Below are 65,020 nucleotides of genomic sequence, written 5' to 3' on the forward strand. Positions count from 1 at the left end.
TAAAGTTGTATCTGTTCAGGGAGTCAAGCATGGTGGTACACCATAAAGGAAGAAATTCAACTGATTGCTTAACTTCTTTTTTATTCATTTTCAGCCCATAAAGGAGACTAGGCATCTACTTTGGAAAATGATGGTTATTGTATTGAAATGCATATACATGTGTATTGTGTATAACATATATGTTAATTTTTCTAGCAGTCTCTTTGGTCTTTTTATAGCTTCTTATGAGTTATAGAAGTGCACAGTTGGAATATATTGAATCAAATATTAAGGATTTTATATTTCTCTTTTAAAATCGTAGATGATGGAAGCGCTCTTCAAGAAGAAGGTCAGTCTTCATTTAAGGCGTTGCTCCATTTTCTTTCAGAACTTATCACAGTTTAGTTTTTGCTTACTTTTTTTGTCATTTAGAAGTTCTAAAAATTGGGTTTAGGAAGTTTCAAAAAGCAAAAGAGCAAAAACTCTCAGTGTTTTCATAGTCTTCAGTCATGGTATTAAATACAAGCCTGTCTTTCATATTATGTCTCTTGTTTCAGTGAGATAGTGTCTGGATATTAGCAGAATACATGTACACCATTCATTTGTAAACATTTTTTCTCTAAATAGTACCACAGACCAAAGTTAACAATGGAGTAATAGAAGTCTCTTGTGGAGGGGAAAGGGTTTATTTCACTTATGCTTTCAGGTAACAGTCCATTACAGAGGGAAGTCAAGGCAGAACTCAAGCAGGGCAAGAACCTAAGCACAGGCAGTGTTCCTGAGACTGAGAAGGAGCATGGCTTACTGGCTTGCTCTTTAAGGCCTTCTCAGTCTGCTTTCCTATATAACACAATACCAGATGTTCAAGGATACACTGTCCACCATTGGCTGAACCATTCCCAATCAATCACTAATTAAGAAAATGACCTGTGGGCTTGCCTGCCTATAGCAGGATCTTATGGAGACATGTTTTTCAATTGAGGTTTATTTCTCTCAGATGACATTAGCTGTGTTAAGTTGACAAAATACCAGCTAGAACAACATATACTTCATTGGAATAGTGAATATGTATGTAATTTGCTTAAATATTATAGTTATCCAATCATTAAATATTCCACTATAGACATGGAAGAATCAAATAAGAGAAATTAATGAACAATTTTTTTGTTCATTAGAAGATAGAGGCAGATGGTACATGCCCTATCTAATGCATGACTGGGGTATAGAGATAGGTCAAGTTTAGTCCAAACAGTTTAGCAACTGAAAGGTAAGGGAGATTTGGGTCACTGGTAGAGCACTTGTCTATCGTGCATTAGACTGTATGTTCAATCCATGACAGCAAACAAAACCATTAAAAGCCATGTAGAATTTGTCTTCAGCATGTTTCTTGAATTTTAATGATTGTTCCACTTAGTTTGTAATGCCATTTTAAACTTCTTTGTGCATGTGTATTGTTATTTCTTCACAGATGCCCTTGAAATAGGAGACTCCAGCCAACAACGTGAGATATTTTAGCTTCAATTAATTTATTTGGAGTTATTCTAAATGATGTCTATCAATTACTGGACTACTGATCTAGTATAAAGTACCTCTAATTTATTAGATTGACAAAACCTCATGCTTAAGCTTTAATAATTTCCTCTCCCCACTATTCTACTACTTAGTTATTAGCTCCACATTGTAAAAAGCTTAAAAAATCAAAAGAGACAAAACAAAAATAATAACAACAGCAAAATGAGAAAGATGAGCTGGGAGGTGGTGGCAAATGACTTTAATCCCAGCACTTGGCAGGCAGAGGCAGGTGGATTTCTGAATTTGAGGCCAGCCTGGTCTACAGAGTGAGTTCGAGGACAGCCAGGGCTATACAGAGAAACCCTGTCTCATACAAAAAAGAAAGAAAGAAAGAAAGAAAGAAAGAAAGAAAGAAAGAAAGAAAGAAAGAAAGAAAGAAAGAAAGAAAGAAAGGAAGGAAGAAAGAAAGATGAGGAAACAGCTCTTTCCCCCTCTCCTTTCTTCAGTTGTCCTTGTGGTGACACACCTATTTCGGGTTTCCTGAAAGAAATGCTCTGATTATTTACCTTTGCAACAGCTAAATGGTGCATGGTTAGAATACTTGAGGTACCCATTTAACAGATGGTGAAGTTTGTGCATAACCATTCAATGCTAAATAACTAAGCATAGAGAATTATAGATATCAGAGTACAAGAGGAAAGGAAAGACCTCATACAAAAGATGGTATAACCCACAGCTTAATCTATGCTTGCATTAATCTATATATACTTTCATTAGTCTTAGAAGGTTAAAAATGCCATATAGTTGATGTAAGTATGAGGAGCTGAAAATGTGAGTTAGTATCATGATGTGAAAGATATTACTCATGGCAAATTGATTTTATACCCATCCTCTAAGCAACAGACATGTTGTGTAACACCATGTTTAAAAAAAACATTTTTATTTTATGATTTCTCTTAGGCAATGAGAAATATGAAAGAACATAGGCATTTTCTTATGTATCATGCCAAGTTCATGTTCTGGATAGATGATACTGTATAAAAATAGCAGCACCAAAAATATAAAAAGATAGGGGAGAATAAATTTGGGACAGGCAAACAAAATGGTCCTCACTAAGTAATTATTCACACTCAAGCCAGATCCCTTTGTCACTATTCTTGCCAATATTGGACCTAGTCACTATTTATTACCATCTACCACAGTAAAATAATTTCTTACTAAATTAACTCAGTGATAGATCCTATGTTTAACTTGTTGTGCCCATGAAGATTCTTTCTGTTTTTGATTTTCTGGATGTGTGTTCTGTCTCCCCAAAGATGGTGATATACATGAAGGGCTAAATGAAATAAACAACCATTTTCAAGATCAAATAAGTCAGCATGGTAAGGAAGCCATCAAGTTCAAGAAAGGGAAGAATGGCCCACGTGGTAGACGAAGCTCTGATCCAGGATCACCAGAGTGGACATGAAAGAGAAGGAGGTGGCCAAGGAGGCCGTGGTCGCAGTGAACTAAAAGGCCAGAATGGAAAAGGTAGCCAGAAAGGCAAGAAAGGAAAAGGTGGCCAGCATCAACAGAAAGGAAAAGCTGGCCAGCAAAAACAGAAAGGAAAAGGTGGCCAGAAAACAAAGCGTGGAAAAGGTGGCCAGAGAAGCCAGCAGGGTCAGTACAACAGGAGTCCTGATGACCAAAAAAAAAAAAAAAAAAAAAAAAAAAAAAAAAAAAAAAAAAGGAGAACCTACTAAAGATGGTCTCCAGTGATTCCCTCAGAGCAAATTAAATTCTATCATTTAGTAAACTTCTTTTCCAATTTCCCAGTTTTTCTCATTATTCTGAGTCTTGCATCTTCTCTTTCACTCCAACACTTTTCCCCAGCTCTGTTCTTGCCATTCTCACCACCTAGCATTTAAATACAGAAAAAAAACCCTCCTCCCTTCTCACAGCAGCAAGTGTTTCCTCTGCCCCATCTGAATCTCTCATCAAATTAGTTTAATATGTTTCTAGATTTTTCCCTCTTTTATCATCTCACCTTCTTTTTCTTCTTTCTTCTTCACTTTCTCCTAACCTCTCCCCCTCCTTTTCTCTCTTCTACTTTCTTTTTCTCTTGTTTAATATTTTTCTTCCTTCATTCTTCCATTTTCCTGTTTTCCTTTCTTTCTTCTTTCTTTTTATTGAGACAGGGCTTCATTTTGTAGCCCAGCCTGACCTGAAATTCACCATGCAGTCCATGTTTGCCTCACATTCAGTGATCTTCCTGTCTCACTATTCTGAGTGGAATTAGGCATGGGTCACCATGTTTAGCAACATAATGTATTTGAATGAGACTACTGGGTGTTGAAGGTATCAGACACATGTTTAGGACTATTTGACTTCTAAAGTCCTTCTCTTTGTTTCAGATAATGATCAAGAAGTTTACCAGGAGTAAACCACTGGGCCTGGCCTTTCCTCAAGTTCAAAGCATCAATAAAACTAGCAGCATAAATACCTTGGCTTCTGTCTTTCTTCTAGGATTATGGCTCTCCAAAGTGATCTGTGCCCTTGAGATGTTCGAATTTGATAGTGGCTTAACATATTTTTGAGAGCAAAGGATAATATTCTTCTAACCAGTGACCAAATTATTAATATACAAAATTTCTTAGTTCACAAAGAAACTTACATTGCAATCTTCAATGACAATTTCTTTTTTTTTTTCAAATTCTTTTCTTAGATATTTTCTTCATTGCATTACAAATGCTATCCCGAAAGTCACCTATATCCTCCTCCAGCCCTGCTACTGAACCCACCCACTCCTTCTTCCTGGACCTGTCATTCCCTTTGTACTGGAGCATAAATCTTCCCAAGACCAAGGGCCTTGCCTCCCACTGATAGCCGACTAGGCCATCCTATGCTACATATGTAACTAGAGACACTAGCTCTGAGGTGTACTGGTTAGTTCATATTGTTTTTACTCCTATTGGGTTGCAGACCCCTTCACCTTTTTGGGTACTTTCTTTAGCTCCTTCCTCAGGGGCCCTGTGTTCCATCCAATAGATGACTGTGTGTATCAACTTCTTTATTTGCCAGGCAGTGGCATAGACTCAAAAGAGACAGCTATATCAGAGTTCTTTCAGCAAAATCTTGCTGGATTATGTAATAGTGTCTGGATTTGGTGGTTATTTATTTGATGGATCTCCAGATGGGGCTGTCTGGCTTTTCTTTCCTCATGCTCTGCTCCGAACTTTGTCTCTGTAACTCCTTCCATGGATATATTGTACCCCATTCTAAGAAGTAACGAAGTATCCACAGTTTGATTTTCTGTCTTCTTGAGTTTCATGTGTTTTGCAAATTGTATCTTGGATATTCTAAGTTTCTGTGCTAATATCCACTTATCAGTGAGTGCATATCATGTGAATTCTTTTGTGATTGGATTACCTCACTCAGGATCATTTCCTCCAGTTCCATCCATTTGCTTAAAAATTTCATAAATTCATTGTTTTTAATAGCTGAGTAGAACTCCCTTGTGCAAATGTACTATATTTTCTGTATCCATTCCTATGTTGAGGGACTTCTGCGTTCTTTCCAGATTCTGGCTGTTATAAATAAGGCTGCTATGAATATAGTGGAGCATGTGTCCTTATTATAAGTTGTGTCATCTTCTGGGTATATGCCCAGGAGAGCTATTGCTGGATCTTCCGGTAGTACTATGTCCAATTTTCTGAAGAACTGCCAGACTGATTTCCAGAGTATTTGTACCAGGTTGCAATCCCACCAGCAATGGAGGAGTGTCCCTTTCTCCACATCCTTGCCAGCATCTGCTGTCACCTGAGTTTTTGATCTTAGGCATTCTGACTTGTGTGAGGTGGAATCTCAGTGTTGTTTTGACTTGCGTTTCCCTGATGATTAAGGATGTTCAACATTTTTTCAGGTGCTTCGCAGCCATTCAGTATTCCTCAGTTGAGAATTCTTTTTTTTTTTCAAAATTTTTTATTAGATATTTTCTTCATTTACATTTCAAATGCTATCCCGAAAGACTCTTATATGATTCCTCGCTCACATACTCTACCCACCCACTTCTACTTTTGGCCCTGGCGTCCCCCTGTACTGGGGCATATAAAGTTTGCAAGACCAAGGGGCCTCTCTTCCCAATGATGGCAGACTAGGTCATATTCTGCTACACATGCAGCTAGAGACTCCCACTCTGTGGGTACTGGTTAGTTCATATTGTTGTTCCACCTATAGTGTTGCAGACCCCTTCAGCTCCTTGGGTACTTTCTCTATCTCCTCTATAGCAGCCCCATGTTCCATCTAATGGCTGATTGTGAGCATCCACTTCTGTATTTGCTAGGCACTGGCATAGCCTCACCAGAGACAGCTATATCAGGTTCCTTTCAGCAAAATCCTGCTGGCATGTGCAATAGTGTCTGCATTTGGTGGCTGATTATGGGATGGACCGTTGCCACACACACACTCCAGTGAAGTCAGCTTGACAGGCTGAGAAGCCTAAAAGCCACTCAGGAGGCAGAGTTTCACAGAAACTCACCTCCTGGAATTTTGGCATTCTCATTTACCCATATACTCATACCCTATTCCCGCGTTAGTCTGGTGTATGGAAAAATTCTGTTATAGTTAAGTTTCCCTAATGTTCCAAGGTCCCAGAAGCTGAGCTTAGAATCCTGTAAGAATGCAGTAAGGAAGTTAACCTATTCAGTTACTAATTAAGCATTACAAAAGACAGAGTAGTGGCTCAGAGCTGGTCTGCAGAAAGAGCCAGGGAATCTCACTGAGATAGAAATCTTCAGTACAGGCTACATTACATATCAGAAGCAAGTTGATGAATTCTCCTGACAAGTGGAGGTTCTTCAGATACTTAAAAATTACACTCATATAAGAATTTAACAAGGCCTAGGAATTAGGGGGGTTGTGATATTGCATTATTCATGAGGCCTGCCAAGAGCAGAACCCCCTGGTGCTAGCCTTCACAAGGTTCAAATGTATAACACTAGAGTGTGAAATCCTTACCTGTCACTAAGCTGACCATGGGTAGGACTGCCCTATCTTTGCTGTAAACATTTACCTGGTTCCTGTAAATCCTTCTGAAGTCGTTCCTTTGTTTTGTACCTGGTAACTTCAATGTACCTTGCCTGCTGTGACTTCTGACCCCTTTTATTTTCTGTACTATATAAGACTGGGGTTCACTTTGTGACAATACATTCAGATTCTACACAATCTTGCGTGTTGGTGTGTCTGCCACCCACTGATGCTTTGCCTACCTGCCCCAGAGACCGGTTCCACACAGACAAAGGGATCCAGAAGGTCTGCAGCAGACCACCAAGTAGGACATTCTCTGGATGGTCCCCCCTTTCCTCTCAGCTCCAAACTTTGTCCCTGTAATTCCTTCCATGGGTATTTTGTTCCCTATTCTAAGGAGGAATGAAGTATCCACACTTTGGTCTTCCTTCTTGATTTTCTTGTTTTACAAATTGTATCTTGGATATTCTAAGTTTCTGGGCTAATATCCACTTATCACTGAGTTTATATCAAGTGAGTTCTTTTGTGATTGGGTTACCTCACTCAGGATGATATCCTCCAGATACATCCTTTTGCCTAAGAATTTCATGAATTCATTGCTTTTAATTGTTGAGTAGAACTCCATTGTGTAAATGTACCACAATTTCTGTATCCGTTCCTCTGTTGAAGGACATCTGGGTTCTTTGTAGCTTCTGGCTATTATAAATAGGGCTGCTATGAACATGGTGGAGTATGTGTTCTTATTACAAGTTGGAACATCTTCTTGGTACATGCCCAGGAGATGCATTGCTGGATCTTCCGGTAGTATTATGTCCAGTTTTCTGAGGAACCACCAGACTGATTTGCAGAGTGGCTGTACCCGTTTGCAATTCCACCAACAATGGAGGAGTATCGCTCTTTCTCCACATCCTTGCCAACATCTTCTGTCACCTGAGTTTTTGATCTTCGCCATTCTGAGTGGTGTGACGTAGAATATCATGGTTGTTTGATTTGCATTTCCCTGATGATTAAGGATCTTGACCATTTTTTCAGATGCTTCTCAGACATTTGGTATTCCTCAGTTTAATATTCTTTGTTTAGCTCTGTACCCCATTTAAAAAATAGAGTTATTTGATTTTTGGGAATCCATATTCTTGAGTTCTTTACATATGTTGGATATTAGTCTCCTATAAGATTTAGGATTGCTAAAGATGCTTTCCCAATCTGTTGGTGGCCTTTTTGTCTTATTTTTTATTAGGTATTTATTTCATTTTAATTTTCAATGCTATCCCAAAAGTCCTCCACACCCCTCCCCACCTACTCCCCTACCCACCCACTCCTACTTCTTGACCCTGGCATTCCCCTGTACTGAGGCATATAAAGTTTGCACGACCAATGGTCCTCTCTTTCCACTGATGGCCGACTAGGCCATCTTCTGATACATATGCAGCTAGAGACATGAGCTCCGGGGGGTACTGGTTAGTTCATATTGTTGTTCCACCTATAGGGTTGCAGATCCCCCCAGCTCCTTGGTTACTTTCTCTAGCTCCTCCATTGAGGGCCCTGTGATCCATCCAATAGCTGACTGTGAGCATCCCCTTCTGTGTTTGCTTTTTTGTCTTATGGACAGTGTACTATGCCTTACAGAAGCTTTGCAATTTTAGGAGGTTCCATTTGTCAATTCTCGATCTTACAGCACAAGCCAAATTTCTATTCAGGAATTTTTCCACTGTGCCCATATCTTTGAGGCATTTTCCCACTTTCTTTATACGTTTCAGTGTCTCTGGTTTTATGTGGAGTTCCTTGATCCATGTAGACTTGACCTTATTATAAGGAGATCAGAATGGGTCAATTTGCATTCTTCTACATGATAACCACAAGCTGTTCCAGCACCATTTGATGAAAATGCTTTCAAGACAAACGGCCAGCTTCCTGGTGAGGGCACAGGGGTTTGCCTGGCCCTAGAGGTTTGTGCCTCAGGCCCCGGCGGGAGCCTCCTTGGCTCCTGGAGTCCGCGGAGGGCAGGCTGCACGGGTGAAGGTGTGGAATACAGAGGCCAGCCGTTTCTGGGACGGGCGAGAGCCGCAGAGCTTCTGGGGCAGCGCCATCTTCGACTCCAGACAGCCAGCCACCTTCCTGGTGAGAGCACAGGGGTTTGCCCAGCCCTAGAGGTTTGTGCCTCAGGCCCCGGAAGGAGCAGTTTCTAGGACAGGCGAGAGCCACAGACCTTCTGAAGCGGCACCATTTTCGGCTCCAGACAACCGACCACCTTCCAGGTCAGAGCACAGCTGTCCGCCCGGCCCGAGAGGCTTCTGCCTCAGCTTCCACGGGAGCCACCTTGGTTCCGGGACTCCGAGAAGGGCAGGCTGCACGGATGAGGGTGTGGACTACTGAAACAACAGATTCTGTGACAGGTCAAAGCAACACAGCTTCTGGGAAAGATCCTGTTTTGGGCCTTCATCTTGAGCCAGGAGGAGGTCCAAACACCAGATAACTGTACACCTTCCCTGAAAGGGGAGAGCTTGCCTGCAGAGACTGCTCTGACCACTGAAACTCAGAGGAGAGAACTAGTCTCCCATGCCTGCTGATAGAGGGTAACAAAATCAACAGAGGAACAATCTCTTAACAAAGACAACTATAACAACAAACTCCAGAGATTGCCAGATGGCGAAAGGTAAACGTAAGAATCCTACTAATAGAAACCAGGACCACTCACCATCATCAGAACTCAGAACGCCCACTTCGCCCAGTCCAGAGCACCCCAACACACCTGAAAAGGTAGACCTGGATTTAAAAGCATATCTCATGATGATGGTAGAGGACATAAAGAAGGAATTTAATAACTCACTTAAAGAAATACAGGAGAACACTGCTAAAGAGTTACAAGTCCTTAAAGAAAAACAGGAAAACACAACCAAACAGGTAGAAGTCCTTATAGAAAAACAGGAAAACACATCCAAACAGGTGATGGAAATGAACAAAACCATACTAGACCTAAAAAGGGAAGTAGACACAATAACGAAAACCCAAAGTGAGGCAACACTGGAGATGGAAACCCTAGGAAAGAAATCTGGAACCGTAGATGCCAGCATCAGCAACAGAATACAAGAGATGGAAGAGAGAATCTCAGGTGCAGAAGACTCCATAGAGAACATCGGCACAACAATCAAAGAAAATGGAAAATGCAAAAAGATCCTAACTCAAAACATCCAGGAAATCCAGGACACAATGAGAAGACCAAACCTACGGATAATAGGAGTAGATGAGAATGAAGATTTTCAACTCAAAGGACCAGCAAACATCTTCAACAAAATTAAAGAAGAAAACTTCCCAAATCTAAAGAAAGAGATGCCCATGAACATACAAGAAGCCTACAGAACTCCAAATAGACTGGACCAGAAAAGAAATTCCTCCCCACACATAATAATCAGAACATCAAATGCACTAAATAAAGATAGAATACTAAAAGCAGTAAGGGAAAAATGTCAAATGACATATAAAGGCAAGCCTATCAGAATTACACCAGATTTTTCACCAGAGACTATGAAAGCCAGAAGAGCCTGGACAGATGTTATACAGACACTAAGAGAACACAAATGCCAGCCCAGGCTACTATACCCGGCCAAACTCTCAATTACCATAGATGGAGAAACCAAAGTATTCCACGACAAAACTAAATTCACCCATTATCTCTCCACGAATCCAGCCCTTCAAAGGATAATAACAGAAAAAAACCAATACAAGGACGGGAATCATGCCCTAGAAAAAACAAGAAGATAATCCCTCAACAAACCTAAAAGAAGACAGCCACAAGAACAGAATGCCAACTTTAACAACAAAAATAACAGGAAGCAACAATTACTTTTCGTTAATATCTCTTAATATCAATGGACTCAATTCCCCAATAAAAAGACATAGACTAACAGACTGGCTACACAAACAGGACCCAACATTCTGCTGCTTACAGGAAACCCATCTCAGGGAAAAAGACAGACACTACCTCAGAGTGAAAGACTGGTAAAAAATTTTCCAAGCAAATGGTCTGAAGAAACAGGCTGGAGTAGCCATTCTAATATCAGATAAAATCGACTTCCAACCCAAAGTTATCAAAAAAGACAAGGAGGGACACTTCATACTCATCAAAGGTAAAAATCCTCCAAGAGAAACTATCAATTCTGAATATCTACGCTCCAAATGCAAGGGCAGCCACATTCATTAAAGACAATTTAGTAAAGTTCAAAGCACACATTGCACCTCACACAATAATAGTGGGAGACTTCAACACACCACTTTCATCAATGGACAGATCGTGGAAACAGAAACTAAACAGGGACACAGTGAAACTAACAGAAGTTATGAAACAAATGGACCTGACAGATATCTACAGAACATTTTATCCTAAAACAAAAGGATATACCTTCTTCTCAGCACCTCACGGGACCTTCCCCAAAATTGACCATATAATTGGTCCCAAAACAGGCCTCAACAGATACAAAAATATTGAAATTGTCCCATGTATCCTATCAGACCACCATGGCCTAAGACTGATCTTCAATAACAACATAAATAATAGAAAGCCAACATTCACGTGGAAACTGAACAACACTCTTCTCAATGATACCTTGGTCAAGGAAGGAATAAAGAAAGAAATTAAAGACTTTTTAGAGTTTAATGACAATGAAGCCACAACGTACCCAAACCTATGGGACACAATGAAAGCATTTCTAAGAGGAAAACTCATAGCTCTGAGTGCCTCCAAGAAGAAACGGGAGAGAGCACATACTAGCAGCTTGACAACACATCTAAAAGCTCTAGAAAAACAGGAAGCAAATTCACCCAAGAGGAGTAGACGGCAGGAAATAATCAAACTCAGGGGTGAAATCAACCAAGTGGAAACAAGAAGAACTATTCAAAGAATTAACCAAAGGAGGAGTTGGTTCTTTGAGAAAATCAACAAGATAGATAAACTCTTAGTAGACTCACTAGAGGGCAAAGGGACAAAATCCTAATTAACAAAATCAGAAATGAAAAGGGAGACATAACAACAGATCCTGAAGAAATCCAAAACACCATCAGATCCTTCTACAAAAGGCTATAATCAACAAAACTGGAAAACCTGGATGAAATGGACAAATTTCTTGACAGATACCAGGTACCAAAGTTGAATCAGGATCAAGTTGACCTTCTAAACAGTCCCATATCCCCTAAAGAAATAGAAGCAATTATTAATAGTCTCCCAGCCCAAAAAAGCCCAGGACCAGACAGGTTTAGTGCAGAGTTCTATCAGACCTTCAAAGAAGATCTAATTCCAGTTCTGCACAAAATATTTCACAAGATAGAAGTAGAAGGTACTCTACCCAACTCATTTTATGAAGCCACTATTACTCTGATACCTAACCACAGAAAGATCCAACAAAGATAGAGAACTTCAGACCAATTTCTCTTATGAATATCTATGCAAAAATCCTTAATAAAATTCTCGCCAACCGAATCCAAGAACACATTAAAGCAATCATCCATCCTGACCAAGTAGGTTTTATTCCAGGGATGCAGGGATGGTTTAATATACGAAAATCCATCAATGTAATCCATTATATAAACAAACTCAAAGACAAAAACCACATGATCATCTCGTTAGATGCAGAAAAAGCATTTGACAAGATCCAACACCCATTCATGATAAAAGTCTTGGAAAGATCAGGAATTCAAGGCCCATACCTAAACATGATAAAAGCAATCTAGAGCAAACCAGTAGCCAACATCAAAGTAAATGGAGAGAAGCTGGAAGCAATCCCACTAAAATCAGGGACTAGACAAGGCTGCCCACTTTCTCCCTACCTTTTCAACATAGTACTTGAAGTATTAGCCAGAGCATTTCGACAACAAAAAGAGATCAATGGGGGTACAAATTGGAAAAGAGGAAGTCAAAATATCACTTTTTGCAGATGATATGATAGTATATATAAGTGAACCTAAAAATTCCACCAGAGAACTCCTAAACCTGATAAACAGCTTCAGTGAAGTAGCTGGATATAAAATTAACCCGAACAAGTCAATGGCCTTTCTCTACACAAAGAATAAACAGGCTGAGAAAGAAATTAGGGAAACAACACCCTTCTCAATAGTCACAAATAATATAAAATATCTCGGCGTGACTCTAACCAAGGAAGTGAAAGATCTGTATGATAAAAACTTCAAGTCGCTGAAGAAAGAAATTAAAGAAGATCTCATAAGATGGAAAGATCTCCCATGCTCATGGATTGGCAGGATCAACATTGTAAAAATGGCTATATTGCCAAAAGCAATCTACAGGTTCAATGCAATCCCCATCAAAATCCCAACTCAATTCTTCAACGAATTAGAAGGAGCAATTTGCAAATTCATCTGGAATAACAAAAAACCTAGGATAGCAAAAACTCTTCTCAAGGATAAAAGAACCTCTGGTGGAATCACCATGACTGACCTAAAGCTTTACTACAGAGCAATTGTGATAAAAACTGCATGGTACTAGTATAGAGACAGACAAGTAGACCAATGGAATAGAATTGAAGACCCAGAAATGAACCCACACACCTATGGTCACTTGATCTTCGACAAGGGAGCTAAAACCATCCAGTGGAAGAAAGACAGCATTTTCAACAATTGGTGCTGGCACAACTGGTTATTATCATGTAGAAGAATGGGAATCGATCCATACTTATCTCCTTGTTCTAAGGTCAAATCTAAGTGGATCAAGGAACTTCACATAAAACCAGAGACACTGAAACTTATAGAGGAGAAAGTGGGGAAAAGCCTTGAAGATATGGGAACAGGGGAAAAATTCCTGAACAGAACAGCAATGGCTTGTGCTGTAAGATCGAGAATTGACAAATGGGACCTAATGAAACTCCAAAGTTTCTGCAAGGTAAAAGACACCGTCAATAAGACAAAAAGACCACCAACAGATTGGGAAAGTATCTTTACCTATCCTAAATCAGATAGGGGACTAATATCTAACATATATAAAGAACTCAAGAAGGTGGACTTCAGAAAATCAAATAACCCCATTAAAAAATGGGGGTCAGAACTGAACAAAGAATTCTCACCTGATGAATACCGAATGGCAGAGAAGCACCTGAAAAAATGTTCAACATCCTTAATCATCAGGGAAATGCAAATCAAAACAACCCTGAGATTCCACCTCACACCTGTCAGAATGGCTAAGATCAAAAATTCAGGTGACAGCAGATGCTGGCGTGGATGTGGAGAAAGAGGAACACTCCTCCATTGTTGGTGGAATTGTAGGCTTGTACAACCACTCTGGAAATCAGTCTGGGGGTTCCTCAGAAAATTGGACATAGTACTACCGGAGGATCCAGCAATACCTCTGCTGGGCATATATCCAGAAATGCCCCAACCGGTAAGAAGGACACATGCTCCACTATACTCATAGCAGCCTTATTTATAATAGCCAGAAGCTGGAAGGAACCCAGATGCCCCTCAACAGAGGAATGGATACAGAAAATGTGGTACATCTACACAATGGAGTACTACTCAGCTATTAAAAAGAATGAATTTATGAAAATCTGAGCCAAATGGATGGACCTGGAGGGCATCATCCTGAGTGAGGCAACACATTCACAAAGGAACTCACACAATATGTACTCACTGATAAGTGGATATTAGCCCAAAACCTAGGATACCCAAGATATAAGATACAATTTCCTAAACACATGAAACTCAAGATAAATGAAGACTGAAGTGTGGACACTATGCCCCTCCTTAGAAGTGGGAACAAAACACCCTTGGAAGGAGTTACAGAGACAAATTTTGGAGCTGAGATAAAAGGATGGACCATGTAGAGACTGCCACATCCAGGGGTCCACCCCATAATCAGCATCCAAACGCTGACACCATTGCATACACTAGCAAGATTTTATGGAAAGGACCCAGATGTAGCTGTTTCTTGTGAGACTATGCTGGGGCCTAGCAAACACAGACGTGGATGCTCACAGTCAGCTAATGGATGGATCACAGGGCTCCTAATGGAGGAGCTAGAGAATGTACCCAAGGAGCTAAAGGGATCTGCAACCCTATAGGTAGAACAACATTATGAACTAACTAGTACCCCGGAGCTCTTGACTCTAGCTGCATATGTATCAAAAGATGGCCTAGTCTGCCATCACTGGAAAGAGAGGCCCATTGGACTTGCAAACTTTATATGCCCCAGTACAGGGGAACGCCAGGGCCAAAAAAGGGGAGTGGGTGAGTAGGGGAGTGGGGGTGTGTGGCTATGGGGGACTTTTGGTATAGCATTTGAAATGTAAATGAGCTAAATATCTAATAAAAATGGAGAAAAAAAATGCTTTCTTTCCTTGGATGACTTTAGCTCCCTTGTCAAACATCAAGTGACCCTAGGTGTGTGGGTTTGTTTTTGGGTCTTCAACTCTATTCCATTGATCTACCTGTCTGTCACTGTACCAGAACCATGCATTTTTTAATCACAATTGCCCTGAAGTATAGCTTTAGGTCAGACAATGTAATTTCACCAGAGGTTCTTTTATTGTTGAGAAGAACTTTTGCAATATTAAGTTTTTTGGTATTCCAGATGAATTTGCAAACTGCCCTTTCTAACTTGATGAAGAAATGAGTTGGAATTTTGATGGAGATTGGGTTGAATCTGTAGATTGCTTTCAGCAAGATAGCCATTTTTATTATATTAATCTTGCCTATTCATGAGCATGGATTTTCTTTCTGTTTTCTGAGATTTTCTTTGATTTCTTTCTTCAGAGACTTGAAGTTCTTATCATACAGATCTTTCACTTCCTTAGTTAGAGTCACACCCAGATATTTTATATTATTTGTGACTATTGTGAATGGTGCCGTTCCCTTAATTCCTTTCTCAGTCTGTTTATCCTTTGTGTAGAGAAAGGCCACTGAGTTGTTTGAGTTAATTTTATATCCAGCTACTGCACTGAAGCTGTTTATAATGTTTAGGAATTCTCTGGTGGAATTTTCAGGATCACTTATAAATACTATCTTATCATCTCCAAATAGTAATATTTTGACTTCTACCTTTCCAATTTGTATTCCCTTAATCTCCTTTTGTTGTCTAATTGCTCTGGCTAGGACTTCAAGTACTATATTGAATAGGTAGGGGAAAGTAGGCAACCTTATCTAGTCCCTGATTTTAGTGGGATTGATTCAATTTTCTCTCCATTTAGTTTGATGTTGGCTACTGGTTTGCTGAATATTGCTTTTATTATGTTTAGGTATGGGCCTTGAATTCCTGATCTTTCCAAGACTTTTATCATGAATGGGTGTTGGTTTTTCTCAAATGCTTTCATAGCATCTAACAAGATGATCATGTGGTTTTTGTCTTTGAGTTTGTTTATATAGTGGATTGCATTGATAGATTTCCGTATACTAAACCATCCCTGTATCCCTGGAATGAAGCCTACTTGATCATGATTGATGATCATTTTGATATGTTCTAGGATTCATTTAGTGAGAATTTTATAGAGTATTTTTGCATCAATATTCACAAGGGAAATGGTTCTGAAGTTCTCTTTCCTTGTTGGGTCTTTGTGTGGTTTAGGTATCAGAGTAATTGTGGCTTCATAGAATGAATTGAGTACAGTATCCTCTGTTTCTATTTTGTGAAATAGTTTGAGGAGAATTGGAATTAGGTCTTCTTTGAAGATCTGATATAACTCTGCACTAAACCCATCTGGTCCTCTGCTCTTTTTGGTTGGAGACTATTTGTGACTGCTTCTATTTCTTTAGGGGATATGGGGCTGTTTAGATTGTTAATCTGATCCTGATTTAACTTTGGTACCTGGTATCTGTCTAGAAAATTGTACATTTCATCCTGGTTTTCCAGTTTTGTTGAGTATAGCCTTTTGTAGTTGAATCTGATGATGCTTTGGATTTCCTCAGGTTCTGTTGTTATGTCTCCCTTTTTTATTTCTGATTTTGTTAATTAGGACACTGTCTCTGTGCCTTCTATTTAGTTTGGCTAGGGATTTATCTATCTTGTTGATTTTCTCAAAGAACCAGCTCCTGGTTTGTTTGATTCTTTGAATAGTTCTTTATGTTTCCACTTGGTTGATTTCAACCCTGAGTTTAATTATTTCCTGCAGTCTACTCCCTTTTTGCGAATTTGCTTCCTTTTGTTCTAGAGCTTTTAGTTGTGTTGTCAAGCTGCTAGTGCATGCTCTCTCCAGTTTCTTTTTGGCAGCACTCAGAGCTATGAGTTTTCTTCTTAGGACTGCTTTCATTGTGTTCCATAAGTTTGTGTATGTTGTGGCTTCATTTTCATTAAACTCTAAAATGTCTTTAATTTTTTTCTTTATTTCTTCCTTGACCAAGGTATCATTGGATTAGGGTTAGGGTTCACCTTCCATGTGCATGTTGGCTTTCTATTGTTTATGTTGTTATTGAAGATCAGCCTCAGTAATTGGTGGTCTGATAGGATGCATGAGATAATATCAATATTTTTGTATCTGTTGAGGCCTGTTTTGTGACTGATTATATGGCCAGTTTTTGAGAAGGTACCATGAGGTGTTGAGAAGAAAGTATATCATTTTGTTTTAGGATAAAATGTTCTGTAGATATGTTACATCCATTTGTTCCATTACTTCTGCTAGTTTCACTGTGTCCCTGTTTAGTTTCTGTTTCCAGGATCTGTCCATTGATGAGAGTGGAGTGTTAAAGTCTTTTATTTTTTGAGGTGCAATGTGTGGTCTGAGCTTTACTATTGCTCCTTTAATGAATGTGGATGCCCTTTCATTTGGAGTGTAGATATTCTGAATTGAGAGGTCATCTTGGAAGATTTTACCTTTGTTGAGTATGAAGTGCCCCTCTTTGTCTTTTTTGATAACTTTGGGTTGGAAGTCAATTTTATTCGATATTAGACTGGCTACTCTAGCTTGTTTCTTGGGATCATTTGCTTGGAAAATTGTTTTCCAGCTTTTTACACTGATGTGCTGTCTGTATTTTTCCCCGAGGTGGGTTTCCTATAAGCAACAAAATGTTGGGCCCTGTTTGTGTAGCCAGTCTATTAGTCTATGTCTTTTTATCGAGGAATTGAGTCCACTGATGTTAAGAGAAATTAAAGAAAAGTAATTGTTGCTTCCTGTTATTTCTGTTGGTGTTTTCCCTTTATTATCCTTTGAAGGGCTGGGTTCCTGCAAAGATATTGTGTGAATTTGGTTTTGTCATTGAATACTTTGATTTCTCAATCTATGGTAATTGAAAGTTTGGCTGGGTATAGTAGCCTGGGTTTGCATTTGTGTTCTCTTAGGTTCTGTATAACCTCTGTCCAGGATCTTCTGGCTTTCAAAATCTCTGGTTAGAAGTCTGGTGTAATTCTCATAGGTCTGCCTTTATACGTTACTTGACCTTTTTCCTTTCTGCTTTTAATATTCTATCATTATTTTGTGCATTGTTTGTTCTGGTTATTATGTGTCGGGAGGAATTTCTTTTCTGGTTCAATCTATTTGGATTTCTGTAGGCTTATTGTATGTTCATGAGCATCTCTTTCTTTATGTTAGAGAAGTTTTCTTCTATAATTTTGTTGAAGATATTTACTGGTCCTTTAACTTGAAATCTTCATTCTCATCTACTCCTATTATCCTTAGGATTAGTCTTTTCACTGTGTCCTGGATTTCCTGTATGTTTTGAGTTAGGATCCTTTGTGCATTTTGCATTTTCTTTGATTTTTGTGTTCTCTATGTAATCTTCTGCACCTGAGAGTCTCTCTTCCATCTATTGTATTCTGTTGCTGATGGTCACATCTATGGTTCCTAATTTCTTTCTTAGGATTCCTATATTCAGATTTGTTTCTTTTTGTGATTTCTTTATTGTTTCTACTTCCATTTTTAGATCCTGGATGGTCTTGTTTAATTCTATCACCTGCTTAGTAATGTTTTCCTGAAATTCTTTAAGGGATTTTTGTGTTTCCTCTTTAACGACTCTTTCTGTTTACCTGTGGTTTCCTGTATTTCTTTAAGGGAGTTATTTATTTCCTTCTTAAGGTGTGAGCTGTCCAGAGGTTCAAATGGATGGGTACACCTGAGTGGCAGGCTGGCACTGAAAGAGAGGGAAACTAGGCGGACGAGAGAGAGATGGAACCAAGACTGTATTCTGATCAAGGCTGAACTGTTTAATGGCGGACACTCTTTATAAAGGAGGGGGGAGGCACATTTCAGCCAACTCATTCTTGGAGCCCAGGTGCTGGTGACCAGGTGCAGGATAGGGCGTAATCTCTGGAATAGACCTGGGGCCTCTCAGCAGGTAGCAGTATATTGAAGAGGAACAGAGACATTGGCTGAACAATAGAGTGATCTAGGGAGGAAGGCTCCACCCTAGATAATCTCCTTAGTGGCAGCAAGGTCAAGTTCTGGTTCAGCCTGCTTCAGGCTTGTGGGAGGCTACATTAAGGTCCTCCATCTTCATCATGAGAAGTGACTTTAGATCCATATCTTGCTTTTCTGATGTGATGGTGTATTCAGGACTTGCTATGGTGGGAGAGGTTGGTTCTAATGACACCAAGTAACATTGATTTTTGTTGTTTCTATTCTTATGCTTGCCTCCTGCCATCTGATTGTCTCCAGTGCTTGCTGCCCTCAATATATCTGATTGAAGCCCATCCTTCTTATAATCCCAGTTGATTCTGGACTCCTCAGAGTCCAACTTTCTCTGTGAACCTGAGATTCTGGCTATGTCAGAGTTCTTGGCAGTTAAGCTTCCTCTGAGACCCTGAGATCCTGATGTGACCAAGCTCCTGTTATCCTGGGATCCTGATATCCTGGGCATGTTACAGTGCCTGGAAGTGGTGTCTCCTCTGTGGGCCGTGGGGCTTTCTGATATGCTTGAAACCAAAGTATACCAGCACCCATCAGAAGGAACTCAAGCTGCTGGTCAGGCAGGGCTCCCGTCTCCTTGCTCCTGCTGTCACAGGCCCATCAAAATTGTTTTGGAACTGATGTTGTGTTCTACTCAACAAAGATCCTAAGATCGTGTGGAGAGTCCTCTGGGGACTGGGGAATCGTCTGCTGAGTTCGTGTCCAAGGTGAGTATCTATTCACCTACATGCAACCACCAAATGTGGACACAATTGCATATGTCATCAAGATTTTGCTGACAGAACACTGATACAGCTGACTTTAGTGAGGTTATGTCAGTTCCTGGCAAACACAGAAGTGGATGCTCACAGTCGTGTATTGGATGGAACACAGGGCCCCCAATGGAGGAGCTAGAGAAAGTACCCAAGGAGCTCAAGGGGTCTGCAACCCTATAGGAGGAACAACAATATGAACTAACCAGTACCCCCGGAGCTCGCGCCTATATCTGCATATGTAGCAGATGTAGCCTAGTAGGCCATCCTTGGGAGGAGAGGCCCTTGATCTTGCAAAGATTATATGCCCCAGTACAGGGGATTGCCAGGGCCAAGAAGCAGGAGTGGATGGGTTGGGGAACAGGGCAGGGGGTAGTATAGGGGGCTTTGGGGATAGCATTTAAATTGTAAATGAAGAAAATATCTAATAAAATATGCAAAATAAAGCAAAAGAAAAAAAAAGACTGTGGAATATCCTGTATTTCCTAAACATGAATAAAATATTGTTAGTAGAAAAAACTGTAATTATTAGTTTATTAATATCACCCAGGACTCATGTTCAGTATTCTTTCTCAAATTACATTAACAATACAAATGTAAAGAACCCAAGTCAAAATTATATAACAGCACTCCGTCACAAAAGCATGTGAAATTATAAGAACGCTATTTTAAAACACTGGCACTTTAAGAGAACTATAATCTCAAAAAAAAAAAACCCCACAAAATTGCCAAATTGTTCCCTAAACTAAGCAGATTAAACATGATTAATGAATGAATTTGGGTTTTACAAAGAAAACGCAAATGAATTGAACAACTGGTACTAATATGCAAAGTTTATCCTCTTTCCTTGTATCTGATTTATAAAGGGACAAATCACGATATAGGAAAATATACCCTTCATTTTAGATGTGGAATAATTTTAAAATCTGGTTCAACTAATTAAAAATACCTTTAAACAGTCAAGTTTCCTGAGCAATTCGTATTTAGATAGAAGGGCAAAGGTGTTACAGCCATCGTTCTTGTGATTGCCTTCACTGGGACTAAGGTCAACAAATAGTATGGCAGTCTTGTATTTTAAGCTCATGCTTTTGGGGATACATTCACAGGTCTTCTTTAGTAGGGGAACCTGCAAAACATAACTGCCACAAACAGTAGAGTCCTCGTGTAAGGATTAGAACATACTTTTCTATTAGTCCTTCAAAGACAGACTTTCAGATTGCTTGATTCTAATAATCCCACAGTATGACAGAATTGATCACTCCTTGCTTTGCCAAGTAGGTTATATAATATCTATTATCCAACTGTTCACAATTTAGGAGATTCTTAAACTATGGATGAAAATGTTACCCCTACCACAATGGCAGGGTGTGTGGACAAAAGCCCTCTTCCAGCTAACTATATGAAAGGTACACACTGTAATAATCCATGTGACCCAAAATGGGCAAAAGCAAAAGTCTAGCTTCCCCTTGAGAAGAAAACTTTCAGACCTATGAAAAGGACATCAATACTAATAAAAAAAATGTATTTACTTAGAAGCATTCAGAATGTCAAGAAAACAGCCACAATTTTTTTTTTTTTTTTTGCAATTACAGAGTGGTATTCAGTTAACAGAATAACAATTATCTTTGTATAAGCTGCATCAGAGACAACTGAAGATGAAAACAATAAACCCAAAAATAAAAGCAAAAGAAGCAAAAAACAAAAACCAAAAAAAAAAAAAAAACAAAACCCAAAACCAAACTACTGTTCCCATATATAACTAATTTGTGCTGTGCACCAACAAGAACCTGCTTTGAATTTCCATGCCAATTTACAACCCACAGACTGTACCATGCAAGATTAGTGGCTATTGAAAATTCCACCTGGACAGGGCTATCTAAAGTCATATTCGGTAGTGTATTAATTATACAAAAAGACACTGTATAGTTTAAAAATAAATCTTACACAGCCTTACATTTCAATTTTTTTCTTTAAAAGGAGTGAGTTGCCAGGCGTGGTGGCACACGCCTTTAATCACAGCACTCGGGAGGCAGAGGCAGAGGCAGAGGCAGAGGCAGAGGCAGAGGCAGAGGCAGAGGCAGAGGCAGAGGCAGAGGCAGAGGCAGAGGCAGAGGCAGAGGCAGAGGCAGAGGCAGAGGCAGAGGCAGAGGCAGAGGCAGAGGCAGAGGCAGAGGCAGAGGCAGGTGGATTTCTGAGTTTGAGGCCAGCTTGGTCTACAGAGTGAGTTCCAGGACAGCCAAGTATACACAGAGAAACCCTGTCTCGGAAAACAAAACAACAAACAAACAAACAAAGAAACAAACAAACAAAAAACCCACCCCCCCAAAAAATCCCCAAACAAACAAACAAAAAACCCAAACAAACAAAAGAAGTGAGTTGTCTACATGGGGGTTAAATGTTTTATAGACAAGAAAAAAACTGCCCTAGAACCTCATCTTCCTCTTCCTTTTATTCTTGCTCTTTTCAGCGTTGATTACCCTCTTTTTCACTGCATCAGGTTTTCCTTTAGCTCTGTAGGCAGCAATATCCTTTTTGTACTTCTCCTTCAGCTTGGCAGCCTTCTCATAGAGCTGCTTGTCATCCGCTGCAGTGTTGTTCCACATCTCTCCTAGTTTCTTTGCAACATCACCAATGGATAAGCCAGGACTCTCACCTTTGATTTTGGGGCGGTACTCAGAACAGAATAAGAAGAAGGCTGAAGAAGGCCTCTTGGGTGCATTGCGGTCCTTGAACTTCTTTTTGGTCTCCGCTTTGGGAGGGTGGTGGAATGTAGTTTTCATTTCTCTTTCGTAATGAGCCTTGTCAGCCTTTGCCATATCTTCACATTTCCCCTTTTCTTTAGCAGACATGGTCTCCCACCTCTCTGAGCACTTCTTGGAGAACTCTGAGAAGTTGACAGAAGCATCTGGGTGCTTCTTCTTGTGCTCCTCCCAACAGGTTTGCACAAAAAATGCATATGAAGACGTTTTGTCTCTCAGTTCCTTAGGATCTCCTTTGCCCATGTTTAGTTGATTTTCCTCCATGAGGCACAGAGTCTCCCAGTGACCATCTGGCTCTCGCTTGTCCCATAGCTGTCTCTATGGTGCTCAATGTACTGCAATGACTGTGAGAGCAGGAGCCAGACAAAGCCTCCTCAGTCTCTCTGCTAGGTAATTTTGCATATAATTATATTTAGATATGTACCATGAATTCCTGACCTCTCCAATACTTTTAACATGAAAATTCAATATGTATTTTGTCAAAGGCTTTCCCCACATCCAATGAGATTATCCTGTGTGATTTTTTTTTTTTATTGAATTTGTTTATATAGTGGATTACATTGATGGATTTCTGTATATTGAACCATCCTTGCATCCCTGGGATGAACCCTACTTGATCATAATGGATGGTCATTTTGATGTATTCTTGCATTTGGTGTGCAGGAATTTTATTGAGTATATTTTCATTGATAATCATAAGGGATATTGGTCTTTAGTTCTCTTTTTTGTAGACTCTTTTTGTGGTTTAGGTATCAGTGTAATTGTGGCTTCTTAGAAAGAATTGGGTAGTGTTCCTTCTTTTTCTTTTCTTTTCTTTTCTTTTCTTTTCTTTTCTTTCCTTTCCTTTTCTTTTCTCTTCTTTTCTTTTTTTTTTTTTTGAGACTTTTAATGATTTCATCTATTTACTTGGGGTTTATGGAGCTGCTTAGATGGTTTATCTGCTCCATAATTTAACTTTGGTACCTGGTATCTGTCTAGAGAATCATCCATTCATCCGGTTTTCTAGTTTTGTTGAGTATAGACTTTTGCTACGCACACTCCAGTGAAGTTTGCTTGGCAGGCCGAGAGGCCTGGGAGCACTCACGAGGCAAAGAGTTTCACAGAAACTTACTTCCTGGAACTTTGGCGTTCTCATAACCCATATACTCATACCCTAGCCCCGCATTAGTCTGGTGTATGGATCCACGTGCTCTCTTTTAGTATTATTTTATTATAAGTGCCTTTTAAGATTGAATTCTGACATAGCTAAGCCTTCACCAGTGTTCCAACATCCCAGAAAATCCTTGAAGTGGACAAACTTGGAATTCAGTAGGAATTCAGTGAGAACCTTATCTATTCAGTAACATTCAAATTTACTTCTAGTAGAGACAGTGAAACTAATTAGGCATTACAAAGGAAGGAGCCTGAATAGCTCAGGGCTGGTCTGCAGAATGTTTACTTGAGACAATAGTCAGTCTTACCCAGACAAGGGAATTCACAATGGCCTAGTGAACAGGTGGGTTCATCATGAAAGAGTTAGGGAATCCCCCTGAGAAGTGTTACTTCCCTTGGCCCAAAGAAACAGCATAAATCAGGCATTTACTAAGAACCCCTGGTGGTGAGCTTAACAATAGACTAGCTTTACACCTGGCTCCCTTCTTAGTGGCAGAGGCCTGGATCCCACCTTCTTTTGATGTATACATTCCTTTTGTATTGTGTCGCTGTAACTTGGTGGCTGTATCTCACCTGGTTTCTTGTTATTCTTCTGTATAAAAAGCTCTATGCTCGACTTGACAAATTACATTCAGATTCTACACAATCACGAGTGTTGAACTGTCTGCCATTTTCGCTGACTCCTTGCCCATCTGCACCCAGAGACCCATCCTACTCAGACAAAGGGACCCAGAGGGTCTGCGGCAGACTTTTGTAGTCAGATTTGTTTAGTTTTTGAATTTCTTTTTTTTTTCTTTTTTTTTTTGTTATGTCTCCTTTTTCATTTCTGATTTTGTTAATTTGGATACTGTCTCTGTGCCCTCTGGTTAGTCTGGCTAAAGTTTGTCTATCTTGTTGATTTTCTCAAAGAATCAGCTTCTAGTTTTGTTGATTGTTTGTATAGTTCTTTTTGTTTTACTTGGTTGATTTCAGATGTGAATTTGATTATTTCCTGCCATCTACTCCTCTTGGGTGTATTTGCTTCTTTTTGTTCTAGCACTTTCAAGTGTCCTGTTAAGTTGGTATTATATGCTTTCTCCAGTTTGGTTTTTTTTTTTGTTTGTTTGTTTGTTTGCTTGTTTGTTTTTTGTTTTTGGTAGGTACTCAGAGCTATGAGTTTTTCTCTTAGCACTACTTTCATTTTGTCCCATAAGTTTGGGTATGTTGTACTTTCATTTTCATTGAATTCTAAAATGTCTTTAATTTCTTTCTTTATTTCTCCCCTGACCATGTTATCATTGAGTAGTTCAGCTTCCATGTGTATGTGGGATTTCTGTTGTTTTTGTTGCTATTGAAGACTAACATTATTCCTTGGTGGTCCAATAGAATAAATAGGATTACTTCAATGATATTGTATCTGTCGATGTTTCAGTTGATTTTTGAGAAGGATCCATGAGGTGCTGATAAGAAGGCATATTCTTTTGTTTTAGGGTGAAATGTTCTGAAAATATCTGTTAAATCCATTTGGTTCATAACTTCTTTTAGTTTCACTTGTCTCTGTTTAATTTCTGTTTCCATGATTTTTCCATTGGTGAGAGTGGGGTGTTGAAATCTCCTACTATTATTGTCTGAGGTTCAATGTGTGTTTGAGTTTTAGTACCATTTCTTTTACAAGGTGGGTGCCCTTGATTTTGGGGCAAAGATATTCAGAATTGAGAGTTCATCTTGGTGAATTTTTCCTTTGATACGTGTGTAGTGACTTTCCCCATTTTTTTTTGTAACATTTGATTGAAAGATTATTTTGTTGGATATATTAGGATAGCTACTCCAGCTTGTCTCTTGGGACCATTTCCTTGGAAAAAATTGCCCACCCTTTTACTTTGAGGGAATGTGTGTCTTTGACTCTGAGGTATGTTTTCTGTATGCAGCAAAATGCTGGATCCTGTTTACATATCCAGTCTATTAGCCTATTTCATTTTATTGGGGGAATTGAGTTCATTGATGTTGAGAGATACTAGGGACCAATGATCCTTGCTTCCTACTATTTTTGTGGTTAGAGTTGGAATTATGTTTGTGTGTTTCTCTTCTTTTGGGTTTGTTGTGAAAAGATTAATTTCTTGCTTTTTCTCGGGTGTAGTTTCCCTCCTTATATTGGCCTTTTTCTTATATTATCCTTTGTAGTGCTGGGTTAGTAGAAAGATATTGTTTAAATTTGGCTTTGTCTTGGAATATCTTGGTTTCTCCATCTATGGTAATTGAGAGTTTTTCTGGGTATAGTAGCCTGGGCTGGCATTTGTGTTCTCTTAGGGTCTATATCATATCTGTCCACTCTCTTCTGGCTTGTATAGTCTCTGTTGAGAAGTCTGGTGTAATTCTGATAGGTCTGCCTTTATTTATATTTTACTTGACCGTTTTTCATTACTGCTTTTAATATTCTTTCTTTGTTTTGTGCATTTGGTGTTTTGATTATTATGTGATGGAAGAAATTTCTTTTCTGGTCCAATCTATGTGGAGTTCTGTAGGCTTCTTATAATTTTATGGGCATATCTTTCTTTAGGTTAGGGAAATTTTCTTCCATAATTTTGTAGAAGATGTTTGTTGGTCCTTTCAGTTGGGAATCTTCACTTTCTTTTATTCCTATTATTCTCAGGTTGGGTCTATTCATTGTGTCTTGGATTTCTTGAATGTTTTGACATAGGAGTTTATTTATTTATTTATTTATTTATTTATTTTTATTTTTTTATTTTTATTTTTTTTTGCTTTTTGTACTTTCCTTGACTGTTGTGTCTTTGTCTTATATCTTTTGCCACTGAGATTCTCTCTTCTATCTCTTTTATTCGGTTGGAGGTGCTTGCATCTGTGACTCCTGATCTCTTTCCTAGGTTTTCCATCTCTAGAGCTGTCTCCCTTTGAGTTTCATTTAATGATTCTACTTCCATTTTTAGTTCCTGGATAGTTTTGTTCAATTCCTTCACCTGTTTGTTTGTATTCTCCTGTATTTCATTAAGGGATCTATGTGTTTCCTCTTTAAGTGCTTTTACTTGTTTACTTGTGTTCTTCTATTTTTCTTTAAGGGAGTTATTTATGTCCTTCTTAAAGTTTTCTAACAGCTTATGAAATGAGAGTTTAGATATGAATCTTGTTTTAAGGTGTGTTGTATGTCCAGGACTTGTTGTGGTGTAAGAATTGGGTTCTGATGTTACCAAGTGATATCTGTTGCTTATGTTCTTAGGCTTGCCTTTCACCATCTGGTTATCTCTGGTGTTATCTGGCCTCCCTGTCTCTGACTGGAGCCTGTCTTTCCTGTGATCCTGTGGAGTAGAGCTGCAACTGCTGGGTGGGCTGTGTGGAATCAGTCCTGCACAAGTACTCTATTCCCAGTCTGCACAGGTGGGGACCAGAGGGCACCTGGGTCTCAGGCTGGTTAGGGAATTTGCTTCCCAGGGTAGCAGGGGTCCCAGTGTTCTGGGTCTTGGGGTGGGGTTTAAGGTATCACCTGCAAAGCTGGATGTGTTTGAATACATTGAAGGGGGTGGGGGTCGAGCGGCAATATGAGTGTGTCCTTTGTGGGATCAGGTCCAGCACTGGGTCTCTGCTTCAGTCCAGAACAGTTGGGCCTGACTCTGCATTCAAACGCTGGGTTTATAAGTGGCAGCACAGGTAGCTAAAACACATTCTTTCTCTTTCTCAGAGTTGTCATAATTGTGTCTAAGCACTGTCCTTTATTGAGTCCTTATTCCTAATAGCAATAACAAAGTTTTTCATCCCTAGTACTGACAAGAGTTCTCTGCCAGAGGGATTATCTAGAAACACTTAAGACTCAGGGCCTTTAGAGATGGTTCAAAGGTTAAGGGCACCCATTGCTCTTGCAGAGTACCCAAGTTTGGATTTCAGTAACCATGTCAGGTGTCTCTCTCGCCACCCTTCCATGGTGCAAATGAATGTTCTGGCGGATGCTCTCAAGAGCATCAACAATGCTGAGAAGAGAGGCAAATGCCAGATCCTCATCAGGCCGTGTTCTAAAATCGTTGCTCAGTTCTTTTTTCTTTTTTTTTAAATTTTTTATTAGATATTTTCTTCATTTACATTTCGAATGCTATCCTCAAAGTCCCCTATACCCTCCTCTTTCCCTGCTTCCCTACCCACCCACTCCCACTTCTTGGCCCTGGTGTTCCCCTGTACTGGGGCATATAATGTTTGCAAGACCAAGGGGCCTGTCTTTCCATTGATGGCTGACTAGGCCATCTTCTGCTACATATGCAGCTAGAGGCACAAGCTCTTGGGGTATTGGTTAGTTCATATTGTTGTTACACCTATAGGGTTGCAGACCCCTTGAACTCCTTGGGTACTTTCTCTAGCTCCTTCATTGGGGACCCTGTGTTCCATCCAAAAAATGACTATGAACATCCACTTCTGTATTTGCCAGGCACTGGCATAGCCTCACAAGAGAGAGCTAGATCAGGGTGCTGTCAGCAAAATCTTGCTGGCATGTGAAATAGTTTCTGGGTTTGGTGGCTGATTATTAGATGGATCCCCAGGTGAGGCAGTCTCTGTATGGTCTTTCCTTCTGCCTTCGCTCTGAACTTTGTCTCTGTAATTCCTTCCATGAGTATTATGTTCCCCATTCTAAGAAGGAGTGAACTATCCACACTTTGGTCTTCCTTCTTGATTTCTTTTTTGGGGGTGGGGGGTTTGCTAATTTGTATCTGGGATATTCTAACTTTACGGGCTAATATCCGCCTATCAGTGAGTGCACACCATGTGTGTTCTTTTGTGACTGGGTTACCTCATTAAGGATGATATTCCAGATGCATTGATTTGCCTAAGAATTTCATAAATTAATTGTTTTTGATTGCTGAGTAGTTACTACATTGTGTAAATGTCCCACATTTTCTCTAACCATTCCTCTGCTGAGGGACATTTGGATTCTTTCCAGATTCTGGCTATTATAAATAAGGCTGCTATGAACATAGTGGAGCATGTGTTCTTATTACAAGTTGGAACATCTTCTGTGTATATGCCAGTCTTGAGGAACTGCAAGACTGATTTCCAGAGTGGTTGTACCAGTTAGCAATCCCACCAACAATGGAGGAGTGTCCCTCTTTTTCCACATCCTTGCCAGCATCTGCTGTCACCTGAATTTTTGATCTTACCCATTCTCACTGGTGTGAGGTGGAATCTCAGGATTGTTTTGATTTCCATTTCCCTGATGATTAAGGATGTTGAACATTGTTTCAGGTGCTTCTCATCCATTTGGTATTCCTCAGTTGAGAATTCTTTGTTTAGCTATGTACCCCAATTTTTAATAGGGTTATTTGATTTTCTGGAGTGTATCTTCTTGAGATTTTTTAAATATATATTTGATATTAGTACACTATATCATTTAGGATTGGTAAAGATCCTTTCCCAATCTGTTGGTGGCCTTTTTGTCTTATTGAAAGTATCTTGTGCCTTACAGAAGCATCGAAATTTTATGAGGTCCCATTTGTCAATTCTTGATTTTACAGCATAAGCCATTGCTGTTCTATTCAGGAATTTTTCTCCTGTGCCCATATCTTTGAGGCTTTCCCCCACTTTCCCTTCTATAAGTTTCAGTGTCTCTGCTTTTATGTGAAGTTCCATGATCCACTCAGACTTGACTTAGTACAAGGAGAAGAATGTATCAATTCACATTCTTCTAAATGATAACTGCCAGTTGTGCTAGCACCATTTGTTGAAAATGCTGTCTATTTTTCCCCCACTGGATGGTTTTAGCTCCCTTGTCAAAGATCAAGTGACCATAGGTTTGTGGGATCATTTCTGTGTCCTCAATTCTATTCCATTCGTCTACCTGTTTGTCGCTGTACCAGTACCATGCATTTTTTAAATCACAATTACTCTCTAGTACAGCTTTAGGTCACATTTGGTGATTCCAGCAGAGATTCTTTTATCATTGAGAAGATTTTTTTGTATCCTAGGTTTTGCGTTATTCCAGATTAATTTGCAAATTGCCATTTCTAATTCGTTGAAGAATTGTGTCGGAATTTTGATGGGGATGCAGTGAATCTGTAGATTGTTTTTGGCAAGACAGCCATTTTTACTACATTGATCCTGCCAATCCATGAGCATGGGAAATCTTTCCATCTTCTGAGATCTTCTTTGATTTCTTTCTTCAGAGACTTGAAGTTCTTATCATACAGATCATTCACTTCCTTTCTGAGAGTTACACCAAGGTATTTATATTATTTATGGCTATTGTGAAAGGTGTTGTTTCCCTAATTTCTTCTCAGCCTGTTTATCCTTTGTGTAGAGAAAAGCCATTGACTTGTTTGATTTAATTTTATATCCAGTTACTTCACTGAAGCTGTTTATCATGGTTAGGAGTTCTCTGGTGGAACTTTTAGAATCACTTATATATACTATCACATCATCTGTAAATAGTAATATATTGTTTTCTTTTTTTTATTATTTTAGATATTTTCTTCATTTACATTTCAAATGCCACCCCGAAAGTCCCCTATAACCTCCCCCAACCCTGCTACCCTACTTAACCACCCCCAACTCTTGGTCCTGGTGTTCTCTTGAACTGGTGCATACAAAGTTTGCAAGAACAAGGGTCCTCTCTTCCCAATAATGGCCGACCAGGCCATCTTCTGCTTCATATGCAACCAGAGACATGAGCTCTGTGTATGCTGGTTAGTTCATATTGTTGTTCCACCTATAGGGTTGAAGAACCCTTCAGCACCTTGGGTAACTTCTCTAGCTTCTCCATTGGGGGCCCCGTGTTCCATCCTATAGATTACTGTGAGCATCCACCTCTGCATCTGCAAGGCACTGGCATAACCCCACACAGGACAGCCATATCAGGGTCCCTGCTGGCATGTGCAAGAGTGTCTGCGTTTGGTGGCTGACTATGGGATGGATCCCTGAGTGGGGCAATCTCTGGATGGTCCATCCCTTTGTCCCACCTCCAAACCCTGTCTCTGGTACTCCCTTCATGGGTATCCTGTTCCCCATTCTAAGGATGAACGAAGAATCCGCTAGTTGGTCCTCCATCCTCTTGATTTTCTTGTATTTTGCAAATTGTATCTTGGGTATTCTAGGTTTCTGGGCTAACAACCACTTACCAGTGAGTCCGTATCTAGTGACTTGTTTTGTAATTGGGTTAACTCACTCAGGATGATATCTCCCAGATACATCCATATGCCCAAGAATTTCATAAATTGATTGTTTTTAATAGCTGAGTGGTACTCCATTGTGTAAATGTACCACATTTTATCCATTCTTCTCTTGAGGGACAACTGGGTACTTTGCAGCTTCTGGAAATTATAAATAAGGCTGCTATGAACATAGTGGAGCATGTTTCCTTATTACAAATTGGAACATTTTCTGGGTATATGCCCAGGAGAGGTGAAGCTGAATCTTCCAGTAGTACCATGTCCAGTTTTCTGAGGAACCGCCAGGCTGATTTCCACTATGGTTGTACAAGATTGCAATCCCACCAGCAATGGAGGAGTGTTCCTCTTTTTCACATCCTTGCTAGTATCTGCTGTCACCTGAATTTTTGATCTCAGCCATTCTGACTGGTGTGAGGTGGAATTTCAAGGTTTTTTTGACTTGCATTTCCCTGATGATTAAGTATGTTGAACATTTTTTCTTTTTCTTTTAAAATTTATTTTATTAGATATTTTCTTTATTTACATTTCAAATGCTATCCTGAAAGTTCCCTATATACTCTCCCTACCCTGTTCCCTTACCCATGCACTCCTACTTCTTGGTCCTTGTCTTCCCTTGTTTTAGGGCACATAAAGTTTGCAAGACCTAGAGGCCTCTCTTCCCAATGATGGCCACTAGGCCATCTTCTGCAACATATGCAGCTAGAGAAAAGAGCTCTGTGTATAGTGGTTACTTAATATTGCTGTTCCACCTATATGGTTGCAGAACCTTTCAGCTGTTTGGGAACTTTCTCTATATCCTCCATTGGGGGCCCTGTGTTCCATTCTACAGATGACCATGAGCATCCACTTCTGCATCTGCAGGGCCCTGGCATAGCCACACACAAGACAGCCATATCAGGGTCCCTTCAGCAAAATCCTGCTGGCATGTGCCAGAGTGTCTGCATTTGGTGGCTGACTATGGGATGGATCCCCTGGTGGAGTAGTCTCTGAATAGTCCATATTTTGACTTAGCTCCAAACGTTGTCTCCGTACTTCCTTTCATGGCTATTCTAAGGAGGAATGAAGTATCTACACGTTGGTTTTTCTTCATCCTGATTTTCTTGTGTTTTGCAAATTGTATCTTGGTTATTCAAAGTTTCTGGGCAAATATCCACTTATCAGTGAGTGTATACCTAGTGACTTCTTTTGCCATTGGGTTAACTCACTAAGGATGACATCCTCCAGATACATCCATTTACCCAAGAATTTCATAAATTGATTGTTTTTAATAGCTGAGTAGTACTCCATTGTGTAATTGTACCACATTTTCTGTATCTACTCCTCTGTTGAGGGACATCTGGATTCTTTCCAGCTTCTGGCTATTATAAATAAGGCTGCTATGAACATAATGGAGCATGTGTCCTTATTACCAGTTGGAACATCTTCTGGGTATGTGCTTAGGATAGGTATTACTGGATCTTCCAGTAGTACTATTTCCAATTTTCTGAGGAACTGGCAGACTGACTTCCAGAGTGGTTGTACCAGTTAGCAATCCCACCAACAATGGAGCAGTGTTCCTCCACATCCTTGCCAGCATCTGCTGTCACCTAAATTTTCGATTTTAGCCATTCTGAATGGTGTGAGCTGGAATCTCAAGGTTGTTTTGATTTGCATTTCCCGATGATTAAAGATGTTGAACACTTTTTCAGGCACTTCTCAACCATTCAGGATTCCTCAGTTGAGAATTCTTTGTTTATCTATGTACCCCATTTTTAATGGGGTTATTTGAATTTCTGGAGTCCAGCATCTTGAGCTTTTTGTATATATTGAATATTAGTCCCCTATTAGATTCAGGATTGGTAAAGATCCTTTCCCAGTCTGTTTAGTGGCCTTTTGATCTTTTTGAAAGTTTCTTTTGCATTATAGAAACTGCAATTTTGTCAGGTCCCATTTGTCAATTCTTGATCTTACAACACAGCCATTGCTGTTCTCTTTAGGAATTTTTTCCTTGTGCCCATATCTTCAAGGCTTCTCTCTACTTTCTCCTCTATAAATTTCAGTGTCTCTGGTTGTATGTGGAGGTCTTTGATCTACTTAGACTTGAGCTTTGAACAAGGAGAAAATAATGGATCAATTCGAATTCTTCTACATGATAACCTCCGGTTGTGCCAGCACCATTTGTTGAAAGTGCTGTCAATTATTCACTGAATGGTTTTAGCTCCCTTGTCAAAGATCAAGTGACAATAGGTGTGTGGGTTCATCTCTGGGTCTTCAATTCTGTTCCATTGGTCTACTTGTCTGTCGCTATACCAGTACCAAGAAGTTTTTATCACAGTTGCTCTGTAGTACAGCTTAAGGTAAGGCATGGTGATTCCACCAGAGATTCTTTTATTGTTGAGAATAGTTTTTGCTATCCTATGTTTGTTATTATTCCAGATGAATTTGCAAATTGCCCGTTCTAACTCAGTGAAGAATTGAGTTGGAATTTTGATGGGAATTGCATTGAATCAGTAGATTACTTTCGGCAGGATAGCCCTTTTGACTATATTAATCCTGCCAATCCATGAGCATAGGAGATCGTTCCATCTTCTGAGATCTTTGATTTCTTTCTTTAGAGACTTGAAGTTCTTGTCATACAGATCTTTCACTTTTTTATTTAGAATCACACCAATGTATTTTGTATTTTTTGACTATTGTGAAGGGTGTTGTTTCCCTAATTTCATTCTCAGCCTGTTTAAACTTTGTGTAGGGAAAGGCCACTGATTTGTGAAGTTAATTTTGTTTACTGCTATTGCACTGACACTCTTTATCATGTTTAGGAGTTCTCTGGTGCGATTTTTTTCTCAGTTATATTTACTATTATACCATCTGGAAATAGTGATATTTTGACTTCTTCCTTTCCAATTTGAATCCCCTTGACCTCCTTTAGTTGTCGAACTGCTCTGTCTAGGACTTTGAGTACTCTATTGAATAGGTAGGTAGAAAGAGGGCAGCCTTGTCTAGTCCCTGATTTATTGGGATTGCTTCCAGCTTCTGTCTATTTAGTTTGATGTTGGCTACTGGTTTGCTGTAGATTGCTTTTATTATGTTTAGGTATGGTCCTTGAACTCCTAATCTTTCCAAGGCTTTTATCATGAATGGATGTTGTATTTTGTCAAATCCTGTCTCAGCATCTGACAAGATGATCATGTGGTTTTTGTCTGTGAGTTTGTTTATATAGCGGATTATGTTGAAGTATTTTTGTATAATAAACCATCCCTGCATCCCTGAAATGAAGCCTGCTTGATCATGATCAATGATTGTTTTGATGTGTTCTTGGATTTGGTTAGCGAGAATTTTATTGAGTATTTTTGCATCAATTATTCATAAGGGAAATTGTTCTGAAGTTTGCTATCTTTTTTGGGTATATATGTTGCTTATATATCAGAGAAATTGTGGCTTTGTAGAATGAGTTGGGTAGAGTACTTTCTTTTTCTATTTTGTGTTATAGTTTGAGAAGAACTGGAATTATGTCTTCTTTGAAGGTTTTGTAGAACTCTGCAGTAAACCCATCTTGTCTTGGGGTTGTTTTGGTTGGGAGAATTTTATTGACTGCTTTCATTTCTTTAGGGGATATATGACTGTTAGGCCATTAATCTGTTCCTGATTTAACTTTGGTACCTGGTATCTGCCTAGAAATTTGGCCATTTCATCCTGGTTCTTCAGTTTTGTTGAATATTGCCTTTTGTAGTAGGATCTGATGGTGTTTTGGATTTCCTCAGGTTCTGTTGTTATGTCTCTGTTTTCATTTCTTATTTTGTTAATTAGGATGCTGTCTCTGTGCCCTCTTATTAGTCTGGCTAAGGGGTTATCTATTTTGTTGATTTTCTGAAAGAAACAGCTCCTGGTTTGGTTTATTTTTTGAATAGTTCTTTTGGTTTCCAATTGGCTGATTTTGACCCCAAGTTTGATTATTTCCTGTAGTCTACTCCTCTTGGGTAAAATTGCTTCTATTTTTTTCTAGAGCTTTCAGGTGTACTGTCAACTGCTAGTGTATGATCTCCATAGTTTCTTTTTGGAGGCACTCAGAGCTATGAGTTTTCCTCTTAGGACTGCTTTCATTGTGCCTCATAATTTTGGTTATGTTGTTGCTTCATTTTCATTAAAATCTAAAAAGTCTTTATTCTCTTTATTTATTTCTTCCTCGACGAAGGTATCATTGAGGAGCATGTTGTTCACCTTCCACATGAATCTTGGCTTTGTCTTATTTATGTTGTTATTGAAGATCAGACTTAGTCTGTGGTGATCTGATAGGATGCATGGGACAATTTCAATATTTTTGTATCTGTTGAGACCTGTTTTGAGACCAATTATATGTTCAGTCTTGGAGAAGGTACCATGAGGTGCTGAGAAGAAGGTATATCATTTTTATTTTAGGATAAAATGTTCTGTAGATATCTATTAAATCCATTTGTTTCATAACTTCTGTTAGTTTCACTGTGTCTCTGTTTAGTTTTTGTTTCCAGGATCTGTCCATTGATGAGAGTGGGGTGTTGAAGTCACCCACTATTATTGTGTGAGATGCAATGTGTGCTTTGAGCTTTACTAAAGTTTCTGTAATGAATGTGATTGCCCTTGCATTTGGAGCATAGATATTCAGAATTGAGAGTTCATCTTGGAAGATTTTACCTTTGATGAGTGTGAATTCCCCCCTCCTTGTCTTTTTTTTTGATAACTTTACTTTAGAAGTTGATTTTATTCAATATTAAAATGGGTACTCCAGGTTGTTTCTTTGAACCATGTGCTTGGAAAACTGTTTTCCAGCCTTTCACTCTGAGGTAGTGTCTGCCTTTATGCCTGAGTTGGGTTTCCTGTAAGCAGCAATAAGTTGGGTCCTGTTTATATAGCCAGTATCATAGTCTATGTCTTCTTATTGGGGAATTGAGTCCATTCACATTAAGAGATATTAAGGAAAAGCAATTGTTGCTTCCTCTTATTTTTGTTGTTAGAGTTGGGATTCTGTTCTTGTGGCTGTCTTACTTTAGGTTTGTTGAAGAATTATTTTTTTGCTTTTTCTAGGGCTTAGTTCCTGTCCTTGTATTGGTGTTTTTCTCTTATTATCCTTTGAAGGGCTGGATTCATGGAAAGATATTGTGTGAATTTGGTTTTTGTCACGGGATACTTTGGTTTTTCCTTCCATGGTAATTGAGAGTTAACTGGGTACAGTAGCCTGGGTTGGCATTTGTGTTCTCTTAGGGTCTGAATAACATCTGTCCAGGATTTTCTGGCTTTCATAGTATCTGGTGAGAATTCTGGTGTAATTCTAACAGGCCTGTCACTATGTTACTTGACCTTTTTCCCTTACTGCTTTTAATATTCTGTCTTTATTTAGTGCATTTTATGTTCTGATTATTATGTGTCAGGAAGAATTTCTTTTCTTGTCCAGTCTATTTGGAGTTCTCTGGGCTTCTTGCATGTTCATAGGCATCTCTTTGTTTAGATTAGGAAAGTTTTCTTCTATAATTATATTGAAGATATTTACTGGCCCATGAAGTTGAAAATAATCTTTCTCATCTATACCTATTAATCTTAGATTTGTTCTTCTCATTTTGTCCTGGATTTCCTGAATGTTTTGAGTTAGGATCTTTTGGCATTTTGCATTTTCTTTGATTTTTGTGTCTATGTTTTCTATGGATTCTTCTGCACCTGAGATTCTCTCTTCCATCACTTTTATTCTGTTGCTGATGCTTGCATCTATAGTTCCTGATTTCTTTCCTAGGATTTCTATCTCCAGAGTTGTCTCCCTTGGTGTTTTCTTTATTGTTTTACTTCCGTTTTTGGTCTTGGATGGTTTTGTTCAATTCTATCACCTGTTTGGTTGTGTTTTTCTAAGGGATTTTTGTGCTTCCTCTTTAAGGTCTTCTAGCTGTTTACCTGTGTTTTCCTGTATTTCCTTCTTAAAGTCCTCCATCATCATCATGAGATGTGACTTTATATCCATGTCTTGCTTTTCTGGCATGATGTTGTATCCAGGACTTGCTGGGGCTGGAGAGTTTGGTTCTGGTGATACCAAGTAACCTTGGTTTATGTTGCTTCTGTTTTTATGCTTGTTTGCTTCCTGCCATCTGATTATCTCAAGTTCTTTCTTCCCTCAACATATCTGATTGGAGCCTGTCCTTCCTATAATCCCAGTTGATTCAGGACTCCTCAGAGTTCAACTTTCTCTGTGATCCTTTGATTGTTGGCTCCTGTGAACCTGAGATTCTGGGTATGTCAGAGTTCTTTGCAGTCAAGCTTCCTCTGAGACCCTGAAATCCTGGTGTGACTAAGCTCCTGTTATCCTGGGATCCTGTAATTCTAAGATCCTGGGTGTGTTGCAGTGCCTGGAAGTGGTGTTTCCTTTGAGGACTATGGAATTGTCTGGTCTGTTTGAAACAAAGGTAAACTAGTTCTGATCAGAAGGAACCTGAGCCTCTGGTCAGGCAGGGCTCCCGTGTCCTTGTTCCTGCTGTCACAGGCTTGTCACAATTGGTTTAGAATAAATGTTGTGTTCTACTGATCCTAAGATCGTGTGGAGAGTCCTCTGGGGACTGTGGGGTTGTTCACAGATTCCACGCCCAAGTTGACCTGGTGCTGGCGCCAACAGGAAGGGACTTTGCCCCTGATCTTGCTGGTTTTCTGCTTCCCTACTCAAAAACAACTCTTAAAAAGAAAATAAAAACCATGCTGATCAGTATACATTTGGCTATAAAACTTAATCATATAATTCTAAATGATTGCCTATATTCCTGATCTGAGGTAGAATTTACCTTATACTCACAGAAATGAATATCTTAGAATTTAATTTCACAGTTGGATATCTTTATATATTTGTCTTATGAAATAGAAACGTGGTAGATTCCAAAATATACAGTGAGACCACAGTCATAGCCAATTAAGTCTGATTAAGAATAGAATAATTAAATTGACTATATACTTAACCATTTATCCCTTATTAGGCAATAATTGCTTTAGGATGAATTCAAATATATACAAATTTTTGTAATTAAAGTAGGGGAATCTTCCCTCTGGTGCAATGTGTTCTTGGGAAATGGGTCATCTCTCACATTTCTTAGTTTTGTCAACAAAATATTTTAAGAAAAATACTCAGAAAAAGCTTGAGGACAATTTTATTATATTAAAAGAGGAATTGTAGGGCAGGCAAACTGTAAATTTTTGCAGCTGACTAGAGCAAGAATATGGTGAAGAAAGAAAGCCATAGTGCTTGTAAGTAGCTTCATAGTAGGTAGGGAGTAGATGACTTCACAGAAGAAAAAAAAAGCCCAAAGTATTAAAGAAAATATACATGGGAAACAGAGCATAGCGAACATTTTCTCCTGGAAGGTCTTTGTATTTAGTCTGTTGTCATTTGCTGTTGTTATTTCTCCAGAGCATTTTACATTTATTATGTTTGAACTTTTGGTCAGTACTATCAGGGTTCTCTAGAAGAATGAGCCATTAAAAAGAACATACAGCACAAGGGCAATTTATTACTTTGGTTTCCATGATGTAGACTGGACAGTCCAACAAGTGCTGTCTGAACACTGGAGAGCCTGAGAACCTAGAAGCTTCTAAGTCTGTGATTCTGGACTCCTTCATAGTTACAATCTGTCATGGAAAGCCTGAAGTATGCCTGATGAATATGTAGTCTTGAATACATATTGGAAAGAACAAACAAACAAGCAAACTCCCCAAACCAACCAACCAAAAAACTACCCCCCCCAAAAATCCCCAAAAGCAAAAGACAAAACAAACAAACAAAAAAACAAAAAACAAACAAAAAACAAAAAACAAACCAACTAAACTGGATTGTCATATTGTTGAAGTATTGTGTCAGCAAGAGTAGACACTTCCTAGCAGACAGCAAAGGCTGGTAGGTAAATGCAGCAGTGAGTTTACTTCAAACGTTCTGTTTGGACTGCCAGTGGAAGTGCTGCCTATTCTGAGAATTGCCCTAGCCCTCTGTCTTAGTGTTTTATTTCTGTGAAGAGACACCATGACCACATAACTCTTTAAGGAAACCATTTAATCAAGGTTTGTTTGCAATTTCAAAAGATCAATTTATCCTTGTCATGATGAGAAGCACGCATGCATGCAGATATGATGATGGAGAAGGAGCTGAGAGTCTACACCTTGTTCCATAGGCAGCATGAAGAAGAGAGTCACAGGGTCTGGCTTGAGCATTTGAAACCCCAAAGCCCACTCTCAATGATACACTTTCTCCAAAAAGGCCACACCTCCTAATCCTTTGAAATAGTGCCACTCCCTAAGCACTTACATATATAAACCTACAGGTGCATTCTTATTCCAACTACCATACTTTTTCTGTTAATCCTTCTAGTATTTTACCCTTCTAGTTCCTCCTCTAGGCATTTCATTTAGTTGATTCCATATTCATTCACATTTACAATCAAGATAGCCATCATAAGTTCACCTGTTGTCAAGGTGCCATCCAATCTGATGCCATACTTAGTTTCCAAGTGAAGACTGTAGCAAAATCATAATTCTGCCTAACAGGGCATAACTGTCCAATGCATAGCCAAGAACACAATCTTCTTTCATTAGACTAAATGGATAAGTCCCTTGAGAAGTGATTAATTTTTCAAAAATTCAATTGGTCAATACAGATTTACAACTCTTAACTACCAATATTATTTGTTCTATTACATGACTCTATTTAATGGTAAAGAGAGGAAAGAATGCTTAATGTATATGTATACATGTATAAATAAAATCTTAAAATATGGCAGAGATATGCCAATTATACTTCTTATTTCTGTAATTAGTCATTTGGCCTTAGCTGTTTTCATATCTTTTTTTCCTATTTATTTTGTGTTTCTTCCATATGAATCAATTGCCTCCCCAAGTTTTGCTTCTTTGTCTGGAGTCGTGATACATACCTGTATTCTTGAAGGGTCTGGTCCATTTGTCATTCTATCTGAATTGAGTATTGTAGGTTGCTATTGAGTTTAATTGCAGGACTTGGTATCATCAAGTGAAATGTCTCCTGTACTCTCCTTTTCTGAACCTTTACACTTGTATACACACATTTTCTTGGCACATTTCAATTTTTATTGTTCTGCTCTATGTTTCCCCCTCTTTCATTATAGATCTGGATTGCAATGTTTATTAATAACTATGGCAAAACCTGAATGCTATCCTGTCTTGAAATTTCTAAGGACAAACAGACTTAATCATAATCTTCCATTTTAACATTACCCAAGTTCTCAGGACACTGAAAGAATACAATCAGATTCCTGATACCTTATTGTATCAATGGACTCTAACCCAGTACTACTTGTTCCACTCTGAAATACTATGAAACAAACCTCCACTGTCTTCATTTCCTCCAGCATTTTTATCTCCTAAGCTTCTGCTAAAATGATCCTTTAAGCAATGCTTATACTATTTGAGTGCTCTTTTAAGTTCATAGTTTTGAATTCTTCCACATTCCTTCTGCAAACTAGTTCAAAAAAACATAAGAACCACATGGACGGGTTTATCCCAGAAGTGACCCCATCTCTGGTACCACAGCTTGTGTTAGTCAGAGTTAGAGAGATAGAACTGGTAGGATGCATATATAGATTTATTTGATGAAGACTGGGTCATACAACCACACACACTGCTGGTACACTGTGAGGAAGAAGACCCAGTAGCTTTTTATTTTATGAAAATAGATGCTTCAGCAGTGTCAATCTAGCATCAAAGACCTGCAGGATATCTGAAAAGATGCTCTTCTTCAGTCTAACTTTGAAAGAATGGGTAAAAAATGTCTAGGTCCCAACATAAGGGAAGGGTTTCAGGAGAAGTAGCAGCAGTGGTGTGACTCACTAGCAAATAGTGAAGATGAGTAGGTAAAACCATCACCACCGTTCACTCAGATCTCTTTATTCTGGCTGCCAGCAGAGGTGTTGCTCACTCTGGAGAAGAGTCTTTCTTCTCATCTAACTCTAGAAAATACCCTCTCAGACCTGTCAGTGGCATGCCAAAGAGTTGACTTCAAGCTTAATGAAGTTGACAATCATTTCTAATTTTACTTTCTGGGTATAGATCTGATTCAGTATAAAAAGGATTCCTCATTGAAGCAACTTTCAGTTGTGTAATAATGGTTTGTAACTACATCTATTTAATTATTATTTGTCTTTCATAGTGTTTTCTGGGATTAATCACAGAAGGTAGTTAAGGTATGAATGACTATCTACTGAGCATGCAAGGAACAGAACCAGAAAGAAATTTAGCTGTACTTTCTGTGGTCCATTCACTGAGTCCTCATAAAGAAAGACTGAAAACTGTCCTCATTACTACATTTGAAGCAGCTGTGCAAATTCATAGGGTGCACTTAAGAAAAAAACAACTAAAAACAAAAAACAAACAGACAAACAAAACAAAACAAAACAAAACAAAACAAAACAAACATGGTAATTTGTCTAAGCATTGGCATTGGCGGTCTAGGTCTGGTTCTTAGCCCGGTGCATAGCCCAAGACTGAGACCATGCGTTTCTCCTTGCCAAAGCCTCTTCCACAAACACTGGCTTTGCCTCTCCAGAGCTCCATGTTCGGTCTCTCAGTCCCCGTGACCAGCTACCCAGTCTTCCTATTCAAAGCATGGTGGAATTCATTCTTTCCCTTTGGTCTACTTGAGTCTCCGCAAATGGAAAACACCAGACAATCTTAGTTTAAAATCAACAGATGATACAACCGCTGGGCAGGGAACATATCTTCCTAAACTCATGAACTATACTATGTTGAAAATCTTCAGGTGGCAGAAGCTGCCACCAGGTCTAACAGTTCCCTGTCTACATCTCGCTTCCCTCACTCCCCACCTTGCTTTAAAAAGGGCCGTTTTTTTTCCTCCCGTGTCCCCTCTTCCCCTCTTAGACCTTGTCTTCCTTTTTGCACAGCAATTTGCTTGTCATCTTTATTATCTAATCAATTAATTAGGGGAATATTCCCCTACACAAATCTACCATTTAACTTTTTTTTTCCTTTTTTCTTTAAAATCTCCACATGAATTTTAACAATGAATACACTGAGGAAGTAAGCTTTCCAGAGTAAGGCCAATTTCATTCTAGCAAGGATGCACTCAGGTTGCTGGTCTTGTGAACCAAGCACCTTTACTTGTTAGGTTGGTTTCCTGTCCCATTGCTTTTTTAGAAAAAATAACTTTTGATTTGTACTATCATTACATCATTTCCCTCTTCTCTCTCTTCCCTCCAAACCCTTCTACATACTTTCCCCCAATCTTCTTATCTCTTGGAATAAGCCCAGACTGGTTGTTAACTGGCCCTCTCTCACATCTCTCAGCCTTGTCAAGTGCTGGAGTCACAGATTTGTATTACCGTACTGGGATAACTATAGCTGAGATCCTTCATTCCTGGCCACACTTACTCCATTTCTTTTTGTTCTCTTCACTTCTCACCATTTTCCATTTCTCTCTCATTGTTTCCTTTTCTCCCTTTCCTGGGCTTGCACTTTCTTTTCTTTCCTTTTAATAGATACATTTTAAAAATTATTATCCAGTTTTGGTAGGCACACAAAATCATGTGTTTCTATATAATATTGTCACATGTTTAATAATGGTACTTTGCTCATATCATTACTCCTTGTCATTGCCTTTTTCTTTCACCCCTTCACCTGTTTGTCCTTTTCTTTCTCTAAGCAGTCCCATTCTTGCTTTCATGAAATACACACACACACACACACACACACACACACATTTTATACTATAACAGTACCCATCTATCCATCCAAGAGTATATTCTCTACTTCAGAAAAATTACACAGGTTTTGTTTTTTCCAGGTCTGGTTTATTTCAATTATCACAATGACCTCCAATTCTGTTTATGTTTTTGCTAATGACATGACTGCATTCTTCTTTATGCCTGAATACAATTTCATCTTGTGTATGTACATTTGCTTTATTGATTCATCTATTGATGAATGTCTAGTTTTGTGCCATATTTTAGCTACTATGAATAGTGTTTCAATAGACATGATAGTGCAAATATGTTTGTGGGATATTGACTTAGTCTTTTAGGTATGTATGCAGGTTTAATATAGATGAACCTGTCTTCAATACTAAAGGCTATATCCTGTTATGATATTTTCATATTCACTGTTTGATACAGTCTAGATGTCTAGAGCAAATTTGTAGGTGTTCTTTTTGGAGAAATTTGTTTCAATATGCAATCAAGAGATTTTTTTCCAGTTTCTTTATAAAAGTTTCTTCATAAAACTTATTCTAGAATATTTTCATCACTGATCTATAATCTTAAATAATTTTCTAACTATAACATTTAATCATAATTTATACCTAAACAGCACTTACATTCAGTGTTAATTTCTAGTATATTATTTATTTCTAAAACATTTGTAAGAATTGTCACTTGAACAAGCTGTGGTGGTGCATTCCTTGAATCCTAGAACTGGCAGGTGAGGCAGGCAGATCTTTGTGTGTTTGATGACAGACTAGTCTACATAACAAGTTCCAGGCCAGCCAAAATCACATGATGAACACCCATCTTCACAATAAAAATTGTTACTTGGTACTTGACTCTTCTCCAATCATGAACATAATTCAATGGTCTAAGAAGAAAACTCTAAGCCAGGCTCCAAGAACAAACCACCTGCTTTTCCAAAGAATGCAAACGACAGTGAGATGCTGTTACAATTGTTTTGAATTTGTCAGGCAGCTTTGCATTTGGAGGAGTGATTCAGAACTGATTATGAAAATGCCCTTTCTTCTGTTATAATTTGTTCTGAAAATTATTTTTTATGTCAACTCATATTGAAAAGGAGAGAAAAAGCAGAGATAGAGACATGCAAAGTTGCTGTATATGAGATTTCTCAAGGTTCAATTTAAGTTTGTTAAGAGGATGTCACTGCATGAAATCAATATTCATGTGAAAAGGACGGATAATGATCGTGTCTTCCTTTCTCTTAGAAAGTGATAGTTTTTCTTCAGATATGCTCATGATGCTAATATTTTTTTCCCTTTAACATGGTCTTTACTCTACAAAGCACCCTCACAGATGCTTGTTTTAGTTTACTACTCCCCAGGATGAGGATAAATGAATGGCTTGAAGGATAGATTAGAGCTATCAGCTCACCCCATATTACAGCTAATTCACTCTCTGGCATAAAGTAGCTGGAGGTGGCTATGAGAAAGGCTAGGCAGTAGACAACAAACAGGGCCAGGAAGGAAATTACTGCTTTCATGGCTTTCACATGAGCTGTTGTGCTGGGATCTTTGTACCCTGTTACACTGAGTTGTATCTGCCTGGTGTGTCTCCACAGGGAGAGGATCAAGAGGAGAAAGGAGACCAGAGACACAGAAAAGGGGAACAGCATGACCAAGTTGAGATTTACCTTGACAGAGGCATGTCCAGCTTTATTTACTTTGCATCTCAAAGTAGAGTTTATTCTCTCCTTTGTCTTAACACAACGTCTGAAATCATCACTCAGATTTTCAGTGACTGGGAGGCTAAAACACAGGGAGATAATCACACATGCCAGTAGAGTTCTGAGAATTAGCTTGTCAATTCTCCACTTTATCCAGAGGAAAAGAGGGTGGAAGAAGTTTGCTATCTTGAATAAATAGAAAATGCTGAGGCAGGTGGCAAACCAGACACTTAAATGGTTGGTAAGTGTCCAGAAGAAGTCAACGGTCCTCATTTCTTTACCTCTGTTGTAGGTGTCTGGATACTGCACCAATATAATACAATCTAATAGGATTATACACTGTAGACAAATTCTGGACATGGCCACACTTGAGAGGATTAAATCAATAGAGGCAATCTTCCTATTCTTCATCCAGCCCATGAAGTTTACCAGTGCAATGAATGCATTTCCTAAAATCCCTACTAAGGCCTCACCAACAGCTACAAGCATTAAGGTAGTATCTGTTTCGTATGTCATTTTAAAGTAGAGAAGTATCCAATTAGTTTCTGGCTGATTTGATGCAGTTTGGTTTCTACACTTGGCTGTTTAGGGTTCGCTGTCCTTGTCTTTACCTCCTTAAGTTGAAGTCTGTCTTGTGATGAAGATGAGAATTATACATGAAGACTGTAGATAGTTTATCTAAATCTCAATTAGTCTTAAAAACAGTGTGTTTGGCAATCCTTAGCCTGGATATTGTATGTCCATTTATCTTCTCCGCAGGTCATTCTTTTCTACACACAGTTAATTTAGGCTGAGCTACTATTTGCTAAGATGCAAATTTACCAAATTACTTTCCATGGTCTCAAGCTGTTTATCTGAGGCTAAGTTTTACAAATTTGGGCTTCAGAAATCACACTAATAACCTCAGTACAGCTACTAGATTGAATAAATAAAAATGTAGGGCACTCAGTTAAATTTGAATTTTAGATAAACAATGAACATTTTTTAGAAGAATATTTTAGAACTTAGAGTGTAGCAAAAGATCAACTAAACTAAATTTAGTTGGGTGTCCTGTGTGATATTAGGCAAACCAACTCTCCAGAATTTCCTAGCAATTAGAAAATTGGCAGCAGCTGAAATTTGTGGAGGGCTCCCATCATAGTAGACAATAACACTTCTTATTTTTAAGGAATCTAAATTTTGGCTCCACATTGAGAAACAGACCTTTTAAGGAAGTTTAACAGGTTAATACTCCTTATAATTTAACTCTCCATAAAAAAATCTTTTTATGGATTCTTTGTGAATTTCACATCATGAACCCCATTCCACTCATTTCCCCATCCCCACCCTCTGCACTTTCAACACCCTCCCCCAAACCACCAAAACCCAAAACCAAACCAAACCAAATCAAGTCAAACCACCACCACCACCATCACCACCACCACCAAAACCTAACAACAAAACAAAAAACAAAAAAAAAACCAAGAATAATGAGTGGAACTTGTAGCATGCCATAGTGTGTCACACAGTATACACTTTTGTTCAGGCATCTTTACTTGAAAATGTTCATTGCAATGAGACATTGGTCTTGTTGGAGGCATCTGGCTTCTGCTTCACTATCAATACTGGATCTTCACTGAGACTCCTCTCAGATAGTCTGCTGTTGCCCTGTGTAATTAAGATCCTGCAGCTTTGGATCTGCAGGACTAGCCCCTTTTTGTGCTACAGCAATTCATAGAGGAGCAGGGCCAGCTTTCTTAATTTCATGCCCTCAGGACCTGCTCTCCGTGACCCTGTCACCAGGGAGAGATCTTTTGAGCTGCCCAGGTGAGTGCTGCAGCCTGTGAGAGTCTGGACCAGCTTTCCTGCCTGGTGCAGGTGGAAATAGGAAAGTGGGGGTAGGACATCTTTCACTCACTCACACTACCACATGGCAGACAAATGACAGGGCTAGCTCACCTGTGCTCATGCCACCAGGACCAATTGTATTGTGCCAGCTAAATAAGGTGTGTGTGTGTGTGTGTGTGTGTGTGTGTGTGTGTGTGTGTGTGTGTTTGATGCTCTTGCTCTAGCCAGTGAGGGGGGGGGGCAGATCTTCACAGTCCTCAGACATCAACATGGCTCAGACAAGGGATATCCACATGGTCTTTGGGGGTAACACACCTCCAATGATGCAGGGCCAGAGACCCAGACATGGTCCTCGGTGGCAGCACAGGCCCAGGACTTACCCATGGCCTCAGATAGCATCACTGGCTACTCATATCAGGCTGTTTCTCATTACTGTGAAATCTCCAGTTCTGTTGCTCTTCACAGCGAACACACTGTTCTGCTTCTCTTTCTCCATCTCTCTCCCCCTTACTTGCTTATCTTAGTGGTAACCTGGGTGTCTGGGGGTCATCTCAGGCTTGCTATAATTGTCCAGACCGTGTGGTGCTTGGATGGGGCCTGGTTGCCAATTTTTTTGAGCTATTTATTTTGTGTGTGTGTGTGTTATACAGAATATCAATTAGATGATGCAATGCTTTCCTTATATCTTCTTTCTTTCCCTCTTTAAAAGAAAATGATATATGGGAACAACGGCAGGAGGGATTGGTAAAGGTGGGGCTGGTAAAAGAGAAGGGAGGAATCTGTGATCAGGATATAAAGTGAATAAAACATAAACACAAAATAAAAAAGTGAAAAAGAAAAAATGATCCATTGTACTTTATTAAAATTTAAAATTCTATTTTAAAAACACACTCTAATAAAAATGGAAAGACAAGCCACAGGTTGAACAAAAATATTCTTACAAACATACATATCATGAAAAATTTATATATGGAATATAAAGGAATTATGAAAATGCAATAAATGGAAAATATCTCTATTAAATGAATGGTTTAAACATTTCACTGGTGACTTTTCTTCGTCACAGACAGATATGAGCATCACATAAGCTCAGGAAAAGTTACTTGTTGCCATTGTTAGTCATTGGAAAGACAAACTTGCACTGTGCTAGGAAATCATTGCACATCTACCTGATTAACTTGAATGAATGAATGCAAACAAGAACAATACTCCAGCACTGCCAAGTGTCAACAAGCAGCTGAACCATGGGGATTTCACCTGTGTCTCATTTATGTGACCATTGCAATATACTTCCCAAGAAACAGTGCAGACAGTGAGGAAGGCATTTCTTAAAAGCTAAACATGTGACTCAGGAATCACAACCCTGAGTTATCCACCGAGTGCAAAAGAATATGTCTACAAATATATTGATATTTGGGTGGTTTTGGTGCATATCATAATTCTCAAACTGGGAAACCTCCCAGACATCATTAATAAGTGCGTGGACAAATAGTATCCACAAAATACTATTTGGTATTTAAAAGGAAAAGATTATTGATACATCTAACATTAATCAGCATTGTCATAACTGGAAGTGAGGTCAAGAACTCTAAGTGACAGCCACATAATGCCCACACTCACAATGTACTGGACTCCTGAACTGTAATCATGCTTACTTGTGAAAATTCCTGATACAACTTGCCAAATGCATGAAATTCAAGAAGAACGAAGACCAAAGTGTGGACACTTTACCCTTTCTTAGAAATGGGAACAAAACACCCATGGAAGGAGTTACAGAGACAAAATTTGGAGCTGTGACGAAAGGATGGACCATCTAGTGATTGCCATATGCAGGGATCCATCCCATAATCAGCTTCCAAATGCTGACACCATTGCATACACTAGCAAGATTTTGCTGAAAGGACCCAGATATAGCTCTCTCTTGTGAGACTATGCCGGGGCCTAGCAAACACAGAAGTGGATGATCACAGTCAGCTATTGGATGGGTCACACAGCCCCCAATGGAGGAGCTAGAGAAATTACCCAAGGAGCTAAAGGGAACTGCCACCCTATAGGTGGAACAACAATATGAACTAACCAATACCCAGGAGCTCTTGTCTTTAGCTGCATATGTATCAAAAGATGTCCTAGTGGGCCATCACTGCAAAGAGAGGCCCATTGGACTTGCAAACTTTATATGCCCCAGTACAGGGGAACGCCAGGTCAAAAAGGGGGAGTGGGTGGGTAGGGGATTGGCGGGGTGGGTATGGGGGACCTTTGGGATAGCATTGAAAATGTAAACGAGGAAAATACCTAATTAAAAAAAATTCCTAAGAATACTTTTAAGTGCTAAAATTATCTTGTGTAAACTGGTCTCTGGTCACTTAGATAAACCACAAATTCACTGTAAATGCCTAGTGTGAACGAATCTCTGGATAAATGCCTGTACAATATGTCCCTAACCTAATGGTTATGAGAACTGCCTGGTCAATGAACCACTATATTTTACTTCTGTAAACAACATCTGCTTGCTTCAGATGTCTACAGCTGTCTTTCTGTATACATCAGAGTTGTGGTGATAGCCTTTAAAAATTTGTATAAATTGTGGATTGTGGCTACTTCCCATTAGTCCACCTGGAATATCCTCTTCATAGTGAAGACTATATGATCTATTTAGGCATCTTGGAAGTTTTTCTCTTCCAGTGCCCCCATAAAACATGTCTAGAAGAACAGGTATGTGGAATGTAATGCTCTCCTCTTGACCTCACAGTCATGGTTCCCATCTGAGGGAAAAAAGTTCAATTTTATTAAGATTAAATTAAGAAGGCTAAAGCATATCATCATATGTTTAAAAATATAATTAAGTCTATATGAATCTCTCAATAGTTTGAACTTTGAACCCCTTACTTAAGTTAATCACAGTTGACCTCAAGGGGGGAAAAAGCCTACCTTTAATATGAAACAATACTCCACCAAGATTTAACAAACTATTTTAATTGTACCAAAGAATATAAAATGAATCAATTGGAGCACAGTTTTAGAATTACTAGCAAGTGAATATGTTTAATACTCTTATCTATGAGAGAAAAGATTAATTTTTAAATTAAAAAAAAAAATAAAAATTTTTTTATGGTTTTTCTCATCACAATACATCCTGATTTTGGTTTCCCTCTCTTCCCTCCTCCAAGTTTATTCCTATCTACCCTTCCATCCAGATCTTCTCCATTAATGTCTCTTATAAGAGAACAAACAGATTTGTAAAGAATAATAAAATACACTAGGTAAATCTAATACACCCGGATAACACAAAACAAACAAAAGGAAAAGATTTGTAGAGAAGACATACAAAATAGACCCACTCCTTCATACTCTTAGGGGTTCCACAAAAACACCAAACTGCAAGTCATAACATATGCAGAGACATGATATTTAAGACTGAGTGTTATAAGACCTCTCACTCTCTGCAGAATGTCTGGCTGTGGGTCTCTGTGTTCATTTTCATCGGCTGCAGGAGAAAGTTTCTCTGATGATGGCTGAGCAATGCACTGATAATATTTATGTTTCTGAGTCTAAGTTACCTCACTCAGGAGGACTTTTTCCTAGTTCCATCCATTTACCATCAAATTTCTTTTCTGTTTTAATTTAATACTCCAGTGTGTAAATGCATAATTTTCTACATCCATTCTTCTGTTGAGAGTTAGCTAGGTTGTTTCCAATTGCTGGCTCTTATGAATATAGCATTACTGAACATGGTAGAACATTGTCTCTGTGGCAGGATAAAATAACCTTTGGGTAGATGCCCAAGAGTGGTATAGCTGAATCTTGAGGTAGATTGGTTCTCATATTCCTGAGGAACCACCACAATAATTTCCAAATTGGCTGTCCAAGTTTATACTCCTATCAGCAATTAATAAGTGTTTCCTTTACTGCACATCCTTTGCAGCATTAGCTGTTACCTGTTTTATTGATTTTGGCCGTTTTGATGTGTATAACATAAATCTCAAAGTAAAGAATCTCTCTGTAGCCAATGCTGGTCACTAGATAACCCAGACTCACTTCAAAATCATGGAAATCTTTTTGCCTCATCTCAAGTGGTGAAATTATAGATATGAGCTTCATAGCTGAGTTTATGTTTCCTAATGTGCCATAGTACTGGTAAATCACAATTATTGGTCACTTAATTTATGATATGCAATATAATAAGGTAAACAAGCCATGATAATACTACTATTGATTACCGTATGTATCTTTTTCATGTAACCTTTTCTCATGAAACATTATAAGGTGTCCAAAGTGTCAATTTTCATGATGGTGGTTTTGCTATCACGAATGCTTGATGATCTTCAAATTAATAAAATCACTCACACTACATACAAGCTGTTTTCTACATTCCAAATATCATCAATGCAGCTATAAAAATAAATAATGTCTTTAAGTATTGTTTTAGGTTTGGGAAATAAGATGTAGAATCCCATATTTCAATATCAGCATTACCTTCCTCACTACCAAAGCTCACTTAAATATCTAAAGCTTCATTATTTCTAGCAGCACAAGGAAGATAAATTTAACCATACCAGTATGTACTCTTTTAAAAATGTTTATTAATTCCATAAAATGTATTTTGAACCCACTCACACACCTCACACAACCCCCTAGACCACCCTGACTTCTCTATCCACCTGATTTCCAATTTGTTTTCTTTTTTTTTTCCTGAGTTATTACCCTCCGTTGCACTTTCTAAACATTTGATTTGTTTATTGCCACTCTTTATTAATAGAACATGAGACACACTTATATATCTATAGACTTTGTGTGTATGTTTTTGGGTTTTGGTTTTTGTTTGCTTGTTGTTTTTTTTAAATTAGGTATTTTCCTCGTTTACATTTTCAATGCTATCCCAAAGGTCCCCCATACCCACCCCGCCAATCCCCTACCCACCCATTCTCCCTTTTTGACCTGGCGTTCCCCTGTACTGGGGCATATAAAGTTTGCAAGTCCAATGGGCCTCTCTTTGCAGTGATGGCCAAGTAGGCCATCTTTTGATACATATGCAGCTAAAGACAAGAGCTCCCAGGTATTGGTTAGTTCATATTGTTGTTCCACCTATAGGGTTGCAGTTCCCTTTAGCTCCTTGGGTATTTTCTCTAGCTCCTCCATTGGGGGCTGTGTGACCCATCCAATAGCTGACTGTGATCATCCACTTCTGTGTTTGCTAGGCCCCGGCATAGTCTCACAAGAGAGAGCTATATCTGGGTCCTTTCAGCAAAATCTTGCTAGTGTATGCAATGGTGTCAGCATTTGGAAGCTGATTATGGGATGGATCCCTGCATATGGCAATCACTAGATGGTCCATCCTTTCGTCACAGCTCCAAATTTTGTCTCTGTAACTCCTTCCATGGGTGTTTTGTTCCCATTTCTAAGAAAGGGTAAAGTGTCCACACTTTGGTCTTCGTTCTTCTTGAATTTCATGCGTTTGGCAAGTTGTATCTTATATCTTGGGTATCCTAAGTTTCTGGGCTAATATCCACTTATCAGTGAGTACATATTGTGCGAGTTGCTTTGTGATTGGGTTACTTCACTCAGGATGATACTCTCCAGGTCCATCCATTTGCCTAGGAATTTCATAAATTCATTTTTTTAATAGCTGAGTAGTATTCCATTGTGTAAATGTACCACATTTTCTGTATCCATTCCTCTGTTGAGGGGCATCTGGGTTCTTTCCAGCTTCTGGCTATTATAAACAAGGCTGCTACGAACATAGTGGAGCATGTGTTCTTCTTACCGGTTGGGACATCTTCTGGATATATGCCCAGGAGAGGTATTGCGGGATCCTCCAGTAGTACTATGTCCAATTTTCTGAGGAACCGCCAGACTGATTTCCAGAGTGGTTGTACAAGCTTGCAATCCCACCAACAATGGAGGAGTGTTCCTCTTTCTCCACATCCTCGCCAGCATCTGCTGTCACCTGAGTTTTTGATCTTAGCCATTCTGACTGGAGTGAAGTGGAATCTCAGTGTTGTTTTGATTTGCATTTCCCTGATGATTAAGGATGTTGAACATTTTTTCAGGTGCTTCTCTGCCATTCGGTATTCCTCAGGTGAGAATTCTTTGTTCAGCGCTGAGCCCCATTTTTTAATGGGGTTATTTGATTTTCTGGAGTCCACCTTTTTGAGTTCTTTATATATATTGGATATTAGTCCCCTATCTGATTTGGGGTAGGTAAAGATCCTTTCCCAATCTGTTGGTGGCCTTTTTGTCTTATTGACGGTGTCTTTTACTTTGCAGAAGCTTTGCAATTTTATGAGGTCCCATTTATCGATTCTTGATCTTACAGCACAAGCCATTGCTGTTCTATTCAGGAATTTTTCCCCTGTACCCACATCTTCTAGGCTTTTCCCTACTTTCTCCTCTATAAGTTTCAGTGTCTCTGGTTTTATGTGGAGTTCCTTAATCCACTTAGATTTGACCTTAGTACAAGGAGATAGAAATGGATCAATTCGCATTCTTCTACATGATAACAACCAGTTGTGCCAGCACCATTTATTGAAAATGCTGTCTTTTTTCCACTGGATGGTTTTAGCTCCCTTGTCAAAGATCAACTGACCATAGGAGTGTGGATTCATTTATGGGTCTTCAATTCTGTTCCATTGGTCTACTTGTCTGTCACTATACCAGTACCATGCAGTTTTGAGCACAATTGCTCTGTAGTACAGTTTTAGGTCCGGCATGGTGATTCCACCAGAGGTTCTTTTATCCTTGAGAAGAGTTTTTGCTATCCTCGGTTTTTTGTTATTCCAGATGAATCTGCCGATTGCCCTTTCTAATTCCTTGAAGAATTGAGTTGGAATTTTGATGGGGATTGTATTGAATCTGTAGATTGCTTTTGGCAAGATAGCCATTTTTACAATTTTGATCCTGCCAATCCATGAGCATGGGAGATCTTTCCATCTTCTGAGATCTTCTTTAATTTCTTTCTTCAGGGACTTGAAGTTTTTATCATACAGATCTTTCACTTCCTTAGTTAGAGTCACGCCGAGATATTTTATATTATTTGTGACTATTGAGAAGGGTGTTGTTTCCCTAATTTCTTTCTCAGCCTGTTTATTCTTTGTGTAGAGAAAGGCCATTGACTTGTTTGAGTTAATTTTATATCCAGCTACTTCACCAAAGCTGTTTATCAGGTTTAGGAGTTCTCTGGTGGAATTTTTAGGGTCACTTATATATACTATCATATCATCTGCAAAAAGTGATATTTTGACTTCTTCCTTTCCAATTTGTGTCCCCTTGATCTCCTATTGTTGTCTAATTGCTCTGGTTAGGACTTCAAGTACAATGTTGAATAGGTAGGGCGAGAGTGGACAGCCTTGTCTAGTCCCTGATTTTAGTGGGATTGCTTCCAGCTTCTCACCATTTACTTTGATGTTGGCTATTGGTTTGCTGTAGATTGCTTTTATCATGTTTAGGTATGGGCCTTGAATTCCTGATCTTTCCAAGACTTTTATCATGAATGGATGTTGGATTTTGTCAAATGCTTTCTCAGCATCTAACGAGATGATCATGTGGTTTTTGTCTTCGAGTTTGTTTATATACTGGATTACATTAATGGATTTCCGTATATTAAGCCATCCCTTCATCCCTGGGATGAAACCTACTTGGTCAGGATGGATGATTGTTTTGATGTGTTCTTGGATTCGGTTAGCAAGAACTTTATTGAGGATTTTTGCATCGATATTCATAAGGGAAATTGGTCTGAAGTTCTCTATCTTTGTTGGGTCTTTTTGTGGTTTAGGTATCAGAGTAATTGTGGCTTCATAGAATGAGTTGGGTAGAGTACCTTCCGTTTCTATTTTGTGGAATAGTTTGTGAAGAACTGGAATGAGGTCTTCTTTGAAGGTCTGATAGAACTCTGCACTAAACCCATCTGTTCCTGGGCTTTTTTTTTGTCTGGGAGACTATTAATGACTGCTTCTATTTCTTTAGGGGATATAGGACTGTTGAGATAATTAACCTGATCTTGATTTAGCTTTGGTACCTGGTATCTGTCTAGAAACTTATCCATTTCATCCAGGTTTTCCAGTTTTGTTGAGTATAGACTTTTGTAGAAGGATCTGATGGTGTTTTGGATTTCTTCAGGATCTGTTGTTATGTCTCCCTTTTCATTTCTGATTTTGTTAAGTAGGATGCTTTCTCTGTGCCCTCCAGTGTGTCTGGCTAAGGGTTTATCTATCTTGTTGATTTTCTCAAAGAACCAGCTCCTTGATTGGTTGATTCTTTGAATAACTCTTCTTGTTTCCACTTGGTTGATTTCACCACTGAGTTTGATTATTTCCTGCCTTCTACTTTTCTTGGGTGAATTTGCTTCCTTTTTTTTTTTAGACCCTTTAGGTGTGTTGTCAAGCTGCTAATGTGTGCTCTCTCTAGTTTCTTTTTGGAGGCACTCAGAGCTATGAGTTTTCCTCTTAGGAAAGCTTTCATTGTGTCCCATAAGTTTGGGAATGTTGTGGCTTCATTTTCATTAAACTCCAAAAAGTCCTTAATTCCTTTCTTTATTCCTTCCTTGACCAAGGTATCATTGAGAAGAGTGTTGTTCAGTTTCCATGTGAAGGTTGGCTTTCTATTATTTATTTTGTTATTGAAGATCAGCCTTAGTGCATGGTGATCTGATAGGATGCATGGGACAATTTCAATATTTTTGTATATGTTGAGGCTTGTTTTGTGTCCAATTATGTGGTCAATTTTAGAGAAGGTACCATGAGGTGCTGAGAAGAAGGTATATCCTTTTGTTTTAGGATAAAATGTTCTGTAGATATCTGTTAAGTCCATTTGTTTCATCACTTCTGTTAGTTTCACTGTGTCCCTGTTTAGTTTCTGTTTCCATGATCTGTCCATTGGTGAAAGTGGTGTGTTGAAATCTCCCACTATTATTGTGTGAGGTGCAATGTGTTCTTTGAGCTTTACTAAAGTTTCTTTAATGAATGTGGCTGCCCTTGTATTTGGAGCATAGAAATTCAGAATTGAGAGTTCCTCTTGAAGGATTTTACCTTTGATGAGTATGAAGTGCCCCTCCTTGTCTTTTTTGATTATTTTGGGTTGAAAGTCGATTTTGTTAGATATTAGAATGGCTACTCCAGCTTGTTTCTTCAGACCATTTGCTTGGAAAATTATTTTCCAGCCTTTCATTCTGAGGTAGTGTCTATCTTTTTCTCTGAGATGAGTTTCCTGTAAGCAGCAAAATGTTGGGTCTTGTTTGTGTAGCCAGTTTGTTAGTCTATGTCTTTTTATTGGGGAGTTGAGTCCATTGATATTAAGAGATATTAAGGAAAAGTAATTGTTGCTTCCTCTTATTTTTGTTGTTAAAGTTGGCATTCTGTTCTTATGGCTGTCTTCTTTTAGTTTTGTTGAGGGATTATCGTCTTGTTTTTTCTAGGGCGTGGTTCCCGTCCTTGTATTGGTTTTTTTCTGTTATTGTCCTTTGAAGGGCTGGATTCGTGGAGAGATAATGGGTGAATTTGGTTTTGTCGTGGAATACTTTGGTTTCTCCATCTATGGTAATTGAGAGTTTGGCTGGGTATAGTAGCCTGGGCTGGAATTTGTGTTCTCTTAGTGTCTGTATAACATCTGTCCAGGCTCTTCTGGCTTTCATAGTCTCTGGTGAAAAATCTGGTGTAATTCTGATAGGCTTGCCTTTAAATGTTACTTGACCTTTTTCCCTTACTGCTTTTAGTATTCTATCTTTATTTAGTGCATTTGATGTTCTGATTATTATGTGTCGGGAGGAATTTCTTTTCTGGTCCAGTCTATTTGGAGTTCTGTAGGCTTCTTGTATGTTCATGGGCATCTCTTTCTTTAGATTTGGGAAGTTTTCTTCAATAATTTTGTTGAAGATGTTTGCTGGTCCTTTGAGTTGAAAATCTTCATTCTCATCTATTCCTATTATCCGTAGCTTTGGTCTTCTCATTGTGTCCTGGATTTCCTGGACGTTTTGAGTTAGGATCTTTTTGCATTTTCCATTTTCATTGATTGTTGTGCCGATGTTCTCTATGGAATCTTCTGCACCTGAGATTCTCTCTTCCATCTCTTGTATTCTGTTGCTGATGCTGGCATCTATGGTTCCAGATTTTTTTCCTAGGTTTTCTATCTCCAGCGTTGCCTCACTTTGGTTTTCTTTATTGTGTCTAGTATGGTTTTGTTCATTTCCATCACCTGTTTGGATGTGTTTTCCTGTTTTTCTATAAGGACTTCTACCTGTTTGGTTGTGTTTTCCTGTTTTTCTTTAAGGACTTGTAACTCTTTAGCAGTGTTCTCCTGTATTTCTTTAAGTGAGTTATTAACTTCCTTCTTTATGTCCTCTACCATCATCATGAGATATGCTTTTAAATCCAGGTCTACCTTTTCAGGTGTTTTAGGGTGCCCTGGACTGGGCGAAGTGGGCGTTCTGGGTTCTGATGATGGTGAGTGGTCCTGGTTTCTGTTAGTAGGATTCTTACGTTTACCTTTTGCCATCTGGCAATCTCTGGAGATAGTTGTTATAGTTGTCTTTGTTAAGAGATTGTTCCTCTGTTGATTTTGTTACCCTCTATCAGCAGGCATGGGAGACTAGCTCTCTCCTCTGAGTTTCAGTGGTCAGAGTAGTCTCTGCAGGCAAGCTCTCCTCTTTCAGGGAAGGTGCACAGTTATCTGGTATTTGGACCTCCTCCTGAATGAAGATGAAGGCCCAAAACAGGATCTTTCCCAGAAGCTGTGTTGCTTTGGCCAGGAAGGTGGCCGGTTGTCTGGAGCCGAAGATGGCGCCGCCTCAGAAGCTCTCTGGCTCTTGCCTGTCCCAGAAACGGCTGGCCTCTGTATTCCACACCACCACCCGTGCAGCCTGCCCTCCTCGGAGTCCTGGAACCAAGGTGGCTCCCGCCGGAGCCTGAGGCAGAAAACTCTCGGCCCGAGTGGACCCCTGTGCTTTCACCAGGAAGGTGGCCTGTTGTCTGCCAATTTGTTTTCTTTCTTTCTTTCTTTCTTTCTTTCTTTCTTTCTTTCTTTCTTTCTTTCTTAAAAAGTCCACTGAGTCTAATTTGTGCTGCCAAAATACTCTCGAGTGTGTGGAAAACCCCTGGATCATGGTTGGCCTACCAAGGGTCACATTCTTTTTTTTTTTTTTTTATTATGTATTTTCCTCAATGACATTTCCAATGCTATCCCAAAAGTCCCCCATACCCTACCCCCTACTTCTCTACCCACCCATTTTCATTTTTTTGCCCTGGCGTTCCCCTGTACTGGGGCATATAAATTTTGTGTGTGCGATGGGCCTCTCTTTCCAGTGATGGCCGACTAGGCCATCTTTTGATACATATGTAGCTAGGGTCAAGAGCTCCGGGGTACTGGTTAGTTCATAATGTTGTTGCACCTACTGGGTTGCAGATCTCTTTAGCTCCTTGGATACTTTCTCTAGCTCCTCCATTGGGGGCCCTGTGATCCATCCAATAGCTGACTGTGAGCATCCACTTATGTGTTTGCTAGGCCCCTGCCTAGTCTCACAAGAGACAGCTATATCTGGGTCCTTTCAGCAAAATCTTGCTAGTGTATGCAGTGGTGTCAGCGTTTGGAAGCTGATTATGGGGTGGATCCCTAGATAAGGCAGTCTCTAGATGGTCCATCCTTTTGTCTCAGCTCCATTCTTAAAGAAAACAAGTTTTCTCACTCTTAGTAGCTATCAACAGTCAATAGCTCCTAATTTAGGGGTGGGACTATGTTCCTTCATGTCCCCTTCCATGTTGCGATTTTTGTCTGGATTGAGCTCATATGAGTCTTGTGCATGCTGTCATAATCACTGTGAGTTCATATGTGTGGCCAGTGTATTTTTGTCTAGAAAACACTTTCACTGTTGTCTTCTAATTAATAAACATTCATTTAGAATGTTTATTATAAGAGCCATACCACTTATGGCTCTTATAATTGTTTTACTCTTTCTTCTGCCATATCCCCTGTACCTTGGGTGGAGGGCCATGGCTCAGATTCATTACTTATGGGAACAACTCCAGACTCTTACGTTTTACACACCAAGAGTTATATGGCCAGCCCCAGTTTGAGTCTATGGGTTAACATATTGAAAACATAAGTGGCAGAGGGATAGGGAGTAATAATTTGAAGAATTCAAGAGTGAATATGATCAGAATATATTGCATAAACATCTGAAAAATAGTAAAATTCTTAAAAGAACAAGCCAGTTTTGATTGTCAAAATGCTTAAAAGTGTCATGTATTAATTAGCTTAGTAATCATTCCTGATCACTCATGAGATATGCATCCAAAATTGATAGAATAAACAAACCATAAGAATGCAAACATTAGAAAATTTTATGTTTTAATTTAAGAAGACTCATTTATTTTTATTTTATGTGTATAATTTGTGAACTGCCATGTGGGTGCTGGTGCTGGAAACTGAACCTGGGTCCGTTGAAAGAGTAGCAAGTGATCTTAACAAGTATGCCATCTTTCCAGCCTCATTTGGTTTTGTTTTCCAAACAGTCTTGCTGTTTTATCCTGGGTCTTGGCTCAATATGCCCTCTCTAGATAACTTATGTATTAGAAAATTACAAATGCTACTTAGCCCATTCATAAAGATTAATATTTCTCATCATGCATACTATATTTCTATATGTCAGTATCTTGACTTATCAATCATCTTAGAAGAGATGACTTATCTCTCATCTTATTTCTCATCTGAGAAGATAAAAAAATAACTGAAGATAGAAGCCACCAGACTGCCCTGTGGATATGTCTCTGGGGGTATTTTCTTGATTTCTGGTTGATATAAGAAGGCCCAGCCCATGCTGGGCAGTGCCATCCACTGTTCGTGGTATCATCTACTGTGGGTACTTGGGCCTGGTTTGTGTAAAAATAATTAGTTGAGCAAGCCAGAAACAAAGTTTCTGCATGGCTTCTGGTTTAGTTCCTGACTACAGGTTACTACTCTGACCTCTATTCACTGATTGTGATATACAAGTAAGTCAAATAAGTTCCCCAAGCTGCTTTTGGTCATGGTGTTTATCACAACCACCAGAAATGGACATTAAACAGCACACTGACAGATGCCTGCTGTAATTTATTATTTCCCAAATTAAAATTATTGAGCCAAAGGATAGAGAATCACTAATTTCTACAAACACTATAACTGGTTTTTATCTTATGGTTTAATAGTTAAAGGTTACCAGAAATGAAGAAATACAACACAGAAAAAGAGAAGGGATGTGAAGGTACATTTTCAAGACACTAATACAGGCTTCTGTGCTGGGGTTTATTCAAGCTGTGGCATTGAGTTTCATCAACTTAGTATATCCTCATAAGGATACAATTAAAAGAAAACAAATACTAGTGGCATAAGAGTTTAAACAAAGTATCTCCCTGTAGCTTCAAGGGTTCAGGTTGGCAGTTTAAGGCTGACCAATGAGGAAATTACAAAGCCTTCTAACAGGGTCAATGAGCTATTTTGTAAATTTTCCACTTCAGCCAGAAAAACAGTGGGTGAGGAAAATTGACTACTGCGAGGAAATAAAAGTTAAGATTATGATACCAAAAGGCACATTCAAGTTCTTGGGGACTGTTTAGTTACTACAAGTGAATGCAACTACTGGGTGATAGGTTTCTGGGTATAAGAGTAATATAATGCTATGCAGGACCATTGAGCCAAACATACACATTCTGGAGATAACTGATAAGGATGCAGTCAATGGAGGAGATCCTTTGCTTCTCATTTAGAGCAAAACAGTTGATCAGTCCATAGCATCCATCCCCCAATAGCCCTACTATGTGTTCTCCAGTTGCTGAGATAATGCAAATTTCTTTAGTATTGAACATGTTTGCAGACAGAGCACTTGATTTCAGGTATCACTGTGATGGACTAATTTTCATGACCCAGCTAGATTATGATGGATTCTTCAAATTATATATTATTTTCATCTGCAGCTATTATTTGATCTCATTCCTGAAATGCTCAGCTCTCCTTTGAAGGGACACTATGCATTCACAAGCACCATGACAACTACCTGCTCCAAACTGCTTGTGTTCTTTTTCTTTTTCTTTTCTTTTCTTTTCTTTTCTTTTCTTTTCTTTTCTTTTCTTTTCTTTTCTTTTCTTTTCTTTTCTTCTTCTCTTTTCTTTTTTCTTTTCTTTTTCTTATTAATTTTATAATTTTACAGTCCAGTCATTATCCACTCTCCAGTCAGCTCTTCCACAGTTCCTCATCCCATTCCTCCTCCCCCTGTCCCCAACGATGTGATGGATGCGATGTCTCACCTCCTCCTCACCCCCTGATAGTCCTTCCCACTCCCTGGGGCCTCAAGTCTCTCAAGCCTTCTCTTGCTGAGGCTAGACTATGCAGTTCTCTGCTGTGTGTGTATATGTCTGGGACATTGGATCAGCTAGTATGTGCTGCCTGGTTGGTTGCTCAGTGTCTGCGAGATCTCAGGGGTCCGAGTTAGCTGAGACTGCTGGTTATCCTATGGGGTCACCCTCCTCCTCAGCTTCTTCCAGGCCTTGGACACCCTCCCCCCTTTGAGATGGATTCCAAGTTGGGCCATTCACTGGATCTCTTTCCTTAGTCTCTTCTCCATTTTTGTCCCTGCAGTTTTTTTAGATCGGAACATTTCTGGGTGACAGTTTTTGACTGTGGGATGGCAACCCCATCCATCCACTCGATGCCCTGTCATTCTACTAGAGGTGGACTCTACAAGTTTCCTCTCTCTACTGTTTGACATTTCATCTAAGGTTCTTGTCTTTGAGTCCTGAAAGTCCCTCACCTCCCAGGTCTCTAGTATGTTCTAGAGGGTTCTTTCACCTCATCCCCAACCCTTGAGGTTGCATATTTCCATTCATTCTGCTGGCCCTCAGGGCTTCTCTCCTGTCCCCATCCCAATACTTGATCATGCTCCCCTTTTTCCCCTCCCTCTCCCCTCTCCCATCCAGGTTCCTCTCTCCCTCTGCCTCTCATGCTTTTGTTTCCCTCCCTATGTGTTGATATTTGGTCTTTGTTGAGTGGATGTTTTGTACATTGGTTTCTGTTGCCCTCTCTTGTTCTTAAGAGAATGTGGTGGTTGTGTGTTGTCTAGTAGGAAATTCTGGGATTCTGCTAGGTATGATCACTGGGGGATCCTGGTACAATGTATTTATAGGTAATGGAGGCTGACACTTAGAGACAGGTAGAGGTTCAGGGGTCTGCAAGTGGAAACAAAGCAGACTATTGCACCAATATTTGCTTAGTCCTCAGATAGGGGCAGAGAGTGAGAAGAGGCTATAGTAGGCAGTCTGCTACAGTGCAAGGAGTGGATATGGAGGAGAGGAGGGAGAGCGAAGGTTTGAAACTATAGTAAGTGCTTAGCTAGCCTACTTGACTCGGTCTTAGGCAGTTGGCAGGTTCCCAGGAATGCCTTCTGGGGTTAGTAGTTGGGATATTGAAATGTGCAAGTAGAAGGGAGTTTAGAGGAAATGGTCTGTTGATCCAGTGGAGATGGAGGTAGACAGGAAGGGAAGGACAAAGTAGGTGGTCTGTTACAGAGCTGGAGATGAAACTGGGGGATTGGATTTGGAGCAGAAGAGAAGGGAGTGATAACGATCTGAAGTTAGGTTACCTGCTTTACTGGCAAGAGTACCTTTTTTGTCTTAAAATTTTCACACAACTGCTACAATTGTACCATAGTAATAAGCAATGATTATTAAAACATGTGCTTATATGAAGAAAATCTAAGTTAGCTACATTTTTAGCCTATTGTAGATCATTCATCCCTCTAATTTTATGTATCAATCAAATAGCTAATTTATTTATATATGCTTCAGTATTTTTAGTATATTATGCTTGGTAATTGGGATCAACTTGGAATAAGTTTGTAAATTATGGGTTTGTTTTTCTTCGTGATTTGACTTCATTCATCTCATGTTAAACCCCTGTTAATGTCAAACCTTTTATGTTAATTTTCCTTTATATTTGCTTATATGCTTGTGGCACTATCAGAATTGAATGTGTTGCACATTTTATACTGTTTGTATGTCTTATGCATAATTTTCATGTTACAAAGGCTCTTTTCTCTTTCTTTCTTTCTCTTTCCAGACTCATCTTGGGTCCTCTAAATAAATTGGTTTAAATTATGATTTGTGTATCTTCTCCTTCTCCATCACTCATAACCAAACCATATGTATAAAATTTCGACTCATCTGTTCTTCATGTCTTGGTTCTTACAGTCAGTGTTGCAAATAAGGGATATAGTGTTTGCATTTTAGTATTTGTTTTCCATTCTCAAGCAGAATGAGTGAATGTGTAATACATGTTTATGTTGTCACAGGATCTTGCTACAGCATATGATGGCCTTGAAATCAATACATTCTTCCTGCTTTAGCCTTTTGAGTTATGGGGTTATTTGCATGAACTACTATACTGGACTGAGTATCCATTTTGACTGTTGCCTTCTGAGGTTGTAGACTTCATGTTAATTTGTAGCTTCTCTTTAGTAACTTTTATGTTTATTTTAGAGTCAGCATATTTTATATACACAGAAAAAGAGACACTAAAATACACCAAGAAAGCACATGTAAATAAAGTTTAATACTAGAAACAAAATACTTTCATTTAACTGTTTATAAAAAGAAAAAGAAGAGACATAATTTTAATAGGAAATAGAGAAAGGTAAAGAGTGAATTATAAAGCTGTGGTTTAGGTAGAACCAGGGAAAGATATAGTTCTCTAGAGTGATTTTTTTGCTTCATACTTAGGAGAAGTCTCAGCACAAGAAAAATTTATCATTCTTCTTTATCCCTCAAGGCTATTGCAACCTAGTTTGTGCTGTAACTATTTTTTTCAGTGCCAGCTGTTCTATCAAGCCAGCTAGCCGTTCCAGGATAGAGGGAGATATGGTAAAGCCATTGAATTATATGAGTATGATGCTACAGACTAGACATATCATTTTCTTTCTCCTTCCTTCCTTCCTTCCTTCCTTCCTTCCTTCCTTCCTTCCTTCCTTCTTTCCTTCCTTCCCTCCTTCCTTCCCTCCCTCTTTCTTTCCATTATAAAATAAGATCTTCAGTCAAAAGCAATACTATGATGGTTTACAAGGCATTTGTGAGTTCATGGAAGGTAGTTTTAGCAGAAGCATCATGTATCCATTCCAGCAAGGATAAAGTGCTACCTTTTCTCCAATAGATTTGGTCCAATGTACACTTAATCAGCAACCATGTAATTGGTTGATTTCCCTGGAAAATGATTCCATATTTGAACTCAGTGTTTTTTTTTTCTTCTTCTTCTTCTTCTGGTGTGTTTGGTACTCAATATCAGATATAGCCACTCAGCATTGGTGAGAAAAAAATCCATGCTTTAAACCCAATGCATGTGTCCTTATTACATGTTGGAACATCTTCTGGATATATGCCCAGGAGTGGTAAACCCAGACACTATTGTGGAAGTCAACAAGTGCTTGCTGACAGGAGCCTGATATAGCAGTTTTCTGAGAGGTTCTGCCAGTGCCTGACAAAAACAGAGGTGGATGCTCTCAGACAACCACTGGACTGAGCATAGGTCCCCAATAGAGGAGCTAGAGAAAGGACCCAAGGAGCTGAAGGAGTTTGCAACCCTATAGGAGGAACAACAATGTGAACCAACCAGTACTTCCAGAGTTCCCAGGGACTAAATCACCAACCAAAGAGGGATCCATGGCTCCAACCTCATATGTAACAGAGGATGGCCTTGTTGGTCATCAGTAGGAGGACAGGCCCTTGATCTGGTGAAGGCTTGATGCCCCAGTGTAGGGGAATGCCAGGACCACGAAGGGGAAATGGTGGGTTAGTGAGCAAAGGGGGTTGGGGGGAATAGGGAATTTCTGCAGGTAAAAAAAACAGGAAAGGGGATTTCATTTGAAATGTAAATAAAGAAAATATCTGTTAAAAAAGACAAAAAAAAAAAAGAAAAGAAAAGAAAAAAAAAAGACTATGCACTTATAGAATGAGCCACTTGACTCGGTATGTCCAGGAATGGAAACAAAGAGGTCTCTTACTGAGGAAATTGTTCAAAACATGGATTTCATTGAAAGAAAGGATTCAAAGAGTTGATCTTCAGAGACTTCCTTGTAGAATACTGTCAGCATGTGTACTTGGAATTAGATATTTTTACTGTCTATATTGCCTAATATTTACAAGCTGAAAATTTAGTTTTAAAGAAGTTCAAGTCTGGTAGATTCCATGTCATCATTCATGAACAAAATTAAGTCTTTGCTCAAGGAGAAGACTATCGGTTCAATTTCAAGGGGTTCTCATAGGTAAAGATGTAATGAAGCTGTTCAAGATAGATTCACAAAGTCCATGAGGACTAAGCCATCACAGCCAAAATCAGAAAATTATGCAAAACCAGACAAGAAAATAAGTCAGTGTCTGTACTTGCACAGCCAGTGAGAGCACTTGAACTGTGTTTCTCTTGACTTACTAAGAAAAGCTAATGACATTAATTTTTTTGTGTGTGTGTACACCGTAACTTCTATCATATTTTCTTTCTGGGTACAAGAGCTATGACCTAGAAAATGTAGCAACTTATAAAGGATTCAAAAAGAAAATGACACATAATGTTACAATTTACACATTAGGAACCTATCCAATTGTGAAGAATATAGGCTTCCCTTTGCTGGAACCCTTGCTTCAGGCCTGGGCAGAGATCTCCATAGGAAACGTCTGGTACCCAGGTCATCAGCACAATTTCGTAAGAAAATTCCTGATGATAATTAATTAAATCCTGTATGTACAACAGAGCTTACAACATCTTTATACTGAAACTCTTACAAAGTATATATGGCTTCTTCCATATAGATGGGTACTGTTGACTCAAAAACAATGCTCTATATAGGAATCTAGGGGAAATAGTTGAGGAAACATAATAGCCCATGGGATTCAGGATAGCTCTGGCCCTAAGATAACAGAGATGTTCTTTAAGCTGTTGTAAAGTAGAAGTGACACCTTTATAAAGATGGATTTTATGGACTGAGAAGCAATGCTCAAGATCTATCAGAGAAAAGTTGGGATAAACAAATATAATTGCCTAGGATATTCCAGTTAAGCCTGGTCCTACAGATACCAGATGATGATGAGATTGTGAACTATATCCATCTCAGCAATCTGGGTAGAAGACAAATGCACATCTCTTTTTGTAGAAGAGATCAGCCTGTATGTTCAACTTTGCTT

The 65,020-nt window shown here is 39.0% G+C and overlaps 1 protein-coding gene and 1 pseudogene across 1 annotated transcript; both read right to left on the reverse strand.

The window, feature by feature from the left end:
* Hmgb1l (high mobility group box 1-like) lies at positions 20,089 to 22,726 on the reverse strand (annotated as a pseudogene).
* Positions 43,596 to 44,534, reverse strand: Tas2r130 (taste receptor, type 2, member 130). The gene has a single exon (NM_199156.1). The coding sequence runs from the start codon at positions 44,532 to 44,534 to the stop codon at positions 43,596 to 43,598; it is 939 nt and encodes a 312-aa protein (NP_954607.1).
* Between the last annotated feature and the right edge of the window lie 20,486 nt (positions 44,535 to 65,020).

The sequence above is a fragment of the Mus musculus genome, chromosome 6, assembly GCF_000001635.26.
Source record: "Mus musculus strain C57BL/6J chromosome 6, GRCm38.p6 C57BL/6J".
NCBI lineage: Eukaryota > Metazoa > Chordata > Mammalia > Rodentia > Muridae > Mus > Mus musculus.

Bases quoted from the DNA above. Each gene is read 5' to 3' on its own strand.
- Tas2r130 (NM_199156.1), bottom strand. From the start codon at position 44,534: ATGACATACGAAACAGATACTACCTTAATGCTTGTAGCTGTTGGTGAG.